General features: G+C 37.8%; 2 protein-coding genes across 5 annotated transcripts; one reads left to right on the top strand and one right to left on the bottom strand.

Moving 5' to 3' along the window:
• Window positions 1-22472: 22472 nt before the first annotated feature.
• Window positions 22473-36098, top strand: LOC104108248 (lon protease homolog 2, peroxisomal). 2 transcript variants are annotated; one of them, XM_009617242.4, is made up of 17 exons: window positions 22473-22757; window positions 23490-23584; window positions 24085-24193; window positions 24426-24595; window positions 24829-24920; window positions 25634-25813; window positions 25905-25988; window positions 26560-26687; window positions 28285-28486; window positions 28571-28777; window positions 29903-30033; window positions 30444-30657; window positions 31332-31634; window positions 32221-32415; window positions 33424-33669; window positions 35383-35484; window positions 35650-36098. In XM_009617242.4, the coding sequence occupies exons 1-17, from the start codon at window positions 22651-22653 to the stop codon at window positions 35731-35733; spliced, it is 2649 nt and encodes an 882-aa protein (XP_009615537.1). In that variant the 5' UTR covers window positions 22473-22650; the 3' UTR covers window positions 35734-36098. The 2 variants fall into 2 exon arrangements, with proteins under 2 accessions (XP_009615537.1, XP_009615530.1); XM_009617235.4 differs by having other exon boundaries at window positions 22474-22757; window positions 23490-23602.
• Window positions 36099-38528: 2430 nt separating this feature from the next.
• Window positions 38529-59859, bottom strand: LOC104108261 (uncharacterized). 3 transcript variants are annotated; one of them, XM_009617253.4, is made up of 23 exons: window positions 59546-59859; window positions 57641-58799; window positions 53860-53975; window positions 52756-52964; window positions 52424-52543; window positions 52076-52204; window positions 51856-51981; window positions 51459-51514; window positions 51265-51364; window positions 50042-50159; window positions 49671-49880; window positions 48146-48470; window positions 46236-46329; window positions 45402-45510; window positions 45007-45275; window positions 44772-44896; window positions 44276-44510; window positions 43554-43742; window positions 43177-43460; window positions 42473-42680; window positions 42159-42398; window positions 39364-39449; window positions 38529-39028 (listed from the first exon to the last, which is right to left on the bottom strand). In XM_009617253.4, the coding sequence occupies exons 2-23, from the start codon at window positions 58486-58488 to the stop codon at window positions 38869-38871; spliced, it is 4356 nt and encodes a 1451-aa protein (XP_009615548.1). In that variant the 5' UTR covers window positions 58489-58799; window positions 59546-59859; the 3' UTR covers window positions 38529-38868. The 3 variants fall into 3 exon arrangements, with proteins under 3 accessions (XP_009615548.1, XP_018630333.1, XP_009615555.1); XM_018774817.3 differs by lacking the exon at window positions 59546-59859 and adding an exon at window positions 59362-59475; XM_009617260.4 differs by lacking the exon at window positions 59546-59859 and adding an exon at window positions 59151-59295.
• Between the last annotated feature and the right edge of the window lie 12230 nt (window positions 59860-72089).

The following is a 72089-nucleotide window of genomic DNA, read 5'->3' as shown; positions in this document are numbered from 1 at the left end:
AGAAATTACCATAAATATATGGCGAAAAAATTTTAATTTTGAGAGAATTCTGTATGCCAATAAAATACGAGTTTTTAGACCTTTATAGGCGAACAACACACATGATTATTTTCCATCTAAAAGTTAATACCATTAGAATGATACTTTATTTTCTGAAATGCTAGAAAAAAGCTATTGGATCAGGTCCACCCGCAAAAGTTATTAATTAGTTCATCAGCCTGTCTTGCTCTTAAATTCTACTTATAACCTATAAGGACGCCAATATTGGTTGTTGGAAAATAAGGTAACGACGGCTAGAGTTAAGGGAGTTTATTCGCTTTGTGAGGATCCCGACGACCGTGACATAAGTCATGGTTGTTGCAAATATGCTTTCGCAAAAAAGAAATCCATAAATCTCCAAAATCAATATTTACGGTTAAATTTTCAAGAAATATAAAAAATCTTAAACAACTCGTGAAAATGAGGTACTTTTTAAAAGACAATTTTGCCTTTTTTTGAATTTGTTCTTTGAAAGTTTCTATGAAAAGTATGTTTCAACTTCCACGGATGCAGAAAACGGATATTATAAGCCGACATGACAATTACGAAGAAGACCTATATTGCACTTCACACTTGATTATTACTACTGATCTAGTGGATTGACTTTCGCCAAAAAGAACCAAAAAAATAACAATGGTTATGGACATTTGTAACATTGCATTATAAAATATCTTTCATCAATTCTATGAATTGTCACAACTGACGATGTTTATGGTGACATGCACCAGCACTAATACGTCATTGTTTTTCAAAGTATACCTAGTTCTCAAGTTGGAGCTCTATAGTATAGCTGTATGTTTGTATTGAAACTTTGAGGGTGGTTTGGTACGCCAATAAAAATTGTACATGAATTATAATGTAGGATTGTATTATTAGGATTAATAATCTTTAATGAGAAACATGATGTATAATTGTAAACATGTATATAATATATATTTAGTTTGAAACTAGGTAAATTTTGATAATATTTTAATTTCAATTTTAATCTTATTCTTTTTAAAGTCTTATTTAGTAATGATACAATTTATAAGAAAACAACATATATCAACTAAAGATTGATAAGAGTTAGACGGGTTGTGCTATGACCCATATTTTAGCTCATCTTGACCCAACCCACCTCAATCCAAGTAACTTTTGAGCGGGTCATTTGCCTCGTCAATTATTGACTCAACTTATTTTGATCCGTCCAAAATTGACCCAACTCGACCATTTAACACCCCTAAGCAAAACCATCAACACTCTATTGGACTCCCCGTAACAGTTAGGGTTTTTTTTTTTATTTTTAGCCCGTATCAGAAATTATTTATATTTGGTAGCAGAAAAAGTATATAAATTTTATATATATATTTTAGATTATTATTTTGAGAGCAACTATACAATATTATTTTTCGTAACGCGAGGGAATCTATTCTCTAAGTAAACATTTCTGTTTAACAAAACAAGTGACGTTTCAGAGGATGCAAAAGACGAAGATTATAAGTCGAAAAAACAATTACGAGGAAGACGACCTAGGCACTTCGTTCGTGATAACCATAGCATTGACTTTCACCAAACGGTCCAAAAACTGAAAATGGTTCTAGTAATTATGTCGTTGATTGAATTGTGGTACATGACGTCCAGTTTGTGACATCAGCATTAGTACGTCATTTTTTATACTTATTCCCAAGGTTGAAAAGAAAGTTTCCCAAATTGGAACTCTAGGTGCATGCTTTATTGAAACTTTTGGTTTAAATTCATATTTTCTCCATAATTGACCAAAGGTGACAAGGAATCGTATAATCCTCCTTAGCATTTTAACAACGGCAAAGGTCCACATATACCTATCTATTTTTGAAAATGATTTAATAATACCTCTTGTTATATTATTGGATTATTTTTATTCATGCAGTTATACTTTGGGTTCAAATATATAAATATCTCATAATTAATTAAAAAGATCCATTACTCATACCCGAAAAGTAATTTTTTATTATAAACACTGGAAAAAACTGAATTTTTTTTTACTAAAAACTGAAAAAAACTAAAATATTTTTTTTCTCAGTTTTTACAAAAAATCTGCTTTAAAAAAAACTGAAAAATATTTTCTAAAACAATGTTTTTGTAAAAACTAAAAACCAATTTTCTTAAACGATTAAAAATTGGAAAAAACTAAATTTTTTTAAACTAAAAACTGAAAAAAAAGAAAATATTTATTTTTTCAGTTTTTACAAAAGCATTGCTTTAGAAAATTGCTTTTCAGTTTTTTTTTTTTTTTTACAAAAAAACAATTGCTTTAGAAATTATTTTTCAGTTTTTTTTAAAGCAATATTTTTCTAAAAACTGGAAAAAAATATTTTAGATTTTTTCAGTTTTTAAAACATTCAGTTTTTTCCAGTTTTTATAAAAATATTGCTTTAGAAAATTACTTTTCAGTTTTTTTTTCAGTTTTTACAAAAAATTGTTTTAGAAAATATTTTTCAGTTTTTTTAAAGCATTTTTTTGTAAAAACTGGAAAAAAAATATTTTCGTTTTTTTTCAGTTTTTAGTAAAAAAAATTCAATTTTTTCCAGTTTTTATAAAAAAAAATGCTTTAGAAAATTGGTTTTCGGGTATGGGTAATGGGTCTTTTAAATTAATTAGGAGATATTTATAATTGGCCAATAGGATGATGACATGTGTCCCTCCGTTTAAATGAGGGGTATATTTGAACCCAAAGTATAACTGTAAGGGTATAGATAACCCAATAGTATAACGAGGGGTATTCCTAGACTATTTTCGAAAATACATGGGTATATTTGGCCCTTTGACATTTTAACAATCTTAGCTGATCAGTTTGAAGTGGGGCATGTTTGCCCAGTCTAGTGCTAGTTTTTTTCCTCCTTATGGTTTCTTGGAGCTATAAATATCTCACATTTTTGGTAAATAAAGTACTTTAATTTGACCCCCCCCCAAAAAAAAAAAAAAACTAACATGTCAGTAGAACATTAACTTGCGTTATTTTTACGTTAGATATTGAAAATTTAATCACCGAATGGAAATGAAATCTTAAAGCGAATGAAAATTGAAAATTGAAGCGGGGTTAATGCGAGGCCGGAGGTCTGGAGGCAGAGGCTAGAGTCTAAAGGTTTCAAATTGAGCAGGACCAAAACGGAATACTTGGAGTGTAAGTTCAGTGACGAGACTTATGAAGCGGACGTGGATGTAAAACTTGATACCCAAGTTATCCCGATGAGGGTAGTTTCAAGTATCTCGGGTCTATAATCCAAGGTAACGGGGAGATTGATGATGAGGTCTCCCACCGTATCGGTGCGGCGTGGATAAAATGGAGACTCGCATCCGGTATTTTATGTGATAAGAAGGTGCCACCAAGACTTAAGAGTAAGTTCTACAGAGTGGTGGTTAGACCTACTATGTTGTATGGGGTTGAGTGTTGGCCAGTCAATAACTCCCATGTTCAGAGGATGAAAGTAGCAGAAATGAGGATGTTGAGATGGATATGTGGGCATACCAGGAGAGATAAGATTAAGAACGAAGTTATTCGGGACAAAGTTAACTCCCATGTGCTTCACTCTTGACTTCATGAGTTAGTCCATCAAATGTAGGTTCCATATATGTGAATGTGACCTTTGCAAATATAGATTCCACATATGTATATATGACTCTCTTGCTTCCATTCCTAACTTCATGAGTTAGATTTGCAAATGTAGGTTCCATGTATGCAAATGTGACATTTGTGTATATAGATTCCACATATGCATCTATAGCTCTTTTGCTTCCACTCTTGACTTCATGGGTTAGACTTGCAAATGTAGGTTCCATGTATGCGAATGTGACCTTGCGTATATAGATTCCACATATGCAACTATTCTCCTTTTCATCTCTAATTATCTCTTTCCATAAGCCCATATGTATATTCTACACTTGCGAATATGAAGATGATGTGTGCAACTGAAGCTTTGCTTCATTCTCGTCTTTTAGCCTTTTTCCTTCTTTTTCATAATTTCTTCTTCCTACAAGATTTGCTAGAAAATATGCGAGGATAGGATATCATTATTCATATTTTATTTTTAAAACTTTTTTTTTACGTATGAAATTACATGAATAAATTATATCCATCGGAAGGACGAGATGCGGGAGTTGAGGCTGAGATGGTTTGAGCACGTGCAGAGGATCAGAGGAGTACAGATGCTCCTGTTAGGAGGTGTGAGAGGCTGGCCGTGGCGGGGCTGAGAAGGGGTAGAGGAAGGCCGAAAAAGTATTGGGGAGAGGAGATTAGGCAGGATATGACGCTACTTCAACTCACTAAGGACATGACCCAGGATAGAAGGGTGTAGAGGTCAAAGATTAGGGTAGTTGACTAGTAGATAGTCGAGAGTTCCCCGTTCTTTTTTAGTAGTATTAGTAGCTCCCTTGTTTTTTTCGTATTCTTTGACCCCTAATATTTGCTTATTGTTTCGTTCGCTCTGTTTATCGTATTTTCCAGTTTGATACTATTTGATGCTATTTTATCTTTTACATGTTGTTTCGTTGTTGTTGTTGTTAGTGTAGTTGTCTTTTTCTTCTTTTCCTTATCGTCCTTTGTACCCCTATTCTTTCTTTCTTCTTCTTTTTCGTCTTCTTCCTTTCTCTCTTTTCATTTTTTCTTGAGCCGAGTATCTATCGAAAACAGTCTCTCTACTTCGTCTGATAGGGGTAAGATTTGCGTACACACTACCCTCGCAGACTTCACTTGTAAATTTATACGGGGTATGTTGTTGTATTCAACAACGAAACCATTAACTGTATTAGTACTAGATGTAGTAAATCTTTTGGGGTAAGCTAAAAGTTTTCCTGGTCACTTTAATTGTTAATTATATATGACCCCTATACCATATATAGCGCTAGTCTAACATGCTTAGCAAATAAATTCTAATAAAATTGCCTTTCTCAATATTATAGGATTATAGCTAACGTGAATTTTTAGGTGTTACATAATTAGATTCCTTATTTGATTAGAAGCTTACAATGTCCATGAGAAATCACGTTTTAACGTCAGCAACTGCGTCAAAATATTACGTTTGCAATCGGAGAGTGGTTTAAATCTTATAAACGTGTTTGCCAACGAGTCCAATATACAAAAATGGGTAGATAGGAAAAATTGAGAACCAATTAGTTTTGTTAGGTTTACTTTCTAAATTTGAATACCATATGACAGTAGTAATATTTTTCAACGATCAAATGATTTGAAAGTGGAGATGTGACTTTCTTTAGCCGGCGTCTGGCCATACAAATTTGTTGCCTTTTTCCGATTTTTCTTTTTTTTAAACGTGATTGTCCATAAGAATTTGTAAGTTTTTGGCCACTTAAAAAATGAGTTTTTTAAAAATTAAAAAAGTAATTTTGACCACTTTTTTAAGTTTCTCAGAAAGAAATATTTTTTGCACTTACAAAACATAATTCTTTTCAAAATAAAATACATGTTGAAGCACAACTTCAGCTTTCAAATAAGATTTTTCAATTCAACTTCAAAAATTTGTTTCAAATTTTCTTTTTTGGGTATTTATGGCCAAACGCCTACTTAATTAACATATGCTTAAATCAGAGACGGATCTATCTTGTCGGATCGGAGTGACATACCACCCGCAAAAATTATTAATAAATATATTGATATCTGTGAAAAATGAGTTATATATATAAATTAAAGTGGCACCGGACTACACAAACGGCATGTGGGTGCCATGATTCATATTGCAGCAGCCTTTTTTTTCCCTTTTTTTTGTTTTAAATTCTTTTTCCTGCTTATTAACCCTAGATTTTGGGCCTTGGATCCTCATTTCTTCTTTCTTTTATTTTCCTCCTTTTCCCCCCCATATTTTTTCTTCCTGTTATTTGCTACTAAATCCCTCTATCTTCTTTCTATTTTTAAATTTCTTTATATTAGCCTTCATTTTGCTTCCTGCAGTTATATCTTTGTCATAAACAATTTCTTTCGATGCGTAATTTTAAAATTTTTAGTAATATATAGTTTCTCTTTTTCTTGTGATACAATATTAATTAATTTATATATTAAAATATAATTTGAATAGTATCATTTGTTGGCTTTTGAAAAAAGTGTCATGATTAATAGAGGTTTTAAGTTAATTCTCATAGATTGATAACTTTAAAATTTTGGCTTTGGAAATAATTGTCATATAAAGCAACAATTAAATTGAAAAAATTATCCCAAGAATAATGATCAATTAATCAAATCAAACAAAAATTATATAGTAATTAAGCTACTCTCTAAGAAAATTTTCTAATTGCACGTGTACTTTCATGATTTTTTTTTTGTACTTTTATCTAGAAATTAGTAAATCAAGCGTAAAAAAGTTGGACTAAAATCGAACTTATTTTGCCTTTTTTAAATAAAAGGCCTAACTGGATTAACCAAAAATTAACTATCATCAATTCTTCCTATTCAGTCTTTCTGGCTAGTGGTAGGTGTGTGTATATATATATATATATATATATATATATATATATATATATATATATATATATAGCACCCGCAATCTCCAAATTCTGGATTTGTCCCTTACTTAAATGCATATATATTTCGCAATTAGTTAGCATATACTTCAAAATATTGTAGTAACCTTGTAATGGCCACAATTTGTTTTTCACAATTTCTTTAGTTAGCATATACCGAACAGTCAAATGCCCAGTTTTTCTGTGCATGGAAATTTTTGTAATGAAACGCGCAAGATGTTGCGTTCAGTGTGTATTGACTTCATCCAGTTTTATTCCTTTATTTTAACGTGGAGCGTATTTATCCAAGCCAGCCCTATCCACTATGACACGTAGCACCACGTAAGTTGGGGCCCATTTTGGCTGCCGACTTTAAAATGTGGGACCACCTCGTCATATGTCGACAACGAAGTTGGTCCCTTACAACATTCGAGTAATACCTAATGTATAATTGAATCCAAAAGAGTTCACCATCCCCCGTTAAATGCTTATTTCCCCCATCTTATCCGGAGATCCAACGGCTCATAACTACTTTTGCACTCTATTGATCTATTCCCTTTCTCTTGGATCCCTTTTCTCACAATTTCTCGGATTTAATTTCTTTCCAAGGAAGTCTCGGAGCAATAGTTAAATTATTGTTGTATGATCTATAAGTCACATATTCGAGACGTAAAAACAATCAATAATATTTATGTTAGGGTAAGCTATTTATATCACATTCTTTGAGGGTATGATTCTTTTCATATTCTTGCGTGAATACAAAATACTTTGTGCGCTAGGTTACCCTGCTCACTTTTTCACAATTTATTTTTTATTGTCCGAATCAATAGAATTTAACTTTATATTGGTATACTTTAGCGAATTTTTATATTATTAATGTAATTTAATCAGTTGCAAAAGTTATTTTTCTACTTTTGCTACTGCTTCTACTTAACTGAAATTACATGTACTCTTTAAATTATGAAAAACCTTTTACACGATAATATATAAAAAATAAACTTATTTAATAAAAATACCGTATAGGTTTCAAATTCGAGGTTAATATTTAGTATGAAGCGTTTCTTAATAAGTCTTACGTAACGCATGCAAATTTAAATTAGTTGACTCAATTTATTTTTTAAATTACCGATGATTTAAAAAAGAAACAAGTCCATCAAAGTGTATACAGGTAAAATCGAGGCTAATAAGCACCCCGATTTCTCGGTGGGGCAAACGACGTAAGGACGTAACTACAAGGAATCAGAAACGAAGGCAAGAGCCTTTCGTATCAAGGCTCGAACAAAACATCTGTCCTCGGAGCCATCGAGACCACGCCCCCGGATCCAGTTCGAGTTCCAAGACCTCGGAAAGCATTACCAAACAACCGCGCACGATTAACAAAGGGCCGTGATATCCGTGCCCAACCGGATATTACGACGTGAATCTCGACCCATATCGACAACAGATCAGTGATTAACGAAAATGAAGATTTTTACCTTTCTTAGAATTGTACTTAGGATAAACTCCCATACTATATAAAGAGGAAGTTGATTATTCAATAGACACATTGTAACACACATATCAACACAATATACATTTGTTTTCTTTGCTCTTAAAAGTGTTTTAAAGTCCTTAATTTTGCTCATAGTTCATCATAAGTGTTTGGCTTCGAACCAAAGGCATGCTAATTGTTAGGCTCATAACCGAGCCCAGACTCGATACTACTACTAGTTTGTCCATTTATTCTATCTTTAATTTGTTCATCTAACGTTATTAATCACTTGTAATGAATTAGTCCACGTATTCTTAAAACTGCGTATAAATTCAATTGTTATTCATTTTTTAGGGACAGTTTGGCGCCCACCGTGGGGCTAAGGATAATAGTGGTAATTTGATACAAATTTTCATAACACACTCTATTTTACGCTTGTTCTTTGAGATTTTAATTTCATGTCAACCTAAAAATGACAAACTCTTAGTATGCCCACTTGAACATTGACGTTGAATCTAGCCATCACGGCGAAAACAACAATATGGTGGCACCAAGGTTTCGACAACAAAAATGGTTTCGACAAGCCACTCAGGGTCAGGGAGGCACCAAAGTTATCAGAATATAATTTCAATGTCGATGTTGTCAGCATCGTATCTGCCATCGGGCGCATCAAAAGATACCAAATGGCCTCGACCATTGTAGTCCGACCCTACCCAGAGTGACCCTAACTTAATGTGTAAGTATCATGGCCATAGAACAGAAGACCGGCGACAGTTAAGAGAAGAAATTGTCCGGTTATTCAATAACAGGCATCTCCGCGAATTTCTGAGTGATCGAGCCAAAAATCACTTCAGGAATAGGAACTCCAATAAATAGACTGAACAAAAGGAACCTCGCTACGTCATTAACATGATCATTGGTGGAGTCGACGTCCCCCAGGGACTAATACTAAAGCGCACTAAGGTGTCCTTCACAAGGGAAAAACCAACCCGATATTATATCCCGGAGGGAACCATTTTGTTCAACTATGAGGACGCCGAAGGCATCGTGCAACCGCATAATGATGCACTCGTAATATCTGTACTTATAAATAAATCTCGAGTTAAGCATGTGTTGATTGATCCAGGTAACTCAGCCAATATCATCAGATCGAGGGTCGTAGAGCAGTTTGGTCTACAAGACCAAATAGTGCCGACAATCCAGGTTTTAAACGGATTCAACATGGCATGTGAAACTACTAAATGGGAGATAACCCTACCGGTGAACACTGTCGGGACCATTCAGGAAACAAAATTCTATGTGATCGAAGAGGATATGAGATATAATGCTCTTTTGGGAAGACCATGGGTTCACAACATGAGAGCAGTACCCTCGACACTACACTAGGCACTGAAGTTCCCCACACCGGGAGGAATCAAGACGGTTTACGGAGAGCAGCCTGCCGCAAAAGAAATTTTTGCAGTCGATGAGGTGATCCTGATGTCCGCACTCTCGATATCAAGAACACGGAGCCGGTTAGGAAGGAAGAAACTAAATAGCAATCACTGATACCAGCCCCGGCCGAATCAGAGAAGCAAGGAGTAGGCGAGGATGATGATTACGGAGTCCCTAAGTCGTTCATCACCCCTGACGATTCCGATGCCACCAAATCAACGGTCGAGGAGTTGGAGCAAGTTATATTGATTGAACATTTGCCCGATCAGAAGGTATACCCGGGCGCGGGTTAACTTCCGAGCTCAAGAAAAAACTCATTAAATTCCTTATAGCTCACATATATTATTTTGCTTGGTCCCATCTTGATATGATAGGGATCCTGCCAGAAATAACCACTCATAAGCTGAGCTTGGATCCGAAGTTCCACCCAGTTAAACAGAAAAGGAGGCATCAATCCGAAGTCAAGCATGCATTCATCAAAGACGAGGTATCCAAACTCCTTAGAATAGGTTCTATTTGGAAAGTTAAGTACCCGAATTGGTTAGCTAATATAGTGGCAGTGCCTAAAAAGGGAAATAAATTAAGAATATGCATAGATTACAAAGGCTTGAACAAGGCGTGCCCTAAGGACTCTTTTTCTTTGCCTAACATCAATCGCATGATCGATGCGACGGCCGGTCATGAGATATTCAGCTTTCTCGACGCCTATTCCGGGTACAACCAAATCCAGATGGACCGAGTGATCAAGAAAAAACCTCATTTATCACTAAATTTGGAACCTATTATTATAACGTAAAGCCGTTCGGACTAAAGAACATTGGTGCCGCTTATCAATGCCTAATAAACCGGATGTTCGAAGAATAAATAGGAAAATCAATGGAATTTAAATTGACGACATGTTAGTTAAGCCCCTGCGAGCAGAGGACCATTTGAAATATTTGCAGGAAACCTTTGACATACTAAAGAGATACAATATGAAGCTGAACCTGGAAAAATACGCATTCGGGGTCACATCCGGAAAATTTCTTGGATTCATGGTGTCCAACTAAGGAATTGAGATCAATCTTGATAAAATCAAAGTTATAGAAGTCATCACCGTGGTGGACAGTGCCAAGGCCATTCAGAGGCTAACCGGGCGCATAGCCGCCCTTTGCCGGTTCATATCGAGGTCCTCAGATAAGAGCCATCGCTTCTTCTCATTATTCAAGAAGAAGAAGAATATTTCTTAGACCCCGAATGCCAACAAGTTTTTGAAAAACTCAAATAGTACCTTTCGAGTCCACCCTTGCTCCATACTCTGAAGGCGGATGAGCAGTTGTACCTTTACTTGGCGGTATCCGAGGTAGCGGTAAGTGGAGTCCTAGTCCGGGAAGAGAAAGGTACGTAATTTCCTATTTACCATGTTAGTAGAACTCTGGGCGAGGCCGAAACAAGGTATCCTCACCTGAAAAAATTGGCGCTCGCTTTGTTAAGCGCCTCCAGAAAGTTAAAGGCGCATTTTCAATGCCACCCCGTATATGTCGTAACTTCTTACCCACTAAGAAATATTATGCACAAACCCGAGCTCTCAGACCGGTTGGCCAAATGGATCATAGAAATTAGCAGGTACGATATTGAATATCGACCCCGAACCACCATCAAATCACAAATTCTGGCAGACTTCGTGGCCGAATTTATGCCAGCCTTAATACCCGAAGTCGAAAAGGAATTGTTGTTAACCTCGGGGACTTCCTCGGGAATCTGGACCCTCTTTACGGATGGTGTCTCGAATGCAAAGGGATCCGTACTCGGCATCTTGTTAAAGCCACATATGGGTAACGTAGTTAGGCAGTCTATTAGAACTGTGAAATTAATTAACAATGAGGCCGAGTATGAGGCCATGATTGCAGATCTCGAATTGGCTAAAAGCCTTGGGGCCGAGGTTGGTCGAAGCTAAGTACGATTCTCTCCTTATGGTAAATCATGTCAATGGGGACGTTCGAAGTAAAGTAGGAACGAATGCGAAGGTATTTAGACAAATTGCAGGTAACGCTGCATTAATTCAAGGAATGGACCCTACAACACATGCCCAGAGATCAAAATAGCGTGGCCGATGCTTTGTCTAACTTGGGGTCAGCGATGGATAACGATGAATTCAGCTCAGGAATCGTCGTACAACTCATGAAATCGGTAGTGGAAGAATGCCATGTCGAAATAAACTCAACAAGTTTAACTTGGGATTGGAGAAAAAAATATATCGACTATTTGAAGACTGGGAAGTTGCCCTCGAATCCTAAAGAATCAAGAGCTCTACGCACGAAGGCGTCTAGGTCCAGCCTGTCTTAAGGGACTCTATTTAGAAGAACATTCGATGGCCCGCTCGTCATATGCTTGTGGCCGGGAGATACCAAATATGTTTTGAGAGAAGTTCACGAAGGCACATGCGGAAACCATTCGGGGGCGGAATCTTTGGTTCGGAAGATAATCAGGGCCGGTTATTACTAGATCGACATTGAGAAAGATGCAAAGGACTTTGTACGAAGATGCAACGATTGTCAAAGACATGCACCGATGATCCATCAACCCGGAAAGCTACTCCATTCAGTCTTGTCCTATAATGACCCGACTGGTCGTTTTGAATATCATAACCTAATTTTTCCATTTACTGCTCAATTTATGCTTTACAAATATTTTATGACTTGTCGGGTTAGTTGGTTCAGGTCCTGAAGAAATTCGGAGTGAAATGAGACACTTAGTCTTATAATTAAAAAAATAAAAAATAAAATAAAATTTAAGTTAGAAAAATAGACCGGATATGGACTTATGTGTAAACGATATCGAATTTGAATTTTGATGATTCCAATAGCTCCGTATGATGATTTTGGACTTAGGAGTGTGTCCGAAAAATTATTTGGAGGTCCGTAGTGGAATTTGGCTTGAAATGCCGAAAGTTAAATTTTTGGGAAGTTTGACCGGGGGTGATTATTTGATATCGGGGTCGGAATCTGATTCTAAAAATTTGAATACCTCTGTTATGTCATTTATGACATGTGTGCAAAATTTGAGGTCAATCGGACGTGATTTGATAGGTTCCGGAGTCGTTTGTAGAAACTAAAAATTTCAAAGTTTATTAGGCTTGAATTGGGGTATAATTCATGGTTTTAGCATTGTTTGAGGTGATTTGAGAGTTCTACTAAGTTCGTATGATGTTTTAGGACTTGTAGGTATATTTGGTTGAGGTCCCGAAGGGCTCGGGTGAGTTTTGGATGGTTAACAGATCAAAAATTTGGACTTGAACACCTGTTGGAATTTTCTGATATCTGAATCTGTTTTCCTTCTACGCGATCGTGTGAATGCGACTGCGATTGTATAGGCTTAGTTGGTCAGTAAAGGTTTTGTGCTTCGCGATCGCGTAGGGATATCCGCGATCGCGTAAGGTTAATTGAGGGCTGCTGAGTTTTGTTCAACGCGATCACGTGAAGAGGGATGCAATCGCGTAGCTGTGGAAGTGTGTGACTCGCGAATGCGCGATGAGGGCTGCGTTCGCGTAGAGTAAGTTGAGCGGAAAATAGAAGTCACGCGTGTGTGCTTCGCGATCGCGTAGGTCTGTGATATTGTGCATCGCGATTGCGTGGGAAAGTCCGTGATCGCGTATGGTTAAACCTGGGCTGTGAAAAACTATTCTTCGCGATCGCGTGGGAATATTCGCGATCGCGTAGAGCAAATGTCTGGGCATAGAGTTTAAGTTCTGAAAATGGGACATTTTCCATTTTTGACGGATTGGAGCTCGGGAAGAGGCGATTTTTGAGAGATTTTCAGAGAAAACAACGGGGTAAGTGTTCTTAACTTAATATTGGTTAAATTACCCGAATCTATGGTTGTTTTTATCATTTAATAGGTGAATTAAGTTGGAAAATTATAAAAAACCCTTTTAGTTTATTTTGGAGATTGAGGGTCGAGTTGATGTCGGATTTGAGTAAAATTTATATGGTTGGACTCGTAGTTGAATGAGGTTCATATTTTGTAACTTTTGCTAGATTCCGAGACGTGGGCCCCACATGCGATTTTTGAGCTAAAATTCGGATTTTTATGAAAAATTAATATTTTTCTTATGGAATTAATTCCAATAAATTTTATTGACTGAATCGAATTATTTGTGGCTAGATTCGAGGCGTTTGGAGGCCAATTCACGTGGAAAATACATTTTAGAATAAAGAATTATACGGCTTGAGGTAAGTAACACTTGTAAACTTGGTTCTGAGGGTATGAATCCCCGAATTTGGTATGATATAAATTGTTTGGAGATGACATTCACGATAGGTGACGAGCATGTGGACGTGCACCATATAAATTGTGTCTTGAATAAATCATGTGCAGTTGTAAATATTAAAGAATCATGTTATTATCTGAACATGTTAGAGAAATTGAGTTGAGGCTTTTATTAAAGATCATGTGTAGGCTACGTGCCGATATTTTGGGACCCATAGGGTCGTATTGCTGTTGAATTAATTATTTCAAAAATATATATTTCACACTTAGTCATATTCGTCCATTGTGAGGATATTTATGGATCGGGGCTACCCGCCTACAGCAGGCCAGAATGGCTTTATACATTATTATTGTTCTAGATCGGGGCTGCCCGCCTGCAGCAGGCCTTATTGGCTTTACTATTTTATGGATCAGGGCTGCCCGTCTGCAGCAGACCTCATTGGCTTTATTATCGGGACTACCCGCCTGTAGTAGGCCATTTGGCTTTATATCACGCTTGGGCTGAAGGAACCCCTCTGAGAGTCTGCACACACCCCATTGAGCGCAGTTGATTTATAGCGCTTAGGCTGAAGGAGCCCTTCCGGAGTCTGTGCTCACCCCCAATGAGCATAGATGATGATATATATTCGGGCTGGACTTCCTAGGGCATGGACTTGCTTACTTACTGATTATATGTATATTCGGGATGGATTTTCCTAGGGCATGGACTTGCCTTACTTATTTGTATTGTAATGAATTTACCTAGACATGGGTCTTGTCCATGTCATTTATATTTGGGGGATAAATTACCCTAGGGCTGGATTGGCCTTATACGGTACTGAAGGACTGACTGTCAGTCTATGTGTATATATATACGGGTTGGAACACCCCTGGGCTGGATTGGCCATAAATAGTACCGAGTGACCGAATGATTTATGACCAGTATTACATGAGGTCTTTCTACTGAGATGTCATATTCCTCATATCATGCAGTATTGATCTATTTCACTTGTATTGAGTTTAACTGATGAACTTGAAAGCATGCCTATATTTCTGTACCATTATTTATACTGGACTGTACATGCAGAGCTCATCATTGCTTTCAACCCAGAGGTTAGTCTTGTTACTTATTGAGTTAATTGTACTCATACTACACTATGCACCTCGTGTGCAGATCCAGGTGCTTTCGAACACAGAGATTGTTAGATTTCAGAGTACTATTAGTTGGAGACTATCAAGGTAGCTGCTTGGCATCCGCTGACCTTGTCTCTCTTTCCTTAAGTTATTGTACTGTTCTATACTTTCAGACAATAGTTTTTATCAGTCAAACATTGTATTCATATTAGATGATCATGTACTCAGTGACACCGGGTTTTGGGAGTGCTATATTTGAAATTGTGAAATTTCTTCCGCTGAATTTAATTATTTTGTTTTCAAATTTAAAAGAAATGGTGGTTTATTGAGATTTTTGGCTTGTCTAGTATTGAGATAGGCGCCATCACCGTAACGGAGGGATCAACAGACAAGGATACGTCCTCGTCCCCTTCCAAAGGCCTAAGCTCGGTAGTCTTAGGCAAACATATAAAAAAAATAAGAAAGGTTAGTATGATGTGAGGTAAGGACACGATAATAGCTATTTGAAGGAGAACCTTACCATGAGAACGGGCCTCCCATCGGCCCTTCAAAAGCTTGCGCCATGAGTGCTCGAAGCATGACATCTGTTTGCAGATGCCTTAGATCCACTCCTTAAGCCGGGGGACTGCATTTGGAATCCGGGTAACAACTGTACGACCACAAACACGAATGATGAGAAAGAGAATGAGGAAAAATTGACATTTAAGGAAGGGCTGCACTTACGAGATGCATTCCACTTCTCGGGGAATGGCATAAACTCGGGAGGAATCAGATATTCGTACTTCACCCGAACGAAGCGCCCCTATCAGCTTCAGTCTCGATCTTCATCAATACTTGAGAAGGGGGCCTTGCTGGCCCGGCGAGTGAGCTTGATTAATCCCCCTCGGAAAATTCGGGGACTGTATAGACGGAGCATGTGATCGATGGTGAACCGACGAGACTCGGTGTTATTCATGAAGAAACGGAGGAGGATCACGATCCTCTATAGAGACATGTAGATTTACCCGAGGCACAACCCGTACCTCTTGTAAAAATCTAAAATAACCGAGCCCAGTGTGAAAGAGTAAGTGTAAATACTTAAATACCCCTCCACGTAGGTAGTAATAACATCCTCAGGCTCGGGGACTACTATGTCTTTGCATTCCCATTTACAGTCCTCTCGGGCTATGGGAATGATGTCTTCGATAATGGAGCATATATGCCTCGATGCTCCCTCATCCCAGTCCTGTTTGGATGAAGGATTCTCGACCTTGAAGTCGTCCGCAATTGAACAGCCCCCGGGAATAAACATTTTCAAGGGGGGCTCGGGAGCTGGTTCGGTGGCAGCCATTTTGGGAGCAGCCATCTCGAGAACAACTATTTCGGGAGCGACCGCCTCAGTACCGACGTCCGGTTGGGAAGATGAAGAGGCAGCCTGCTGAGGGACTGACTTGGAAGTTTTTGCCATTACTATCTGAGAAGGTTTGAAGATTTAAAGGAAAAGTTTAAAGGTTTGAAGGAACAAGTTTGAAGGCCGAAGAACAGAGTAAGAAGATTCGAAGAAAATATGGGTAAAAACCTAAGAACAACTATGAGGATTTAAAGATCAAAGATGAAGATACAAAGGTTTGAAGGAAGTTGGTGATAGCTAGAGAATTCGAAGGTAGAAGCTTGATTGGAAAGTGGAGAAAGAATAGGAGATAGAAGCTTTTATAGGGGAAGTAGGCGATGCTTCACATTCGGAGGCAACCAACCGATGATTGACACATGTCCGAAGTCAGAACGACGAAATTGATGAGACGTTTCGACTTCTTCGTCGTAACGCACGGAGGGAAGAACCAGAGAACATCTATCGTTTCGGCAAACCTACTCTCTAAGAAACGAGGGGACTATCTATATACGGGTAAAAACGAGGCTAATGAGCACCCCGATTTTCCGGTGGGGAAAACGAAGCAAGGACGTAACTACAAAGAATCAGAATCGAAGCCAGAAGCCTCTCGTATCAAGGCCCGAACAAAACACCTGCCCTCGGAGCCATCGAGATCACGCACCCCGGATCCTGTTCGAGTCCCAAGACCTCGGAAAGCATTACCAAACGACCGCATACGATTAACAAAGGGTCATGATATCCGTGCCCAACCGGATATCACGGCGTGAATCTCGGCCCGTATCGACAGCAGATCAGTGATTAGAAAAAAGGAAGAGTTTTACCTTTCTTAGAATTGTACTTAGGGTAAAACTCCCCTACTATATAAAGAAGAAGCTGATTATTCAATAGACACAATGCAACACATATATCAATGCAATATACATTTATTTTCTTTGCTCTTAAAAGTGTTTTAAAGTCCTTAATTTTGCTCATAGTTCATCATAAGTATTTGGCTCCGAACCAAAGGCAGACTAATTGTTGGGCTCATAACTGAGCCCCGACTTGATACTACTACTGGTTTGGCCATTTATTCTATATTTAATTTATTCATCTAACATTATTAATCACTTGTATTGAATTAATTCACATATCCTTAAAATCGCGTATAAATTCAATTGTTATCCTTTTTTTTTTAAGGGTAAACACAAAGTTTCAAACTAAACTCAGTATACTGTTCATGAAGATTTTTCGTGGATAAGAAATTTAAAATGTTAGTGCTCGGCTAGTTTCCTTATCCATTTACATTTAGTATACAGCTCCCTAAATGTTCTTTTTGTATAGTTCATCCTCATTTTATATTTCACTCTTCAAGAAGAATAACATTCGTTCTTAGTTTTTTGGAATTAATTTATCCTTGTCCAACAATTATTTTTATACATGTAAAGAGTTCAAATCTCTTAATAATTTGAAAGGGACAAACTTGAAATGTACATTACAAGTTACAACCTCATTGTTTTTGTTAAATTGCATGAAAAAAGTGAAACGTGGCAAAATCAAGGGCATATGGATTTCAGGTCATTTCTTCTTCGTGTAAATGGGGTGGAGGATGTGGGGTGGGGTGGGGTAGGGTGGGGTGGGGTGGGGAAGAATTCCCTACATATTTTGTGATCAAGTATTTTCCTTAAGATTTACAACAATCTTACGGATATTTCTTATACTGTTCTTATGGAGAATATCAAATCTAATAGTTTCGCTACCTGATACTCAAACTTGTAAACACGGAAGAAATACAAATAAACCAACTTTTCCAGTAATTTTGGAATTTTGAGAGTAATAGATGACAAACAAATGGATATTATTATTGGCGTCGTTGTTGCATTCATGGTTTCAAAAAACTTCTCTAGTGTACTCTAAATGCGGTAATCTCTTCCACTTGACATGTTTTTGTGGTACGTAATATTTAAGTATTACGTACGCATAATTGGACTATACCTCCTAAGTTTTTATTCTTTCCTGCTTATTATCAAGAATATAATTAATAGGCTCAAGATATGATACATATAATGTCCTCCAATTATGAAAGTGTTTATGATTGATATTGGAGTATTATGTGAAGTGAATAATTATGAGTTGTGAAAAGAGTATTTGATTAACCTGAAATTTTTGAAAGTGTGGGGCTTGAGTATCTTGCCCGAGTTATGTAGCCTGATCTAAAGAAGAGAAAAAGTGAAAAAAATATTTATTAAAATTATAATGTTGAAGCCTTACAAAATTGAGATTTTTTGCGGCGAAAATTCATATTAGAAGATATATATATATATATATATATATATATATATTGTGCTGCTGACTCAGAAAAAATATTTTGCTTGGGGTCTTTTGGTCGTTTGGATGAAAAAATCGTTGAATTATGACTTATTTCCTACTAATTTGAGATATTCCTATAGAAGTTAAAGTTGCTTCTATATTTTAAATTTTTTACTCTGGTATTATAATATGGAAGATACCAAAAGAAAAATAAAATTATTATATGTGTTGAAAGATGTTTCAAAAGGCACTTGAATGGAAGTCAAGTTTCATTTCATTTGAGATGATATTATGCCTTACTTGAGAAATACTATGAGTTAGTATTCTATATGTGAATTTTTCACTGTATTAGAAGAATACAATGATGATATCGAATCTTTGATTCGGATGAGAAAAAGCTCACTAGTGATTGTATGATCACCTTTGGTGGGGTATTATGGTATTGAAATTGCCTGGCAATGAGGTGGATTAAGCAACCTCTTGGTGAATATTCCACTAGGAATTAAGCCGACAATATTTGTGTCGATAAATTGTGATTGCCAAGGCGCAATAGCCATTGTAAGAAAATAAATCTTTCAATGGGAAGAGTAGACACATTCTCTTAAGATATAATGTGATAAAGAAATTACTTAGAAAGAAATTTTTATATATATTATGTGTAGTCAAAAGAGGATTTGACCGATCCTTTGACTTATAAGTGAAACATCGGGGGTTGAGATTTTTGCCAATTTGAGATGTATCAACAATGATGGTAACTCAACCTATGTGATTGGAGATCCCGTGAAGTAGGTTCATATGGGTAATAACAAGTCATTAGTTGATCAAATGTGCACTATTAAATTATGTCTCTTATAATGGTGTGTATGTATATAATGCAAGACTGCAAGAAAAGTGAGGCTGGGTTATTAAACTCTTAATTCAATAATCCATAGCCTTTTATAGGTGGTGTATTGCGCTGCAGAATACATTTGATGGATGGACCTATATGAGTGTGGAGTGGAGCCGCTCCTATGAAATTTGAAGCAAAATTTCTAGAGCGCTCATGAAAATCAGGCGCGTGTATGGCTTATTAGCGCAAAACCGCGATAACAGCAGAAATTGTGGAGGTGTAATATGATGAATAAGATCCCTAGCTTACAATAAGAATTTTTGGTTCATAGAAGTTATCAACTTCACTAATTATTCTGTAAGTTAAATCTTATTTTATCTATATCTGATTCATAGTCCATAAGAAACCATATGAAGTTCATTATACCCGAAACAGAGCAAATTATACTCTCTTTCTTTCATTGTTTACTATTTATTCTTATATCCCTTTTGAGATATGTGGGGGATTGTTAAAACATTAGCGATATCTCAAAAGATAATGTCCATCTTGGTTTGGAAAATCTTTTCTCTTTGAAGTATTATTTATATTTGCTTATTATTTAGTAAATTATTTTGTATTTAATAGAGTCAGACTAGCCGTTAGTAGCCGTTAACTAGTCATTAACTAGCCGTTGGAGCAATACCTATATAAACATGGTCTTTGGAGAATTAACGACACAATTTTCTGACACAACTTTCTGAATCTTCTTCTTCTTCCGCTATATGTTGGGTTTCTTTGTTGAATTTTCTACTAGTTTTGTTCCAAGTTTAATAGCCGGAAGAGCTTGTTGAATCCTGAGGGACACGCTTAATTTATTCTTTATTGTGTAAGCAAAATCTTTAAGGACAGTGTTCTTGATATACCTCAAGCTTTGATAAATCCTAATCTCCATAACCAATTTTTCCAACAATATACTCTTAATTTATGTTGATTCTTTTGACGGCTGTGCCTTATTTTCAACAAAATGGCTAATTAGTGAAAGTAGCTATGGAAACCGAAAAATAAAAAGCTAAAACATTTATCTTACCTTCTGGTTCACTTCGTAGTAAGCTAAGATACATAAATTTTATCACAATAAAATTTTGTTAAGTTTCCCTATAGTTTGAATGTAATACATAATGTTATAGGACAAGACATGAAAAAAGATTATCTTTCCTGCGATATGCATTATTTTTAATTATTCTAATGACATGAATATGTGTAAGGAAACATTATTAGTTAGAGTAGAAATTTGATTTACGTCCTGAAATAAAGGAGAATTTCATTTAGTGCTACTAATTAAATCACATGGAGGTCAAAGTAATTAGCTAGTCTTACTATGTACCAATACTATTCTAGATACCACCGAGAGATGTGATGAGATGATTGATCCTTCATCCTTGATTACAGATTCGGGTTTGAGCCCTGGGAATAAAGAATTTTTTTTTATAGAAAGAATTTTACCTCATTGTAAACTTGGCTGACGCAAAGAACAAGTCAGATTAATGAGTCTCGAGATAGTTAATATAAAGAACTATAGAAGTTATTATTCTAGATAATTGAGCTTCTTTAAAGTCTTAAAAGGGTTAAATTTGAGAGTGAGGAAGCTCTACATGATGAGGTGACTGAAAATTCTTTGAGTACTCCATTAGGCTAACGATTTTAATAATATTTCACTATTTGAGGATAATTCAATCATTTTTTGCTCTTAAATCTCTTATATCTATCATGGATTATTTATTGGAAATAAAACTTTATATCTATAATATATAAGATAAGTACTACTATAAGTTACGATAACTTTCCATGTATAATGACAAAAATAGCAAATTTATTTACTAAAAATTACTTAATTAACTTGTGAAATGCGAAAAGAATAATAACACAAGACCGAAAAGTGTACGAAAATTCAACCGTTATATACTATGCTTAATAAATTAGAATCCTGAGAAATAAAAGGACAATGATTTTTTATGAAAGTGTCATAACTCATAACGACTAACGTTCAACTATTACAATACTTATTATTTAAGAAAAGAACTTATCTCACGGCAAGCATAGATTTCATTTTATTTTTGGAAAAAGAGTACAACTCTACATGCATTAATCTTTTTACTTGGCAAAGTGCGTCAATTAGTCCTCAAGCAAACGTGCAAGTAGGACAAGTAGTGCTTGACTAGTTGACTTGTCTCACCCCTTAACAATTTGTAAAAAAAAAATAGAGTTAAGTTATATGAATCGTCATATATAAAATATAATTATACTATCAAAAATATATTATAATTAAGCCTTTATATGTAAAATTTGTAGTTTTGAAAATAAGATAAATTATGTTTTATACTAGGTAAAGGTGATCTGCGATAAATAAATTCCTTATGACAATGTATAAAATTAGCCAGAGAAATATAAATTATAAACTGGTAGTGTGAAACCTTTAATTTGTAATAATAGGTTAGTTATTTATTAAGATTACCAATTAATTCTTCTTAAAAATATTATATAAATTACCTTATAAGTAATTTAATTATATAAATTACACTATTAATAATGCATATAAGTTGAACACCTTGTAAAATTAAAATCTTATGTGGGATGCTATATTTTCAGGATTGGGATTCGTAAATATATTAATAGATTCTTGATCTATATCTTTCATTTTTGGATGTGTATTATGTCTATGTAAGCGGGACCTCTCATGTTGATGAGCACATTTAATACGCAAGTGCTTAAGTTGATAATCATTGCTATTTTTTTTAATTTATCTTAGTAGCTTATTACCTACTCAAAAATATTTTTCCAAATAATTTTCACTTTAGGAATTCAAGTAAATTTATTAATTGTTTCAAACTATCTCCTGTAATATTAAAGAAATAATAGTGCTTTTTAATATTGTTCAATTTTTAAAAATATTTAATATGGGTAACTTATTAAACTATATATTATATTTACTATTTTTCTTAATGAGCGTGAGCTAAAGTGACACTTACAACCATTTCAAGATAAAGAGTAGTTTCATTGCAATTAAAAAAAAAACTTACCAAGATAACTTTCCAATTAAGTTTCTTTTTTTATTCTCACGAATCATGATTAGTTGTGACTAACAAGATCCAATTAAAATAAAATAATCCAATAAAAAACAACGCAATGAATCATGAGGAGCGAGAAAAGGGAAAAAATAAAAACGAAAAGGACAACAAATAAAAAAGAAAGAAAAATATGGAAATCGCCGTCGCCGTTTTATAAAATTGTTTCAGACCTCTCCTTCCTTTTTCTTCTTCTTATTATTCATTCTCCTGTAAATTTGCGTCCCTATATAAACTAGCAATTTCTCAAGCAATATAATCAAAAGAAGAATAAAAAAGCTGAGGTTTTGAAACTATGGGGGAATCGGTAGAACTTCCGAGTCGTTTAGCGATTCTTCCATTCAGGAACAAAGTGTTGTTGCCTGGTGCGATTATTCGAATTCGTTGCACTTCTCCTAGCAGGTAAATTTCTAGAGAAATTTATTTATTTTACTGTGGTAGTTTACAGTTATTCTGATATATATTGTTTTTTAATTATCTGAGCATGTATTTAGCTGGAATGATTTGTTTGAGTGTACTAGAGATACGAAAGGTAGTTACTTTTTTGTGAATTGGCGCGAGGATTAACAGGTTTCGTTGACTTTGCTATGTAGTTGACCTTTTTGAAGTAGTAGAATTTGAGGATTGTTGCTTTTATAGGTTTGATTTGTTGTGTTTTGCTGTATTTTATTTTTTATTTTTTATTTTTGATTCCTTTCAAGTGGTTAACTTCAGCAGATAGGATGGCTCGAATTGATTGACTGAAGAATTACAGTTCTCAGCTACTCTGTGACACAATTTCCTTTTTAGTGCGTCCCAAAAAGAATGATATCTTTCTATTTTTGGAAACCATTTAACTTTGAACATCTCATGTTTATCCTTAAGGGAGTCTGTGGCTTATTTTAGAAACTCCATGCCCAGTCTAACATCACTATATAAATTGGGACGGAGGGAGTATTACATTTGGAAAGATTACTGGCCAAATTTTACTTAATTGTTTGGATGTGATGCATGATAACCACTTGGCTAGTTTAGTATGATTTTAAGCTGATATTGCGCAGCACATTGTGTAAATGATTGTGGCGAAGAGAAAAGATCAAAGTATAGGGAGTAATGTTTCTATTTTTCTTAATTATAAATATGTGTGTGTTGCAGTGTAAAATTGGTGGAGCAGGAGTTATGGCAGAGGGAAGAGAAGGGACTGATTGGAATATTACCAGTTAGAGATTCAGCTGAGACTGCCACTTCGGGTACTGCAACATCTTCAGGTGATCTTGTTTATTCTGAATGTTATTGTCTATGTCCCAAATTAGGAAGAAAAAGAAAGGAAGAATATAGCCTCATGCTCTAAGAATTCTTATAACGAGACATATATTTGACGTAATTGTCAAATGTATTTCTTGACTACTTATGCTTAGCAAATTCAGCCTTAGAGTTTACTCTTTTGCTTATTTTTGTTGATCTAGCTCGAGAGTCAAATTGAGCTAGTTGTACATGGTTGAATAAAAAAATTTCCTTTCGACCAAAATTTTTTTTGTTAATTTGTTAAAAATGGCGAAGAGGGAAAATAAGGTGTATCGGGAATGCGCAAGTGAATTAAAGTAGTAATTTTGAGGTGGAAACATTGGTTTTGTATCGAAGTGGGTCAAGCAAATTAGGATGGAGTAGAAAGGGCAGTCGTATGAGTAAATTGGATGGAAAGAATAATATAGTTATTCCCTGTTGAATTTTCTTGTTGCAATTACTGCAGGTGGGGGTGTAGAATCAGCTGAACGAGGCTTGAAAAATCAGGCTGGTATATCAGATACTCACAAGCATGATTCAAAAAATCAACAGGAAGTTATTCACTGGCATAATAGGTACACACATCATGATGCATTCCTTTGTTGTTGCATTGGCATAGATGCCCTGGCCTGTTGTGTGCCATTTGATGTAAATTTGGTGATATAACGTTTAGCAGCGCGGGTATTGGCTATTATGTTTTGATGAATAGTTCACTCAGTTATGTCACCAATTAGTACATTCACTATCAGTTCTTTTTTACATGTTTATCAAGGCATTTGTGAAGTTTAACATTTTGTCTCAACTCAGGGGAGTTGCAGCCCGAGCTTTACATCTCTCAAGAGGAGTTGAGAAACCAAGTGGCAGAGTTACATACATAGTTGTACTAGAGGGCTTATGCAGATTCAATGTGCAGGAGCTTAGTACCAGAGGAACATATTATACAGCACGGATCACTTCTCTTGATATGTCCAAGGCTGGTAAGAGTTCTGTTATTCTCCTTTAGATGACTGGACATATGTAGGATCTGGATAGGTAAAATATAGGCCTTTTCCTTTAATATTTACCCCCGTGTCTGAGGGGAGAGGGGAGGGGGTGGGTTGTGGATACCAAGAGACAAGGGGTGGAGGTTGGTGCTTAATGTTGAAAATAATAACATACGAGGACCTTGTCAAGACTTCTGAATTGCTAGCATTTTTATTGTCTTGATCAGAGATGGAGTTAATTGAGCAAGACCAAGAATTCATAGCATTGTCCCGTCAGTTTAAAGCCACTGCGATGGAGCTTATTTCCATTCTTGAGCAGGTGAAATTTGAGGCTTAACTTTTCTTTACGATGACTTCTCTGCTCTGCTGAATTTCCTTGTAGCACAATTACCTCTTTGTAATAGCAAAAAAGTCTTTAATAATATCCCAGCGGTTACGGCTGGGAAATGATTTTTCTTTTGGGTGGATTAGAAGATGTGTAATTCTGCTTTTGTTACGTGTAACAGGGGATAGAGCCTGCATCAAATGTTTCTTCCCCTGATTTTGTTCTTTTTCCCCAACCCTGATAATAGACATATTAGCAAAGCTGGATTAACTCTAGAAAACTCACTGCATCCCGAGAAACAAGATGATTTGTTGCAAGGACGTTGTACATACTTCAAATGAAGAAGAAATATGTATTATTAGCTGTGTGGCATGTGAAAACTATTACTGTTTGTTATTATAAGCTAGAAATTACTTCTTTCCCGTGAAAGGTTTATGCGCGATGGATGATTCTCTACACCTAAAATGTGAATGAAGTCTTCTTGATCTCAGTAAATTTTGAAGAATACATATTACCACAATTTTCAAGGGTGTTCTCTCTATCTTTTAGATGGCTGATGCATCTACTAATAGCATGAAAAATATTTGAATGAGTTCTATTGACATGTAAGGAAAGTGCAACCAGTTTTTACGTCTAAGTTGAAAAGTAGGGTAGCTGATGATCCATCTAATCTTAGTAATTATGTTTGCCTGATCTTTCTTCAACAGAAACAGAAGACTGGTGGAAGAACAAAGGTTCTTCTGGAGACAGTTCCTGTCCATAAATTGGCTGATATTTTTGTAGCTAGTTTTGAAATTAGCTTTGAGGAGCAGTTATCCATGCTGGATTCCGTTGATGTTAAAGTAAGGCTTTCAAAAGCTAGCGAGCTAGTTGATAGGCATTTACAGGTACCTACTTGTTGGCTGGGCATTTGTGTTTGATGGTGTTGCTTTTGATTTCAAGCACTTGAGTCATCTTATCTACCATTTGCTTGTCCAGTCAATTCGGGTGGCAGAAAAGATTACCCAAAAGGTTGAGGGGCAGTTATCAAAGTCTCAGAAAGAGTTTCTGTTGCGACAGCAGGTTTGTTTATCTGTGTCTTTTGATATTTTCTTTGATATTTTGAGAGTTGACTATGAGCTTTTCCACATTTTGCTATATGATAAGGGACACTGTCGGATAAGTGGGAGTGTTTGCTGTCGACACCTTCTTAATCTTTGTCAACGCCAGAGGACTTTAGCATTGGGTTTTGGGGCTGGTTGGAAGTCTATTATTGTGTTACTTTCCTAAAACTTTAATGTAAGGATAAGAAGAATGCCTTCCAAAACCTAAGGGCTGTATGTTTAATCCATGCTTGTTCCCTTTTGCGCTGCCACTGCACCGGAATTTCTTACGAAATTTACGTGCGCTAGTGTGCTTGCTGACACACTATTACATTAGGTCTTAGTATGCTTATTATTTTTGTCGTCCTTTCTTCTCTATCGCTTGTCATATTGGCTCAAAGATTGGTTCATCTTCCTCAATACATTGAGGTCTGTACGATCGAAGTATTTCTCCTAACCCTTTGAGGACAGGATTAGATCGTTCTTATGGAAACTGATCTCCTTTTGTTACTTATGTTGCTTCTATTTTGTAATTCTTATTCATCTTACAGATGAAGGCCATAAAGGAGGAACTTGGTGACAATGATGATGAAGAAGATGATTTGGTTGCCTTGGAAAGGAAGATGCAAGGAGCAGGAATGCCTGCAAGTATCTGGAAACATGCTGTGAGGGAACTAAGGTACAATATTTGAAACTCAGAATGCCTTTCATGAGATTTACACATGTGGGGACTATCCTCATTGCTTTGTCAAAATAAGGAAAAAGGAGAGTGAATAAAATAGCAAAGGAAACGGAGGAAAAGGAGAGAGGAGAGAAAGAAAATGAAAGGGAAAGAGGAAAGAGGAAGGAGGAAGGAGGAAGGAGGAGAAGAAGTAAGAAGATAAAGAAGGGCAGGTCCTCACCTACATGTAAGAATGGATTTGCGGAGGAAATCCGTGTACTATGGATTAACTGGGAGGAGGATGCTCCTATCTTCTTGTGATAAAACCCTCATTTCCCCCTATATGTGGCGATCATCATTTTTGTCCAGCAAAAGTGGCTTTTTCCATTAAGGGAGTTTTGGTAAGAACATATTTATGTGGGGAATCACTTGCTAATTATTCACCGGAGAGAATGAATTTTGTGATGTTTTTTTTTTCCGGGTGGAAGGGGAACCTTGGCGTAACTGGTAAAAGTTGCCTCCATGTGACCCCTTGTCACATATTCGAGCCGTGGAAACAACCTCTTGCCAAAACGTAGGGTAAAGCTGTGTACGATAGACCCTTGTGGTCCAGCCCTTCCGGGAACCCCGCGCATAGCGGGAGCTTTGTACACCGAGCTGCCCTTATGTTTTTTTTTTTGGTGATGCCTTCCGCAGTTATTAGATTGTTGACTCAGATTCCGTGAAGTCTTTTTTTACCATCTTTGAAATAGAAGATTGCTCACCGCTCATGGGCCTAGGTTTAATTGACCAAAGTATGTTAAATATTTGTGTTTCCTATTGGTATCTCTCTTTTATCTCCTGAGATACAACAACAACAACCTAGTATAATCCCACATGTGGGGTTTGGGCAGGGTAGTGTGTATGCAGACCTTACCTAGAGAGTCTATTTCCGAAAGACGCTCGGCACAAGAAGATGAAAAAGAGGCAATGGAACAGTAACAACAACATACGTCTGGAAGACAGTGCCAGCAACCTAAGAATCAGAAAAATAAATGGAAAAGGCAGTATCGATAATCAGAACAATGGAAAGGTACTAGGCAATCGGAGCAGAAAACAGAAAGCAGTATCTCCTGAGATGCTGTCATTAATGTGTCTGTTTTGTAAAACCCGCGCTACACTTGAACTCTGATCAAAGTAACTCATCTGATAATGATCCTAGTCATGGCTGATAGAGTCAGTGATATACTCTGACAAATGGCCAACTCACTGATGATAGACAGAAGTGTTTACTTCATGAAGAAAGGATGTTTGCGGTTGGCTCCACTTCAATGTATGCTTCATTGGGACTAATTTATGTTGTACTGGAGGTTATACTTCACTATTTTTTCCTCTATCAAGACATTTTTGTTGCTGTCTATAGCTAGCACTACCGTCTTGGCACAAGTTAGGTGTTGCTTAATTTGTTTTTCTTTTCTCAATTAACTTGTTTTGTTAACTGCTTGATCTTTTAGAATTGGTTTGTGCTTAGTTATAATTAACCCGGTGTAGCAGATCATGTTGAGTGCTTGGGTTCTTGGTGGAGTGGTCCATTTAATTTCTACTCTTTAATTTTTACTCATAATTCTTATAACAGGAGACTGAAAAAAATGCAGCCTCAGCAACCTGGATATAATAGCTCCCGTGTCTATCTGGAGCTACTTGCTGATCTTCCATGGGAGAAGGCCAGTCAAGAACTTGAATTGGACTTAAAAGCTGCAAAGGAGCGTCTTGATGCTGACCATTATGGTTTATTGAAGGTCAAGCAACGGATAATCGAATATCTAGCTGTTCGGAAGGTTGGGCTCTTTTCTGGTCTTTTCTTCATGTTAAAATCTGCCTGACTATTAAAATAATCTGATGCAATTTAACATTAAATGCAGCTCAAACCAGATGCGAGAGGTCCAGTGTTATGCTTTGTTGGCCCACCAGGTGTTGGGAAGACATCTTTGGCTTCATCTATTGCTTCTGCTTTAGGCCGAAAGTTTATACGCATCTCCCTTGGTGGTGTCAAGGATGAGGCCGATATCAGAGGGCATAGGAGAACATATATTGGAAGCATGCCGGGGCGTCTAATTGATGGGTTAAAGGTGCAAACATAACCTCCTGCGAGTTTTGATGATCTATTTATGTCATTTCATCTTGTATCTACTGCTTGCAAGATCCTGAATACGGTTTGAACTAAACAACAGTTTTAGGAATAAGCCTTGTTACATGGACACAATGGGTGTATCGTGTGGATCTAGAAGGATTCTTCATACGGATAGGATAAAATTTGAATACACACACGCACAGAAACACATATAGTTAATTGTAAAGTAATTGAATTGAAACTTTAGTAAATAGATTTTGCAAGTACCTGATATTATATTTAATTAAGTTGTCTTACAGAATAGCATTTATAAAAGAAGAGTTGTCTTATAGAATAGTAGAAGTTTCTAACACAGTCATGTGTGTATAAACACATATATCGAAGCCCAAACTCTAAACAATCTATGCTTCTTGGCCATAGTTGTAGTCTATGCACCCTTAGTGAATTGAACAACTAGCGCGTATTCCACAATGGTACCAAATTGTGTCTGATAGATACGGGTCCCGCAGGGTTTTGTTGAAGGATCTGTCTAGCATAGGAAATAAATGATGTCTTTTGCGTTTGACCTTCTTCTGTTACAGTTGGGCCTAGTTGCCTAGACTTAAATCCTATTGTATGCTCCTGCTTAGTTGTCAAGGAATTGCCTGTTCCATCTATAGCTGGAGTTGTGTTAATTATAGTGTATATGGAACAGTGTGTATAATTAGCGAACCCTGACAAGCTTATGCTTTGGTTCTGACGATCCGGACTTTCATGTTAACTTTTGGCCCCTGAATACTGAAGCCGCTTCTCTTGACTACTGCATTCGTACCAATCCCCTGTATTCTGTCCGGCACCTTCTCTGTTCTTTACTAACAAGATAACAAAGTAACTAGCTTCTTGCTCTTTGGTTCTTTACTGAGATTTTGAATGCAGCGAGAATATAATGTACTTTAGAAATCAAAACCATGGATGTTTACATCGTTTAGCTGAAAAAATGTTTCGTGTTAAAGCTACATCTCTACTGTACACTAATTTGGTATAAGAGATACATTGTCTTTCTACTCTTAAAACACGAGAGCTGAAGGATATATAGTTACTGGCTTCTCTTTGTTGAAGAGTAATTTGAGGTTTTAACTTTCAGAGAGTAGGTGTTCGCAATCCAGTTATGCTGCTGGATGAGATTGACAAGACTGGGTCTGATGTGAGGGGAGATCCTGCTTCCGCACTACTGGAGGTTCTTGATCCTGAACAGAATAAAACATTCAATGATCAGTATCCTTTTCATATTTGTTATTGTGTTTTCTTTTTTATTTATTTGGATCCAAATGGTTGTGGCTATGATAAATTTGTATTTTCACTTCTCTTCTCTTTCAAGCATCTTTTAAATTTTTTCTAAGTTGTGCATTTTCCAGTAAGTATCATGGTTAGGATTAAGTTGGTTCTTGGAATCCTCTTTTGCCTGTTAATTAGCAACCACAGATATCGATGCCTAATCTTTCCTGGTTATCATTGCGTATCTTCTTTCATATTTGATAAGTTTCATATGAAGCTACTTACTGGCATTCTCACCAACTGCTGAAAAGACTGTTGTATAGGTCTTGGCTAATCGATTCATTACTTTAATAATATCACAAACTTGGGATTACATGTGTGTTTGAAGTGATTCCTTAATTCAAATTTAGCTATTTGAATGTTCCGTTCGACCTATCAAAGGTTATTTTTGTGGCAACCGCAAACAGGGCGCAGCCAATTCCTGCCCCACTCTTGGATAGAATGGAAGTCATCGAGTTGCCTGGATATACACCAGAAGAAAAGCTTAAGATAGCAATTAGGCATTTAATTCCTCGAGTTCTTGATCAGCATGGTCTAAGTTCTGACTTCCTTCAAATACCTGAGGTATTGAAATTGTGAGAAACATTGTCGTAGCATGCTTTGTGTTTCTTTAAATGAATCTAATGATTGCATACTGGTTTCAACTAGCGTGGAGTTGATAGTAAATATTTGTAAAAGAAATGTCTGCATATGATATCTTAGATGGTCTTGTTTAATAAAAAACAGTTATTTACATCATTGTTAGATCATATTTAGGTCATATTTTTTTTGTTAAGTCTATATCCAAACAAAATGCTAATATATTGACTATTACAAAGATTATGACATGGGTGGCTTTAAGGATCTTTTTCTGTGGTTATATTTTTCATTTCTCAATGTTCAATGCATTTACATCTTTTTAGCAATGATTGTCTTCCACGAAGGTTTACAAAATTTAAACTCTTCACAGGATGTCAGCCATGTGGTAATGTGTATATGGAAAACTATACTATAACAGAATGCGGTGAAATGATTGCCATTCCTGTGATCTTTGTTCTTTTTGGTGTGTTTAGGTAATCGAGGGCTTTCCTTGTCTGTCTTTTATACCCTCAGCCACGTACTCATTATCTTGAGAGATTTTTCTTTCTTTTCTATCTTTTTTGGAGGGATGTGGGGTTCAACACACATATTCTGCATAACCTCTTTCTTGTAAACCTGACAACTTACATGATTTTTGTATTGGTTTATGGTTATGCTAGGCTATGGTGAAACTTGTAATCCAAAGGTACACAAGGGAAGCAGGTGTACGTAATCTAGAAAGGAATTTAGCTGCCTTAGCACGTGCAGCGGCTGTAAAAGTTGCTGAACAAGAACATGTATTGCCCTTCGCCAAAGATGTGCAACGCCTTTCTTCACCACTGTTGGATGGCAAACTTGCTGAGAGCGCTGAGGTTGAAATGGAAGTTATCCCTATGGGTGTCAATAATCATGACATTTCCAATGCGTTTAGTGTTGCCTCACCTATGGTAGTTGATGAACCTATGCTGGAAAAAGTGCTTGGTGTAAGTATTCTTTTCAGTCCCTCTTAATTATTTGAATGTAATGATATCTGCAGTATCTGTTAAGTCCAACATTGGCAGAGGAAATGGTCTGTTGTCTTTTTATATGGTCTTGGACAATCCTCACATCATAAACTAGCGTTTGGTATCGAGTTAGTCCCCGAGGTCCATCTTCTTATCATGGAATCACAGCCGGACCTATCCCTATCCCTATCTGTGGTTTCACCAATGTTGGGCCCCAATTTTATAACGTCCATGCTCTAGGTTTCCAGTCTTGGGCATGTGCAGGGGTGTAAGTCTCCCACATTCGTAGAGGAAATGATTTGTTGTCTCATTGTATGGTTTTGGACAATCCTCAAGCTTCACGTCATAAGCTATCTTTTGTGATTGAGTTAGGCCCAAGGTCCATTTCCTGAACAGTATTTATAAAGCAGTTTTGCGATTAAGTGCTGCTTGATATACTTGGACAGACGTTACCTCTAGTGTGGCCCATCATGACCTTAAATGTTTCTCCATTACTTCATACCTAATTGACACCAGAAATTATGTCTTTGGATATACGAGATTAACGTAGTGATTTTTGGTGCAGCCACCTAGGTATGATGACAGAGAAACAGCAGAACGAGTTGCCAATCCTGGTGTATCTGTTGGCCTGGTGTGGACACAATTTGGTGGAGAGGTTCAATTTGTTGAGGCCACAGCAATGGTGGGAAAAGGTGATCTTCATCTCACTGGCCAACTTGGGGATGTTATCAAAGAATCTGCTCAGATTGCATTGACATGGGTAATTTTCTCTCCCACTCTTTGTTTTGTTGAGGAAACTAAATAATACAAGTATCTTGGTGTTGTGCATCCTTTTCATGATTACCTTTGAGAATAAAATGATTATAATGTCTTTGTCCATGTTATATGATCTTACTGAACTTCATTGCACAAGTAGAAACTTCGTTAAAGAACTTTCTCCAGAACATAATGGAGGACTCTAGTTCTTTACTTGAGTGAAACAGACTGATAGTGTTATTCAAATATTGTGAAGAAGGAAAAATTATCTCAAATTGGTTCATTCTCCAAAAAGTTTATATCTTGAATTGACAACATAATAAATTTGCTTGTTTTGGTTTTTTTCTCTCCCCAGACTCCACTTGTGGGATTACACTGGGTATGTTGTTGTAGTTTTTCTCTCCTTTTTCTCTTTGAAGAGATGTATATCACTTTTCTTGGATATTCTTTTCTAGCATTGAAAAATAGGAATCTTGCTACCAAACTTATATATATTCTTTGTTTCCATTATCTGGAAGAAATTCTTGCTTCCAAGAAACATAGTTTTACCATCAATAACATTTTTGGTTAACTTTACATGTTCTATGCCTGCAAAGCTAACAAGAAAAATGTTTAACCACATCTATTATTGCACTGATGTTTACGCTTGATTTTTTACCATGGTGTGGAGTCAAACTTGGATGATGAAATCAGAATTAAGGTTCTTGTCTTTGCTGCATGAAAAAATGGAAATAGGTGATGGGGAGAGGGGGTTCATGCTGCATTTGCACACACTTGGACCTGTAGAATATGTTAAATCCCACCTGATGCCCAAAGTTTTTGATCCATCTTTTTTAGGTTTGTGTTACAAGGGCAACTTTCTGGTATGTGTTAGACGGGTTTAGCTATCAAAGAGTGTATTCCTTATGACGTTACAGTTTATTGAATCGATTGACAACTTGATCGTTGTAGTCTTATAGATCTAAGCATTTCTTACTCCCTTGTTGAATGAATCTTCTGTTTATATTTATAGGTACGTGCAAGAGCCACGGAACTGAAATTAGCTATTTCTGAAGAAACAAATCTTCTAGAGGGCCGGGATATTCACATTCATTTTCCCGCTGGAGCTGTACCTAAGGACGGACCCTCAGCTGGTGTAACCCTGGTTACATCACTAGTTTCATTGTTCAGTAAAAGAAGAGTAAGAGCAGACACAGCAATGACCGGAGAGATGACTCTCAGGGGTATGGTCTTGCCTGTTGGTGGCGTCAAGGATAAGGTATGCCAACACCTTTCCACAATATTTTTCCACCCAAACTCCAAATATAAATGGATGTGTCTCATCAGTGATTTTGTTCCACCACAATCACCGTTTTTTGGTGCTCTTGGAGTTAGATATCTTTTGACTGTGATCTGAGAGCACCCACATGTCTGCGGCAGACCTAACTGCTACTAGTTAAAGGAAAAAAGTTGAAAATTACACAACGTGATGAATTCATTGAAGCAAGCATTAAAATATGGAAAGATATTGAGAAAGAGGCGCCAGTAGTCTTCTTTGTGATTCCATAGAGGCGTGAAGCAACTGATAACCTAGATAGAGAGTTCAATATATGGAAAATACTGGTGCTACATCATACCTACTTTTTGATAAGGTAAATAATTTTATAAATTTTGGGGAAGTTCCTGTATACAAGCCGTATACCAATAAATAGGGTATCTGCATCTAAATATGATTCCCTACGAAAGTACCCTATCATCTATACAAATAGGAATCTAATGGTACACCAAAAAGAAATCAAACACGAGGGTATATTGTAGCTCATTATATGAGGAGGCTCAGTTAAGCAGGATGTTAGGAACTGTTCTATGAAAAACTATAGCAAAACCTTACTGTTATTTAGGTTTCTTCTCTTACACCCTGTTCCTAAATAATATGTTCGATATCACCATTATGTATTACTCACCTATGTCCCTTTTTATATGAGTTAATGGGAGATAGTGTAAGATGTTATTTGATTTCTATATTATTTATTAAAACATGACTTTTGTAATAATGGTGATATTAAATGTTAAAACAGTTACCCGGAAGGTAGTTTGATAAAGAAACCACCACATCTAAGTTTTAATTTGTGTGGGATAATGTCAAACATGTTTTGACGTTGCATAACAGAAAGAAGTGGCATATGAGTTTGGCCAGAATAGTGCTTTCTTGGAGGGGCTGGGCTTGGGGAGGGTTGAGTTTGGAGAACAATGGGCAGTGAAAAACAGTCGTTCCCTTTGCTGGTTATTATGATTGTGTCCCCCTCACCGTTGCTGGGTCATCTGGGATCCTGGTAATTATGGCTGAAACAGTTTGGCGGCATATCAGTACAGCAGAATATCAGAGCGGAGAATATAAGCCGCTGTTTTGTCTGTCTGTAGCACAAATTAACAAACCATTCAGATTAACCAATGTCATCACTGTTACTGGATATTAAGTGAAGAATTCTATTCCCTCCTTGTAGCATCATTGAGTCGGAGTAATACATGTGGAAATTGCTCTTGGGATGTGGCTTCAGGCTTATGTGTGATCTTACTGCGCCTTCTCTAACTTTGCTGATTTCAAAGAGGCAACCTCATTAGTTAACTTTGTCAGTACAATGTTTCCTCAAAAGATAAAAGTAAACCGTTTTGTGCATCTTATATGGGATCACTTTGTCTTATCTAAGCCATGGCAGCATGTCTGTATTTGTCGTCTCCTTGCTGTTTGCCCTACAAATCTACCTTAATAATTAAAATAAAATTCCAAAAAGAACAGAAGGAATGAAATAGGAATATCCACCTTGGCACTTGCTGTAGAATATATGGGATAGTTGCTACTTGCTAGTGACTATTGGCATATGATTAATTTTCTAGTTTCATGCACTTCTGTACTAAGGTGTAATTCAGTACTCAATATTTAGATTATGAGAGGTCTTATTTTGACTAGTGTCATTCGCAATGAACTCTGCAGGTTTTGGCTGCCCATAGGTATGGAATTAAAAGAGTGATACTGCCAGAAAGAAACTTGAAGGATTTGGTTGAAATCCCAGCAACTGTGCTTTCAAGTCTTGAGGTAATTTGTTTGCGATAAGTACATCATCTTCTCAAAGACAAATGCCATACTTCGTTAATTTTCTCTCAGATAGCATGTTTTAGCAACAGTACATATCATTATAGGGTCATGATACGATAAATAGAGTGTTTGTGTGTGTGTTTAATTAATCTTTTTGCTTAACAGATAATACTTGCTAAACGAATGGAAGATGTACTGGACCAAGCGTTTGAAGGTGGTTGCCCATGGAGACAGCACTCGAAATTATGATACTTAACAGACTTCCTTTAGCTAACAGTAAGAAACTCTGCCAACAAACAGTTGGGGCATGTAGATCAGAGGCCAGAGCTCATGCCTAAAAGGAAATGTCAACACGATTAACACATGACAGATATCCAATAACATACATAACAGAAATCTCCGAAAATATTTACCGTGTATTATTCTTCGCTCTTATTCAGCTCTCTATTTATAAGTGATTATTCTTTTGAATATTTGTCACAATTCACGCTCTGTATTAAGTTTTTATTTGATTCAGCAAGGTCAGACTCTTTGCTGCTTGCTTTTCCAAGCATTCATATGTAATTTGCGATTTACTTTTATAGTTTGTAAATGTTAGAAAAAACTTCAAACCACTATTTGGTTTTGCTTCCTCTTTTTCTTTCCCTTGTTTTGCAAGAGTAGAATTTTACGATGAGCGATTGTGGGAGGGAACATGGATGCTATTAAAATGGAAGGTAGGATTAAGGCAGTTAAAATCCAGGAGCTTAAGTCAGTAGGTATATGGTATTAAAATGGAAGGTGGGATTAAGGCAGTTAAAATGGTAGTCTATCGGCTAGAACCAAGCTTCAACTGCGACAATTCGTTTTTCTTGTACCTGAGATCCAAGTCTCTTCATTTCTACAATCTCCTCTATCCACATGACTTTTCCAAGTAAGCTCTATATCGAAAGGGTTCATCAGTCACCTCGATTCATGTATTCAGATTGGAGTATAACATATAGTAATTAAGATGAACTTGGTACTTTGGAGATCTGGAAGTTTCCACTTCCAAATTGTTGATGATTTGCCTTGAGAAAAAGAGTGTTCTTAATTAATGTGTATCAATGTCGGTGCAAGAACTAGAAATTATTAAAAATAATACTAGAATATTATATTCTAGATTTGAACCTGTGAATCCTCCCTGCCTTTTAAAGGCAAGGGCAAGATCTGTGTACACTTTCAGACTCATTTGTGGAAATACGCTCGTTATGTTTTCTGCCTGAATAACTAATTTTGTGTCATAAAGCCACAAAAAAAGGAAAAAAAGGGACAAAGAACAAAAAAGCCTTTGCCTCTGAAATATCACTATCAGAGCCAGGTTTCGATCCTGGGACCTGTGGGTTATGGGCCCACCACGCTTCCGCTGCGCCACTCTGATTTTGTTGTTAGTCAACTGCTACGAACATAATTTAAATGACTGAATAGTTTTTGAGACTGACCTAACTAGGCTGTTCAAACTCCAAAGAGAACTCCTCTAGCTTAAAAAATAAATGGACGTTCCTTTATTTTGACACGGTTTTGTGTTTAATTTAGATTTACCGATACTGTTTGACGATTTAGTGTCTTAAAAATAAATAATGAATGGACCTATTATTTTTGTGAAAATTGTTTTCTCTTTGCACTTTTCATATTGCTCCTATTTAATCATTTTTATTGTAAAAATTGCACGGGGCTCCTTATTTGCTCGCCCCCATTTAACCTATACCCATATTTTTAAAATTATTTAATCTATACCCTAATTTTAACAACTTCAGACGCCTCCTCTTCTTCCCCCTGACCTATGCGCTCCTCTTCTTGTCTATCAAAATAACTTTTCAACCACTACTTTAATATATTCACTAATAAAATGTGAAGCCAAATTAACAACTTAACCTGCATTTGATCAAATACTGTTATAAAATAACAAAACATAGTATTATTATTGTTCTCTATTTGAATTCAGAAACCCTGTCAACAGAAGGTAAAACGTGGGCTTCTGCAAATTTTACAATCCTTTGTTTTGCAAACTCGAGATACAAATCCAAATGCATCGAGAGCGCAACAGATATTCTAAGTTCATCTTGTTATGTGTTTATCTCATACTGAATATACAGAAGTTCCAAATCTAGTATAAAGAACATGAAGAATTCCCCATGAGGTAAAGCTCGATGTGATGCCAAACCAGCTCTTAGTTACACTGAAAAGTTAATTTGTCCTGAAGTTTGCACTACAAATTGAAGAACTTCAGACTAATTTGTCTGAAGTTTGCACTATGAAGTGAGGGGAAACTGAAGTTTGCCCTTGCACTATGAACTGAAGTTCCTGAAGCTTGCACTACAAATTGAAGAACTTCAGAAGTTTGTACTATGAAGTGAGGGGAAACTGAAATTTTCCCTTGCACTATGAACTGAAGTTCTTGAAGCTTGCACTACAAATTGAAGAACTTCAGACTAATTTGTCTGAAGTTTGCACTATGAAGTGAGGGGAAGCTGAAGTTTTCCTTTACACTATGAACTGAAGTTTGTGTGATTGCCTTTGCAAGTCAGGCCAAACTTCAGGCAAAAATATATGAAGTTTTGCTTTGATAAGGCTACACTTCAGGCAAAAAATTCTGAAGTTCAAATTTCAGACATAAAATTTTGCTACTTCAGGTCCGTATGCCTGAAGTTACCCGAAAAGTGAGTACGCTTGCAATTTTTTTTGCAAAGCAAGTATAGGTTAAAATGTGACCCAAAAACTGAGTATAGATGCAAATGCCCCAATTGAATTACTGAGCTATGCAAAATGGCCATTATCCTGTTCTATCCACATACGATATCAAACAAGAAAATTAAGAAACAACGGTAAGTCAGTGCGTTCAATCTAATCTCACCAAATCTAAAATATGGTAATGCCTTGTAAGAAATATTTTCACTGTCAATGTACTGTGTACATAACTTAAATCTTATCCAAATAAAAGGAATCAGCACCCCCACCCCAAACTCCCCCCAAAAGGAGATATTTTAGAGATCTTTTATCAGATTTGCACCATTTTACAAGCAGAATTAAGGAGAACAAAATTGCATTGCGCTTCACTATTTTTAGGAGTAACATTAAGTTAAACAAAGAAATACTTGCTCCTAATCCATCTGTGCTATCTCAAAATTATCTGTAAATCACCTATACATTCTCCTCTACAAGGAGAAAAAACTCAATGAAAAAATCCACTTTCTAAATCTATCATCTTTGCTCTCTTCAAACACTAATTACATCAAAGAACACTGCACATGTATACCAATGCTTTTGTACTGATTTGGACATATATACAGGTCAAAATTCCAAGAAGTGCTATGCCAAAAATTTGCACAATTTCTCCATCCTATCCAAAGTAATATATTCTTCATGTCAAGAAGCAGCTTCATAGGCCCAAAATGTATCAGGATCCGGACTGAAGAGAGAAAAATCTTGAACTTCTAAATTTGCTATATGCCAATCAACAAATCGAGCTTGAACCGACTTAAATAGCAGCAGGATCGTAGGAAAAAGCCACCATTTGTCATCTTCCCTGACAATACAAAACGCTCAAACTTGTTAATACATTTGCTAACTAGTTTTAGAATGACGTTGTAGTTGATAAATATAGCTGAAAATGGTCTGTAAGTGAATATATTGATTTCAGCAGTGTTTTTCTGCCACTATTCCACCTCAGACACTGATGTTTAGCCATGTTATATGAAACAACTGCAGTTTCATTCTTATAAGCTCTCACTGGTTCTCGTTTGGGAACTACGATACAAATATCCCTCGCTTTAGATTCAACTTTTTTTTATCTCCCACGCATTGACTGGATGAGGTGAGGAGTGAGACAAGCGCTGGATATAGTAATATCAAAATTCTCACCTTTTCATACCCCACATGCTTGCCTCATCAGGGGGCTTCAATGCAGAAATTCCATAGTGGATGAAACCACATATAAAAGCAACAGCCTGCAGTAAGTCAAAAGAGATTCTGTCAAACAAGTAAAATAAGTTCCAGATCTAATCACCGGGACTCCTGTGCGTCAGCATCTACAATCAGCCTATCATTTTGGTCTAAATCACGTGTACTCATCCTCAAAGTTCGAAATTACTTCATTCTTGATTCAACTACTTTTCTCATTCTAGAATTGGACACCTTCATAAAGTTTCAACGAGAAGAAAAAAAATTGTTTTTTTACCCCTCTTACATGGAAACAGAAAACCATTGTTCTTTCACTTCATTTTTACATGTGCCTTCACAAGCCTTTTCAGTTCCTAGCTTATAATTTCCGGGGGGGAGAATAAGGATGAAAAGCATGAAAAGCAGATATTGACTTCCGAAAGACATCTTGTTTGGCGCTCTTAACCTCTCTAAACTTTAAACTAGAATTCAAGGTCACCTTTTTCTAGCGGCGTATGCAGCATTTTGGATAACCAGTGTCGAAGTTTTAAAAACTGAACTAATGAAAATTTACTATAATAAGATCATCTTAATAAAACACATCAACTACATTAATGTAATTGGTTTCGAAGATACAAGAGAATCACAAGAAAAAAAATATAGCGAACAATTTTTCATATTATTATTATTAACTTTTTCTAAAATGCTCTTTACTAAGCCACATTTGTATGGTTTTATTTAATACATATTTTTCTGAATTCTGAATTTCGCTGAATAAACTTTGCTGAATAGTTGGGGCTTTGCTTAGTGTCAGTTTGAGGTTATAAAAGAAAAGATGGTGCATCTGTTAAGAATTGAACTTGGAACCATTAAGAGGGCAAGGATATCATGTGACCACTGGCTGTTTGGTCAGCAGCGTCACGCTAATATAGTTTTATCCTTGTCTCTTTTTAATCATTAATTACATATAATTTAGTGGAAATTTCAAGCAACACGGTGTCGGATTACACACTTGCATGAATGTAAGTCCGCCCCTGCCTTTTTCTTGACGCTTAATGGAGGCAACTCCAGTGAATGTATCAAAATTAAGCTCTTCAGTCTATTTAAACGAGGAAATGCTATATATAGATAATTAACTCACATAACTATGAAGTTCCGATCTTGGTAATCCAAGAAACCATTTGAGTAGCAAATGACAGGAAAATTGACCATTCTTTTTCAGTCAATCATTCAATAAACAACATCTCAAACACAAACTAGTTGGAATCAGCTATGTGAATTCTATCCATTCCACTCTATTCTGGTCTATTTTAACCAACAACAACAACAACAACCCAGTGAAATCCCACAAGTAGGGTCTGGGGAGGGTAGTGTGTACGCAGACCTTACGCCAAGACGCCAAGGGGAGCCTTGGCGTAACTGGTAAAGTTACTGCCATGTGACCAGGAGGTCACGGGTTCGAGCCGTGGAAACAACTTCTTGCAGAAATGCAGGGTAAGACTGCGTACAATAGACCCTTGTAGTCTGGCCCTTCCCCGGACCCCGTACATAGCGGGAGCTTAGTGCACCAGGCTGCCCTATTCTAGTCTATTTTAACCAATACTAAATAAGTCGTCTTCTAAGAAAAATAAGGTGTTAATTAAAACAAGAGGTTCTTAAATTACACTTAACCATAAACAGACATATAAGTCTATAAAAAAACTAAAAACACTCGTAATAAATACCGGACCTAGTGTACATGTAACGCACTGATCCTTAAAGCTAAGCTAGAGGCTTTTCGCAACAGCTCTCTTCGTGTGAGTTTACCTCATTTCGTTAGCACTTTCAGTTGTCGTAGTATTGCACCTAAGGACTAGTTTCCATTGGAGGCTACGAATAACATGATCAACTTATGTTTTTTTGTTAAGGGACACAATCGACTTATCTTTTTCGATAAGGGACATGATCAACTTATCTCAAGTAACCTTATTTAGTTTTATCCTCTATGGGTGCTATTTGTACCCTCTTTTGGATTTGATTTTTTGGGGTTATTGTGTACAAGAAGCCCAATAGTGACACTTTGCTCCCTTACTAACTCGAACCTCCAACCACTAGGTAAAAAACCAAGCTAGTTCTTTGTCGCCCTTATATTGTCTTTGTGTTCATAATATAGTCAGTTTTCCCATTTAAATGTACTCACATATGACTGACAAAGTTTAATACCATGACAATTAGAATATCTATTCTTACATATCATAACCAAGGCACTCTCTCTCCACTTGTTCAGCATCTTCCGTCTCCTTGATATAAATAACATAGAAAGTTACTTGGTCAGCCATCTATTCTGACCTATCCGAAGTACGTACTTCTAAAACTTGACAACAAGATTTTCCAACACATACATTTCATGACATCCGTAACTTAAAAAGGTCTAATCTACAAGTATAGTTGAGGTTTCTCTTTGTCAGGATGTAAGAGGATTTGTAGATTTTTCTCTGTGACTGATGAACAATCAATAAAAATAGCATCTACATCTCTTTTTTGATCTCACTATGTGTTGTCAAAACTTAATGGGACTCATCTTTAATAAGTTTAACTTAGTTCAAGTCTAGGTCCAGAAGTTTTTGCCCACCCAAAGTTGATTGTCGCCAGAAGTTCTAGAACAGTTCTATTGTAGAATGACATCATCATGTCACCAGATAGTATCATTATATGACATCTCAGTTAAATTACAGATGATCCATGCAAAATTTGATAATGAAGCATGCAAAGTGTAATGCATCCGTAGAGAAACTTACAACATTAGACAATGAGGTAGCATTCCATAGTGCGTATACTCGAGCAAGACTAGCTCTCTTTGGACCTTTGCTGAACAAGGCATTCAAACCGGCTGGAAAAGGCGAAAGCAAAGATAGAGGAAGGACAAGCAGTACAGCTAGAAAAGTCCCAAGAGATACCCAGTAGAATAAAACTAAAGTAAGAAGGGTAACAAATAGATCTGCCAATAGTAAGATAGTGATCAGCAGCTGTACAGTGTCCTGAAACACGTAATAAGATGCAAGGTTAGATTAATGATTAAATCAAATTCTCAAATTTTATAACTTCACAGTACCTGACGACCAACTGGGCGGGTATTGTGCAATAGCAAAGAAAATGGGAAGAGATAATCCCTTCTAACATCCAGGGATTTCACAGTAGTATCATTAATGAGACCACCATTCATTCCACCAGTAATCTTTTTGCGGGATAATGCATGACTTGCACATTGCTGGCTTTCTAGAGGTTGCCTAAGACTCCTCCTTACTATTGTTGCAACGTTCCTGTAAGACATACAATCAAGGATATTATAACAGAAGTCAGTCTTTCATTTCAATGCTTTTGAAATTTGTTAGTATGATAGCGGAAGAAGCCTAGCATCTCTAACCAGAAATTCCTTGCCAAATGCACAATGCATAAATCAGAGCGTACACACAGAAGCATCTTTTTTATAAAATAAAACAAATTATAGACAAGCTCGGCGCTTTACTACTCAGATCCATCTCCTTTCAAGAGTCAGCTATCCAAATTCTTTCAGCATCATCTAATTCATCTTTCACACCCAAGAACAAAGTTTGCAAGGCTTTCCAAGTGGTAGCATATGGTCTAAGTTAAGACAGCACTTACATGAAACTTCAAGGTGGGAACATATAAATCCAAAAGATTTAGAACAATTTAGGAAGTTTCAGAAAGAGCGTTGCAAAGATTTAAGTAGAGAGGAAGCTTCTACAGTAATCAACAGGAAAAAAAGAGCAATATTCAGGGTCTCATCAAGACTACCTAGAGAAGTCATCACAGCTTTCTGAGACTTCAGATTGTGGGAGATCATAGAGAGAATGATCACCAGCCAGCACCAAAATACCCAATTGGTAGTACCCGCTAGCGGTTGCTTGGTACCACCCAAGCTCGATCTTAACACCATGAAACTCAAGCTGGGGGTTTCCATGACTTCTAACCCAATTCAAGACAGGTAGGAGCGCAGAGCGGATTGACCCATGCCTCACAGTTCTCAGCTGGGCATTCAAACCAGCTACCAGCCGATTCCAAACAGTTGAAGGTACATGCTGGAAACAAATAAGATCTTTTGTCTTAACAATCAAGAAACCAGATTGTGGCAACTGCTAATACAAAATCAACGCACAAGAATGTCAACAGACCTGAGCAAGGAGATTTGTCAATAACGTGTCGCTGTGAAGATTATATGGTGACATGTAACTTCCATCACCACCGAAGATAATGCACATGGGAAATCTCTTCTGTATACTTGCTACTATGTCTAAACGTTTCTCATCACCACCGAGGAAGAAATCAATATAAGCAACCATCAAGTCAGGTGTTGCTCCAACCTGTAACACACTCATTAAATCATGCAACATAATTTGCAGCTAAAATGCAAATCCTGTCCACCAAATTGGGAGGACTGAGGTTTCCATGACATAGCACATCTACAAGTATTATATCAACAGATCTTAATTTCATGCTAAGTTCTTTGAAAAATTAAAACTTGATTATCTGAATTAGATGCTCCAAGAAGTCCTACAACCTACTTCCTGTAAAGTATTAACATGATGGAGGTTTAAAGCCACAAACAAATGGATGCTTCAAATCTACCATATCCATTATGCTCTCCCCACCCCGTCCCGTTCCTTATCTTTTTTAAAAAAAATTTAGAGGGCTTGGGGGACTTAACCTCTAACTAAGAAAAGTTCGCATTTTGTCCAAAGCACAAGATGCAATAAGAATCTGACACTTCGCACAGAGACATGAGAAGCACGAGAAAACATTCTTAAAGAGAATGCAAAGAAAACCAAAATCCACCACATCAAACTTGAGATAATCACAATAAAGGCTACTACAGAAATAGAGTTAATAGACAAACCTTCATTCCTTTGTATAAAGCACGTGAACGGCAGGACCGTAAACAAGAATGATCATATTCTGACTTAACATACTCCTGAAGGCGATGAATTTTGCTTCTCCTCCGCCATTGTTTCCAAGACCATGCGCAAGGATATGCAAGGACAGAAAGTATGCTATGCACTGAACCCTCCCACCAATCATATGCAGCAACTGAATTGATCTCATCTATGAATCTGTTAAAAGCATCTTCATACCTGCAATTTCATGTCAATAAAGAAATGCTGAAGTTAGTGACGGGGAGCTATTGAGTATTCCCTAACTGATATGGCTCGCTAATAAGTCAAACACTCTCAGAACTTCATAATAAAGTTCATCTTACGAGAGAGATATGTATCTGTTCAAGTGATATACCAAGTATGTTGAGTGATCATTGATTGATACCTATAATGGGAATATGGCCTAATACGAGTTTCAAATTTAGTATTATTCAGAATCAAGTAGATATTACTTCTTACACAATCTCAATAATGGCATCAGGGGGTGAGTAAGGAAGATGCCAGGGTCCACGGAAGGTATTGGGGCCCATAAAATACATCCTGTGGACATGACTCTGAGTTTCGTCTGTTCTAGCACCTCGGACCTTGAAATTAAAAAAAAATTTAGAAGATGAAGAACATTACCAAGCGAACATACAGCTTTTGAGATTTTGACAAAAGATAAAAGAACATACAAATGCTCCGAGTTTTGTACCTCGGACAAGGATAGGAGATGAGGGAAATGGTGATGACTGTGATGGTCCATTGAATTTGAAGTGTTATAAGAACTCCCTGATCCTACTAGTTTGATTCGCAAAGTACTTAATAAAAGAGCCAGCAGCACAACGATGCACGACAGCAACAGTGAAAAAGGCCATGGGCCTCCAAATGTGTATATGAGCTCCTCCAAAGGTGTATAGCAGTTTGGCATCCTATACTTATCAGTGATACATTTATAGGGGCAAGGTGATTCAGTTACTCCTCCTGCAGCAGCAGTTGAGCCCGTTAATTGACTTCAATACAGCATACTCTCAAAAGATTTGAGAAAGCAAGCAACATCACATAGAGTAATCATTCAAAAAAAGAAACTGAAGAAGACAGCACCATTACCTCGCCTATGAATGAAATAAGCACGTCTAGGAAGGAGCTCCATGGAACAGGGAATACACAGGGAAGGGTCCGATCCTTCAGCATTTTTGTATGTTCCAGTAGGGCATTCCTGATTAAATTTAATGGGGATGATAGATATAATCACAATTGACCAGATGGAAAATATCTAATTTTCATAGGGGATACTAATGGAATAATAGCAACAATATTATGACAACAGATTGCTACTGAGAACTGTAAGATAAAGCTGAATAATTTTGATAACACTTCACAGTTGCACTTGGTCCAATCTACACTTTACGAGCTGCAGGATTCCAACTTCTTTAAGGCACTAACATGTCCAGAGAGAACCATTTTGTAGATTAGGGGCCTTCATCAACTGAACTTAAGAGAGAAGATCGACGAAGGCTTTGGATTTTAAAGGAAAGGTCGAAAAGGACTATAAGCCAAGTCATAAATTCACGGTCAATCGCTTCAAAATCATGAGTAATGCCAAAACATTCTTCACTGGCCAAACAAGATCTATATCCTAAGGAGAAATATAATAGGGTAAGGCACAATTCTTGGCGGGAATTTCGCCCGCATCCGATCGCCAATTCTTGTTCACCCCGGATGATCGTGTTGGGTGAATTGTAACCGTATGATCGTGTCGGGTGAGCAACAGCCGCTTCCTCACAGTATTTACTTATGGGCTAACAGGTTACACTTGGTTCATCTACCGATCAATTAATTTCTTAAGAGTAAAACTTGTAAGTAAGCAACAGATAGGGTAAAAGGTAGTGATTAAAAAATATAGGGTAAAGCAATAACAAAACAGTGTAGTATGAAAATTACCGTACAGAATGTACCGTACAAGCCCTTAGGACACTTCCTTCCAGTTACTGTGCCTTTCTCTCCACGAAGACCACCACCATCACCGGTACCTCCACTGTAATAAATTGAGAAATACACCAGTTTAATGCCAAAAGACTATTTACTGAAGCAAAATCTGCAAACTTATCATACGCAACTTTTCAAATCATAACATCACTTTTCTTTTGATCGGTTGATCATAACATTATATAAAAACCAGTTAAAATTGGAGGACGCTGTAGCAGGAAAGAGCATTTGGCTGATCAGGACAGCCAGAAAAACCTATCACCAGGTACTATCAACTTCTTCCACCTTTAGAAAAATGAGTAGTCAGGTATACTGTAAAAAGGAGTTGCATTACTCCCTCTGTCCCACTTTATGTGGCACAGTTAATATTTGGAGAATCGAAGGAATTTTCTTTGACCGCAATTTTTTCATTTACCTTTTGAATGATTTGGATTATTAATTATTGTGACTCATAGTACTTTTACGTAGTTTCTAAATATATAAATTTTACTTCAAAAACTTGAAGATTCTATGTCCAACTTCACACCGAAAACTAGATAGTTTGATCCTCGTACTCTGAATCGTGTCACATAAAGTGGGAGAGGGAGCAATATTCAAGACACATCTCTTTTCTTGGCCGGTTTAAGACTCACGTCTCTTATATTCATTAAGATAGCTTTTTTGACAAAATCATGCTACTTATTGAAGAACATTACAATTTTTATAGGTTAAAAATTTATATTTTTAATACTGCACCAAGATGATTCCACAAAATTACAAGTCAAGAAACCAAGCACGTTATATTTCTGAAGTACAACCTTGCAAAGAGATCAACTTATCGACAAACTCATGAATATTGACAATGCATGTCAAATGCATTTATCTTAATGACAATATTTGGATGGCTACATTTTAATCCAACTAAGGGGAGGGGAAGGCTGAATTAAGAGAGTACATATCTGGTCTAATTCTGTAAAATATGATAAAACGATTTACGTTTTAATTCTCAATGTGAAGTACTGATGATATACTACCTGTAAGTAAATTGATATTTCCTCATTCCAATTATTTTATTTTATTTTGAAAGGATTGAAAAGGATGACTTGGAGGGGTACACCAACCCCTCAAATTTTACTTTGCTCCTCTTTTGCAGTTTTATGACTTACCAATAAAGGGAATAACACATAATCCTCCACATTTAATCCCACCCCTCTGACACTCCTCTTTTCACCCTACCAAACATAGAGCTCTACCAACTATCAGGCAAATGTGTATGAGCAGAAACTTGGCCAATAAATAGGAAACTCTTGGTTGGATGTTAAAGCAATTTACTTGACGGTGGGACTATTGCAAGCGACATCTGCTGATTTTCATTTTTACAGATGGTTCAGGCAGCTTTAATAGAGGCCTCGGGAAAATATGAGCATCTCACATTTGTCATTTGAAAGTATTCGAAGATGGGAACTAAATAAGGATGAAGCCTGTGAAAAGGATCTACGGAAATTATTGGTTGCAGGGCGAGAATCTTAATGAAATTTATGAAACTCAGTTCCTGCAAGAGGAAGACTAGTAAAAGTTGCAAGATCAAAGAATAGTTGTTCTATAGGATATGAAAGGATATGTCAGTTCCTTTTCTTCACGTACCTCTGATGGGACAAGGAACCAGGAATATTTAACAAAAGCACAACTAAAACGAAGTGTCTCAAGGAGAAAAAGGAAATTTTTTTAAAATGAATTTCTAATCAAACCTCTAGATACTGCATGCATACTCAAAAGAAAAAGGAAAAGCTAAGGAAAGGGAACATCCGGCAAATAATTCACGTGAAGACTAAAGAACTTAAGAAATACGAACTGTAAATTGCACAAGTACCACGAACACAACCTACCTATGGTCAATGGTTCCATTTACAGTTGCAAGAGGGACATACTCCTCACCCATGTTTATCTTAGACCAATGAAAATGAACTCTGCCACCACCACCACCACCTCCACCCAGTGGGCCACCACAGCCTCCAACAACTGATAAAGCTGAGTTGTCCATAAGGGCAAGAGCTTGAAGAAAAAGTAGAATTGTTCCTCCAGAACCACCACCAACTCCACCAGCAAGTGTACCATTACTGTTTCTGCTTGGGGTACAACAACTTTGACCATCAGCCTTCATAGTTCCGTAAACATCAAGTCTGAAAAGAGGCCACTGGCTGGATCCCAACACTGGCAAAGACGAAAATAATACTCAAAAAATAAGCTTGTGAATAACAGACCATACACATCTCAGTCATTTCTGAGAACTTTATACACATTTGTGCATTATTACTTTTTTATTAGTCTCCATTAACAAACTATTAAAAAAGAAAACATACACTAGGCAACATTATATAAGTGAGTTGCAGGGATTACTAGAGAAAATGGTGCTAAACCCTGTGATTCCCCCTAGTATCAACCAGCCTAGGCAAGAACTTGATTAGGTAGTAACCTGAACTGCTAATTACTCTTAGAATGGAGGATTAACCGTCCATTCTTACCCTTTCTTTTCTATCTAATCTATTGTTGGGACAATAAGTCTACATGCTTTTTTTATGCAACTAAAACAGATAGAGAGGAGATGTGAGAGTCTGCAGACAACAAATCGAGCAAATGTTTGTTGTATTTGAACTTGAAATACAAAATTAGAAAGCAATTAGAAGTTGAAATGCATTATTGGGAACCCATTCTTCGAAAACAGTCCAAGAAGGATTCATGCTGGAATCTGACTACATTGTCTCACTGTTAAGAGCCCCAAATTCAGAGTATGACACTGGGATGACTTCTATAGAATCACCATCTTAGACATCGCATAATCAGCCAAGGCAGACACCAACCACACCACATAACGAGTATGGAAACCCATATACATTAAAAAAGAACTTGAAAGTCCCATAACACTAGTATGCGAAGAACTTACTTTCTTGATTGAACATAGAAAAGACAAGTGGAGGAGTACTTAATACTCATTAATCTGCAAAGGATAATGTGGGATTTGCGGAGTAAAACTATTTTTTAACTATACATTAATTTCTCATTGCATTCTATTTTAGTCGTCAATCTCACCCAGATATTTGACGCATTCCACCACATTGGGTTCTTCAAATAGATTACTGATAAGTGACAACTAATTACTAACCTACTCTCCACCCGCACCACTTATAACCCAAAAACAATTAAGCAGGAATTCTGGAGTCCACTATCTAAGCATCACAATTCAATTTCGCTGCACATGACCTAGCAGATAAACAGTAAACTAGTGGTTCAGAAACCAAGATGTGAACAAAAAAGGAATTTGTTAATTTGATGAAAATAAATATAGAAGAATGTGCTGATATACCAGCGTCCATAAAACATAAGATAAGCTTAGTAATAAGTAAAATATGTTACCAATTATCCCCCCTCCAATAACAGGTCCATAGGACTGGCCTGGACCTTCACTCCCACTGCCCAACTCGCAGGGAAGATCAGCACTGCCGTATCTTTGACCACCTTCACTCAGCCTCCCATTGAAAAATCCCGAACCACCTCTTCCTCCATGTCCAGCACCACCACCTGCTCCATTTGAGTAGTTTCCCATGCCAACACCTTTACTGCAACCTGAAAGTGAACCATAAGATGAGACATTTTAGAATCCTCTATCCTGCTCTCGAGGGCTCAGCACAGGAGCAGAGTCAAAATAATCAGAAGCGCCCAAGAAAAAAGAAAGCCGAAAAATGAAAAATCACTGGCAAATGCCAATAATGCTTGAACGTCATGACCTAATTCAGAGGCAGTTATGGCACCATCATTGTCCACAATGACAGTTCTGGCTCTGTGAACATGAATAATGCTACCCCTGATGATGCCTGTGACAAGAATGTCCTCCACTCGACAAATCTGCCATTAGCAGACAAGGAAATGAAAAATTAGCCCCAAGCAAGACAAGGAAATGACTAATATTCATTTCCTAGGGACAGGAAAAAATCAAGGAGTGTGAAAGCATCACTGATATTCATTTAACCCATTTTCTATAATCCTAAATATTAATATATTAAGACAAGGAAATGAACAATCAATCTCAAGAAATGTGCATCTTTTTTAGGGGCCTAAGAAATCGAAGAGGGCAAAAGCATAACAGAATTCAGCTGGCTATTTCTATGAGCCTAAACAGGGCATCTATCCCAATTGACCATTGTTAGCTTTATCAAGCAGAGTAACAGATGAAAACTGTGTGATATACCAGAACGACAAAAATATTAAATATATATGTGTGTAACCGGTAAAGTTGCTGCCATGTGACCAAGAGGTCACGGGTTCGAGCCGCGGAAACAGCCTCTTGCAGAAATGCAGGGTAAGGCTGCGTAAGATAGACCCTTGTGGTCCGGCCCTTCCCCGGACCCCGCGCATAGCGGGAGCTTAGTGCACCGGGTGCCCTTTTTTTTTGTGTATATGAGTTGAGTTAAATGAAGGGAAAGAGAATTCATATGGCCGACCCCAACTTGTACGGGACTGAGTTGGTGTTGTTGTATATGTGTGTATGTGTCTCTCTCTGTGTGTGTGTGTATATATAGTGCTGTCCAGCTTGTGCACACCTCGGTAGTACTAAATAACTCTAACCACCAAAGCTTAAGCAGATGGAAAGAAATTACCTAGCTATTTTTTGTCTCTTCTGGAATTTGAAGGTCCCCGAGGTTATTACCCACTTCATTGCCACACCCTTGGGTGGGAAAAAAATATGAAATATTGACATAATCCAAAAAGAAATATATTTTAAAGAAGTAAAGGAAGTGTGAATCCTCTCGATAATTTTGTTTCGTTTCATAGCTCTACCTTGAATCCTCTCGATAATTTTGTTCCGTTTCATAGCTCAATCATGCAAGAAAAGGGGGAATCTCGAATTAATAAAAAGATGCATTTTTAGATACATTTTTAATGTATAATCATACATCTAAGCCACACGCATTATTGGCAGTAGACAAAGTACAAGATAAGTTTCTCTTACTTGTAGCGAAAAGGATAGCGTGTAATTGACATGACAATCATCAGGTGGAGTAATCAAATCCATTGGACAGTTCGTGCTGTCGCACAGAGATTCAGTCACCCTATTTGGAGTCAAGGAGGTTAAAATGCCATAAATGAAACAACAAAAATAAATTGCACACAAAACAATACAGCAGAGCAAGTAAGACATCATACTTGCTTCTACTTCTGTTGTCATCCAAGGGGGCTTGAAGTAGAGATCCTGGGCCAACCTAACAGTTACATGATAATAAAAGAATTACCCAGAAGTATAACAATCAAAATTAAAATAAAAATAGAAAGCCTTCAGAGCTTGAGGGGAAACAACAGTACTGAGAAGGCAATTAAATCCAAGGAAAATGTTGGAGAAAACAAGCACTTGCTCTCTCATACTAAAGTCCAATTGGAACAAGAAATTGCAAAAATTCCACCACGATGGTATGTTTTGTCAAGCTCCAAGTCTTAAAAAAATGCCGTTTTACCCATGTTATTTATGTTTTATGAAGATTCTCCTTTCTCATCTTTTACTCCCTCTTGATTTTGGCACAAGATGTTTCAAATATCAACATCTTACCGTAATATTATAGAATAGTGACAAGGAAAGCCTCTGGCCTATGATTGCATCACCATCACCAGTCAACCTTAGTAGTCCCTGACCATATAAAGCCAAATTTGCATTTGAACTGATAACAGACTTTCCCTGCAAAAGAGGTATGTACGGAAGCGTTTATGTTAATTTACCAGGAATCTAACTATGTCAGTATCAATGTATCAGGTAGACTTCTAATGATTACCTTCAGAACAACAAGATTCCTGACTTCAAGGACAGACGTAGTAACAACTGTGCTTCCTCCACCATCTACTTGGATTTCAGATTGCAACATGAGTAACATCTTCACAGATACTCTAAGTGCACCATAAACCTTCAATACAGTTTTGTTGGATTTGAAGCAGGGAGAGGAGGACAGTTAATACAGCTTGTGTATCTCAATAAGATTTATTTAGAAAAGAAATAGAATATTATCAATTAAATAGGAGGGGTCACAAAACTCGTCCAACAACTTGCTAGCCAGTGACTACCGAGAGAAAAGGGAAACTAAGAAATTTTAGAGAGCATATAAGATCCTCTCATGAAGCTTTACCTTTATTATTGAATCACTCATTAGAAGTTCCTCTGCTACAAGCTCAAACTCAGAGACTGGATAATTAGACAACCCAAAGATGATGCTGCTTCCATAAAGTAGACTAATTTGGCCCCTCACCTTTTTAAAGAAATTATGAACAGAATTAACACTTTGTTCACCAAAAGAAAAACAATCATTTGCTTGAAAATTAGAATACTTGTAACTAGTGATATAACAAGAATGATGTGACTCTGGGAAGTCATCGGATATGAAGAATCATGAAAATCCGAGTCCACTTTTCACCATCACACACAAATAATAGATAATCTTGGGAAGAACAAGATACAGACCTGAACTCGTGACCAAAGTAGAGGGACTAAAACTTTAGCATTGTTCTCGACGTAAACATTTGTCCAGAGAGGGGAAGTAGAAAAATCCAGCAGAGGAGTTTCTGTTTCTGTTGTTATATTGTCATTGTCCACCCGTAAACTCAGTACGTATGCGTCATAGAAAGTACCTGCGGCCCCGGCATTCTGAGGACAACCAACACTCCAGCCACCTGCCAAACGACCAAATATAGATTATTTAGCTTAAAGAGACATCACAAAAGTGGACAAGAGGCATTAAACACTAGGACAAGGGTAACTTTACTGTCAGTGGGAATAATATCCATTTTTCTCCATTAAACTTAAAAATTCCCTCACACCCACTCAACAGGTTCAAGATCATATTAACATAGGGGGTGAGAGATTTCGTCCATTCAGCATTGCCAATGTAGGTTGTGGACTGAGACTCGTATAAAAGTATGGCGGGAACTGCAATGGACCTTTGAAATATGGAAAAACAGTTTTTTTATTTCTCACTTCCATTGGGCGTCGCAGCAGGACCCATGCTATTTTTCTGAACAGTTTAGGTACTTCTGGAATTCCCACAGTTCTTCTCAAGCTACCCACAAATTAATAGGTCAGAGGGTCTATAGGTTGTCAAGGTATTCCGCCGAACTTAAGTTCCATTAAGTTCAACAACAACACAGTATAATCCCACTAGTGGGGTCTGGGGAGGGTAGTGTGTACGCAGACCTTACCCCTACCCTGGGGTAGAGAGGCTGTTTCCAATAGACCCTCGGCTGTAACCCTCCAAGAACTCCCCACCTTGCTCTTGGGGTGACTCGAACTCACAACCTCTTGGTTGGAAGTGGAGGGTGCTCACCACTAGAGCAACCCTCTCTTGGTTAGAAGACACTGAACCCTAATTTATAAACCTTTTCCCTTTCTTGACCCACTTTTTGTTTGGAAAGCCTGAATCCTATTCTTGTGAGTAGGAGAAAGCAACATAAGATTGCAAAGCGTGCATCAGATAGAGAACCCATTTATCCACAAAAGATTGAAAAGCTTAGCAGTTAAAATATTGCAGATTAGTAGAATGTGCCAAAAACAAGTATGATCAACACAAACCATGCACGGTAACTTTTACATCTTCTTGTCTGCTGTAACAGTTCAATGAGATTCTTCCACCCCCGCCTCCACCCCATCCGCTCCCACCAGCTGCGCTTATTTCTCCAAATCCTTTCCTGTCCAGGTATCCAGTATTGAAGTTAGATACAGGGCAAGTACCGTTACTAGCTATTCAAATTGTACAATAGAATGAAAACAAGCAGCACTTTAAGACTGAAATCAAGCCAAGTTTACAGCTATATAGGTCAATATTTAGGTTCTTACAGACTCCAATTAAAAAACAAACAAAGTGACAATTGGGAACAACTAATCATAGTCTAAGCAAGAAAAACAGGGGGAAAACGACAGATGCTAAAGTAACAAACTAACAATGCCGAAAATTGAGTACACACGAATCTCTGATGCAATTATTAGCTATCAGTACTTTATGCATCATAAGGAGAAGATATGAAATAAATGAAAAGGCTGAATGGGAGATGAGAAAGGTTATGCGATGATTAAAATAACTTGCAAATTGACTGTGCAAAATCAGATGTAAGATGGGGTTAACTAGAAAAGTTTTACTAGATACCATCATCTTGGTGAAAAGAGAAAAGAGAAGTACCCTTTTAATATGACAGTGAATCTGTGAAAGAACATTGTTACATACGTCTATCTAAGTTAGTTACATACCTAATTAAATTAAATAATGCGTCTATCTAACAGCTTAGACTTTTACGTCCCCAAATTTCCACATTTTAATATGACAGTAGAGCAAGCACAATTCTTGTTTTCAAGCCTCACTTCCACTGCACATCAAGATATTCTCATGTACACGAGAGGGAGAATGTTGATGTCTCAATTTGGTAAATAAATGTGGCCAATATAAAATAAATTAAGGGGTCGTTTGGTTCAGTTATGAGATATCCCATGGGATTACCCATCCCAACTCATGTATGGGATAGCTAATACCACCACCACCACCACGGAGGAGGAGGAGAAGGAGTATCACCAAACAGATAACCAATACCACCATTTTGGTATAAAATTTATACCAGTATTAGCTAATACCCACAACCAAACATGTGATAACTATAAACCCAAATTTTATACCAGGATTAATATTCTTATCCCGGTAACCAACGACCCCTAAGATTCTTAATTTCTTGATGAGGGGATTCAGAGATTCAATACTTTAACCAGCAGACAACCTTAATGAACAGCTGATCACTGTAACCAGATAAAAAATTCAAGAAAGAACAAACATCCCAGAACATAAGTAAGGAAACTTGCAATATGAATACAATATTATGAGGAGTTCAGGGGGTTCTAATACTGGCTGTGCATTTGCATGAAAATTGCTTTGGAATGAAGAGAAATTCACAGAGATTTCTGTTTTGGATGGAATAGCACTGCATGGATCCTGCCTTACACAGGATAGTTTGAGGAAAAACAGATTCAGTAAAGGTGATACATGAGCGAAAAGGATATGGAAGACACCAATAATTTTGATCTTACATTGTGCAACAGCTAAGGAAGTGTAGGACTTTTGTTCCTGAATTTATTTAGATGAAGTGCCAATGTCAAAGAGACTCAGGCCTGATTTTATAAGTTGGCATGGAAGGAAGACAATAAGTCCATTAAGAAGACATAATAACCATTTATGGCTTTATCTTGTGGACTTGTTGACGAAGAGGAACCAAAGATGGTTTCAAGGAGTTCTTATTCCTGCCCGAAACTTAAAGTGTTTTAAAGTCATTTAGAGTATTTAGTTTTTGCTAGTTCCCTTCATTTATACCAAAGGGATGTCAGTATGCCGCCTAATTTAGTAATGGGATATACACACTGATTGTCGTACCCATAAGCATCTATGCGGTGCCATATTTAATAAAATTGCTTACCTTATCATAGTTTATGCTATAAAGCATTTGCACCAACTCATGTATCCTCCATTTTCTAAAAGTCATATTGTTCATATTACTTCAAACAATTAAGGAGAACACTGTGTTGGAAACTGAAATAGCTTTTTCTCGGCCCTGCAAAGCAAGACTAGCTGTAAGTCTGACCGTTTCCAACGACAGAATTAATAGACACTACAGAAATTGCTAAGCCTGGGAGAGAAAATATTCAGACTGATGCTTCAGCTTCCAATGTTACTCCGAAACTACATACTGCTTCACGTAGCTTGGGCACCCAATGACAAAGTGAATACATGATTGACCTCCAGCAACAGAAGGTTTTTTTCCTGATTCTCACGTCTTACAATCTAAGTCCTGATAGATGACTTCATCCTCATGTTCTGCAGAAGAAGAATTTTGGTCTTTAAGGAAGGAGAATTTGCCAACACGCACTCGATTTCAGTTTTGGGAAGTGGTTTCATTAAAACCTGCATCTGAATCTTTTTCTTGCTAAGATGAGCTCAAGCTTCAAAATTGACTTTTTTATCATAGCACACTCTGATTGTGGCGCCGAATAGAAGCACATTCAATGGACCAAAGACGAGGTACCCTTCAACTTTTTAGACCAACAGCTATTGCACCTTTAACACAACCAATTTTCTTTTTTTGAATAATACTCTTAACTAACTTTAATGTCTTGACCAACCCTATCACTCAACCATTTATCTTCCTATCTTCAGGGAATAGGTGAGATACTTCAGCCACAACCCTGAACCAGATACTAACTTCTTATGGACTCGAACAGATTCTGTTATTTTTTGTTTGAAGCAGCTATACTAACTACCAAAACCTCAAGGAATTATTCACAACTGAAAGTTGTTTACTGCCCAATAGATGCTTTTATTATTTTTCCTCATCAATCATTATATACTCAAGCATACATTGGAAGGTTAAGTACATTTTTTCTTTATAACATGATTTCATTTTTCAAGCGATAGGGTTCAAGTATGTCCGAAGAATCTTCCACTTTCTGTGCACAAGGAGAGTGATCACCACTGGATTCTGAGTCAATAGAGTTGTCAATCTATGTTGCTCAGATCCTTCAAAAATGTCTCCCCACCCCCGGGGGGAGGAGAGGGGTCTCGGATCCTCCTAATGTTATTCATTTTTGGAGGATCAGCCACGGGTGCGGCAGCATTCTTGGAGGATCTGAGCCACATAGTTGCGAATGGAGCCACTCGATTTGATATGTTGTATTAAAGAACCGGTTATAACTTATAATTAGCTTGTTTTAGTCGTACTCATTGTAGATTATGATCCTTCATTGGAGGGACTTTAAGTTCAAGAGAACTTATTACATGGTACCATAGCAAGGTTCATGTTCCAACTGTCCAGCCCTAGGCATACGGAGTGTGTTAAAGTGTTCTAAGTTGGTTGAACGAATATGCGACAACTGATATGGACTTGCACCATCATCACCTCATTAGCTAGTTTTTTCGGTTGTGTTAGGTCCAAGGTGTATTTTCGTAACAGCACCTAGGCTACGGTATAGAGCATAGTAGAGCAGATCCAGTAGAAAGATGAGAAGCTTAATGCACAAGCATTTAATGTCTGCAAAAATTGTGAGTTAGCAGACATACAATGCACAAGCAGCTAAAAACAATAACCTTAAGAACAAATATATTGCCATCACATTTTAAAAATTAAGAAGAGAGATGGTAACTATTAATGCATACTTTTCTGTAATTTGCAGCCTCAAATTCAATATCCAGACTATATGGTTATGCATAGGCTTTGAATGTTCGAATGCTTGAGAAAAGTTATAGAAGTAAGTTTTAGACGCAGTACTAAGGAAACAAACAAGTGCCGATTTATACTGCAAGTCCAAGCAGAAAGTTACTCACAGCTTTTGAGCATGAATAGAAATGCTTCCACCGGAACCCCCACCACCATTTGATCCTCCATCTCCCCCGTCTGCGTGTATGGATCCATTTATATAAAGGAGATCTTTCATATCAAGATAAACACGTCCTCCCCCACTTCCTCCAAACTTGTGTTCACGAGAGGTGCCACCACCCTTGCTTCCATAAGACCATGGCTTTGACAGAGAAGACCAAGCGTAAACGTCACCACCCCAATTATTTGTCTTGTTAGTTTTAAGGCAGGATGCACCTCGTCCACCATGCCCTCCACCAGCGCCATCATACCCAACTGGCGTCCCACTAGTCTGAGAAGGTGGTGCTCCTCCCAATGAAGTAGTATTTATAGAAGAATTGTGTCCCAACGTCAGACTAAGAGCAGAAAAAATAACAGAACCAGCTACCACAGTTGCATCTTGCCCAACTTTAACATTGCCAGACAAATTGAAACTTATAATGCAGCCTTCTATCGGACAGTAAATAGAAACCTGAGGAAGTATCTCCAAGTTCCCAGTACCTAACACATACAAGTCAGAATTTATGTACAGGTTTGAATTCAGCAAGCAAGTGGTATCAAATGATCCAACTCCTTCAAGGTCCTCACAAGAGACTGAATTGTTAGTCAAAACTTGAGTTCTTGATTCTTGATAACAGGAGGTGATATTGATTTCGGACAAATGAATCAGAGGTGATCCAGAATAATGATCTATTCGCTTCTCACGTGCAACAGGCTCACCTCTATACTCCCCTAAACCAACGGAAAGCACAATTATGAAGAGCTGACAAGATAAAATGCACCAGTTGAGAAAGCATTTCTTTAGCATTGGACGCATCACCGCCCAAGGCAAAATAGACTTATAATCTCAAAGCATGAGATTGGACTCAGAACAGTTGTGTTGGTAAAGCGAGAAATGCAGACAATACACAAGCTCACTCGTCTCTATCAGTTTTTATCTCATCCAATTTGCTTCCTTTCAGCACAAAAGAGAGTTTCAGCTCACGAGCACAGTAAAGTCAATGCCAACAATGTAAATACACTATCTCCACAAATGCTGTTTATCTGTTCAATTCTCTCTTTTGGCCCAAAACAGGAGTAATCTTTAGTACCTCCGCCCTGAGAAAAAGTACAGAAGCCCCTGATGTCCTGCATTTCCAAATCACAACGTGTTGCAATTACTCTTGACCAAAGGGAGAATAATCAGAAAGTCTACAATTACAAACTGAAAGTAACTAAACTAACTGACATTTCATACTTCGAGGGTAAACCAAATTGCACAATAATTATCGTGTACTCTGCTTTAAAGACTACCATTTGTATTGTGAAGTCGTGGTAATAATGATATTTGTTTCTAACATCAACATTTATCAATGATACTTGTTTCTCCTCAACCAGGAAAAAACTACTCAAACAATCAGCAGCAAAAAAGACGATAATTGACTATGCATCTTAGAACGCCAACAGCTAAACATCAATCCAAAACAAATTGAAAAGCACCTCTTGAAGATTCAGTCGGAAATCAACAGTAAAGCTGCTGCCTCTATATCTTATATATGCAAGATTCAATAAATAGTGCTGACGATCAAAGTGAAAATTCAATTCTTTCTGCAATGTACACACAGAATCCTCACACACTACACTACATAGTCCCACATCTACTGACAACATTCATACAATCATTTTCAATACAGAATCAAAGAAAACCCACCTGCAGATCACTATTTAAATACTATAAACCCAATTTAAACCCTCAATTCACTAAGATACACTCAAAAAACAAATTGATCACAAAAAAAAAGGAGGTGAAACATCAACTGTATACAACACATTTATATATACTAATGACTAAACAAGTTCAAAAAGGATTAAGAAAAAGGAAGGTTAAGACTAACCAAAGAAGGGAAAATTCAGGAGAAATTTCCACAATTGAAATGATGCAACTATTTTTGGACAATCTGTGAATGAAAAAAATATCAGTAAAGTAAAGCAAAAGTAGTGTATAAGTAGCTTTCACTGGCGTTTTTCAATTCCAATTATTTTTTGGTTTGAAAGTTTAGCTTTTAGCTGTGAAGGTGGTAATGGTGGATGATGGTGGAGTTGATGTTGATGGCTGCTTGTTTTGTTTGTTTGGGAGCAGTGAAAGTGAAGTGAAGTGTCCCAAAGAGAGAGAAAGAGAGTCACTGTGTGTGTATGTGTGAGAGAGAGAGAGTGAGTTTTGAGTGTGAGCTGGACTCCCGTTGAGATCCACTCTCACCGTTACGAATTTCACCTTTCCTTTTGCCTTAAACTCCGGAAATGCCATTTCTTTGCTACCTTAACAGCTAAGCACTAGCCCCAGTTTACCATTTTCACTCTACAGTTTCTTTTTTATAAAAATTACATAGCGGATTGAAAGAAAAAAAAAATGAGGGTAGTGAAAATCAAACTAACACTTATTATAATTAAATCTCGACTTATAGTTTGTTTTTTTGAGTTAAAAGTGCTTTTTTAAAGGTTAAGAAAAAATATAATTTTTGAGAAGCAGAAAAAAATAATTTCTTTCCAAAAATATATTTTTTTAAAAGCATGATCAAACATTAATTACTGTTCAAAAGTATTTTTTAAATTAATTAGTCAAACAAAAAACTTTTATCACCAAGAGTATTTGTCTAAAAAGCACTTTTTAAAATAAGCATTTTAGAAATTTGGCCAAACAAGCTATTTAACTAATTAATTTATTAGGTTTGTGTTAAAAAAATACATCATTTAATCCATAAAACTAAAATTTAAATATAATCGTTTATAGTAACTGATGAAGATTCGTAGCCTAAATAAAAAGTAAGAAATATATATATATATAATTCTATTAGCGGTTTGCGGAAAAATCCTTATAAAGAGATATTCCTGCATTTGAGAGATTCTATTTAGCTATTTTTGCTTTTTAGGTTATTGGGTATCTATGAAATTAGTGTTGCAAAGATTTTTAATGGTACTAGCGCGCTTCGCGCGTGTACCCTATATCATAAGTATACAATTTTAAAACAATTAGGTAACTATATTAAATAATTTATTTGAGTTATTGAAAAAAATTAGCAAAAAAGGATCTAAGGTCCTAAAAAATATAAATATTGATCCAATTTAGCTAGTTCAATAAATAAAGAAATTCTTTCTCACATATACATTATTGTTATTATTAAGACATATGCGGATACCTTATGAAAATTATTGTTATTTTTATTACCTAATATAGAAAACAAATATTAACAAGTTAAAACTCTAACATAATGAATCTTGCTCTATGTTTTTATTTTTTTCACCGTCAATGTTTTTATGTAGAAATAAATTTATGTACCTTAAAAGTTTTATCAATTTAAAAAATAATTTTACTTATATGATATGTTGAAAAAGAATTAAATTGAATTATTTTGCTAATTATTTCTGTCTTTCTAGTTTATGTGAATCTTTTCGCTTTTCAAGAGTTAATTTGACTAATCTTTGAAGTTAAATTAGATTATATTAAATGGATATTTTAAAGTTAAATTTATATATTCAAAAATTATATGAGAAATACTATAAGTTGTAATTCTTCTTGTGTCAATATGATAAAAAATATTTTAAATTTTGGTCAGTGTTTATATAGTTTAAATCTCGAAAAATTAAAAGGTTTATATAAATTGAATTGAGGGAGTAATTAATTCAAAGACTTAATTATTTGTTCTTAATATTTAAAAAATAATAATTTTATATTCTCCGCATTGGAAATTTGTACTTTTATAATTATATAAAAAATATGGATAATTTTTTAACTCCTTCCTACTCGGATAATATTTTTCTCTTTTATTTTGTTGTATAATATTTGAAATCTACATTCACTAATTTAAAAAATACTTAATTAAGTATAAACCTCTCATTTTTAATAGACTTATACAGAAGCTTTCCCTTAGAATTTTAAGTACCCTGTAAGAAGAATAAACATTAAAAATTTCATTGAAGCTATCGCAAGCAAATGTAATGGAAAAGAAAGTATTGTATATGGTCGAAATAGATTTCGGTATTCATACGTTCGATCGAGTTCGAGTGTTAAAAAGTCGGAGTAAAATTTTGGGAGTGAGCTCAGAAGTCAGTACTAACGAGTCTCGAGTTCGAAGGTCGCTCGAGGAGTAGGCTCGATAACCTTATCGAGCTCGTGACCGAATCGATCCACAAGGCACTGCTTCGAGGTCGGAAATGCGCGATGCCCATCCCGAAGGTCGAACTCGAGCCTAGAACGGAGGGCCCGACCCAGTATCGAGCTCACAGAGAAGAGCTGTTGCAGCCGCACCAAGAGAGAGAATCTTGGCGGGAATCGAGGAAGAGACAAATCATCATGCATCTTCCACTATATGCTTTATTTTATTATTTTTTGTAATGACCCTCTACTATAAAAGGGGAATCCTTGTAAGCTATGAAAGGAAGAAAAAAAAATACGGGATAGATTGGAACGAAAAGATCTTTTCTCCTATACAAAGATATCTCCTTGTGCTCATTTTACTGGATCTTATTCATTCTTTCTGTTCATCATTGTCATTCTCATAATCAACATACTCGTGTCGTTATCTTCATATCAAAAGGTATTACGTATCTTTAAAATCATATATAAATTTAACATTATTCGATTTTTCGGCTAAACAGTTTGGCGCCCCCCATGAGGCTAAGGATAACAGTGATCGTTTGATATAAATCTATAGTACATGCCAGCTTACAACTTCAAATTAGCAATGGCTTTACCTATCAACCACGAAACCGGCCTTCAAGATGAAACCAACAACTTGGCACCCGGGGCCGGAAGGCCACTTAACGATGGCACTGAGGCTCGAATCGAAGTACCCGAAATTCAAGCCGAAGTACCATTGGATGTCAATTCACAAATAGCTTTGGAGGCGAATCAGCGTTCCGAACCGGAAAGAAGCATTTAGGGCGGTACTCGATCCGTAGCCCGAGATACCCATAACGCGGGGGAAATCGGGGTCAGCTTACGTATGATCTTCGAGATGCTACAAGCCCAACAAGTAGCGATAGCTCAGTTACAGAGCCAAACTCGCGTACAAAGCAGGCCGGATTCCAATCCACTTCGAGAAATCACCCCCGGAACGGAGCCCGCCATAGTGAAATCAAACGAGCAAGAATCGTGGACCACTCCCGGAATTACTAAATTGCTTGAGGACTCACAAAACGAGCCGAATCCAACGACAAGAGAGTGAAAACATACAATGCCAGGGTCGATCAAATCCCGAGGGCTCCACCAATGATAAAAGGGCTTGATTCGAAAAAATTCATACAAAAGCCTTTTCCCTCGAGTGCGACACCAAAACCAATCCCCAAAACATTCCGTATGCCCGAAATTCCAAAATATAACGGTACGACCGATCCTAACGAACATGTCACCTCTTACACATGTGCCATCAAAGGTAACGATTTGGAGGACGATGAGATCGAATCCGTGTTGTTGAAAAAGTTCGGGGAGACCTTCTCGAAGGGAGCGATGATCTGGTATCACAATTTACCACCAAATTCCATCGATTCTTTTGCCATGTTAGCAGATTCGTTCGCAAAAGGCACATGGGTGCCATAAAGGTTGCAACAAGAAAATCAGACCTCTTCAAAGTAAAGCAAAGGGGTAATGAAATGCTGAGGGAATTCGTATCCCGATTTCAAATGGAACACATAGAATTACCACCGGTCACAGACGATTGGGCCGTACAAGCTTTCACCCAATGGTTGAACGAGCTAAGTTCGACAGTATCACATCGGCTGAAACAAAATTTGATCGAGTATCCAATAATAACTTGGGCAGATGTACACAACCGATACCAATCGAAAATCAGGGTCGAAGATGATCAGTTGTGAGCTCCGTATGGACCCGTGTATCAGAACAGGACAGCTACTAAAAACCAAAAGGAGATTGACATAGAACAAAGGTCGAACATAGACCGATATCAACCGTACGTCACAGATCGGGTGAACAACAGTTTAGCATGCAATACAGTTCGGAATAATCGAAGGATTGATCGAGGGCAAAATTATTGGGGACTTATGAGCAAGAGCGGCTTTGATAAATATGCTGATCCTATAGAAGCACCTCGATTATCAGAATATAACTTCAGCGTTGGTGCATCCGCTATCGTGTCGGCTATCGGACGTATCAAAGACACTAATGTCCTCGACCCATGTAGACCAATCCTGCCCAAAGGAATCCCAACCAAATGTGCGAATATCATGGCACTCATGGCCATAGAACGGAAGATTGCAGGCAACTAAGAGAGGAAATAGCCCGCTTATTTAACAAAGGGCACATTCGAGAATTTCTGAGTGATAAGGCGAAGAACCATTTTAAAAACAGGGATTTCGGCAAGCAAAACGAGCAAGAAGAACCGCAGCACGTCATTCACATGATCATCGGCGTCGTCGATACCCCTCAGGGACCAGTGCTTAAACGCACTAAAACATCGATTGTGAGGGAAAAACGATCTCGGACTCAAGATTACGCACCCATGGGGACTTTGTCCTTCAATGATGAAGATGCAAAAGGGGTCATTCAACCTCATAACGATGCACTGGTAATATCCGTACTCATGAATAAAACTAAAATTAAGCGTGTGTTAATCGATCCAGGTAGCTCGGCCAACATCATCAGATTAAAGGTCGTAGAACAGCTCGGCCTGCAGGACCAGATTCGTACCCGCAACTCTGGTTCTAAACGGGTTCAATATGGCATGTGAAACCACCAAAGGCGAGATAATCCTACCAATAAACGTGGCCGAAACCATCCAGGAAATAAAGTTTCGAAGGCGATATGAGGTACAACGCCCTTTTCGGAAGGCCATGGATCCACAACATGAGAGCTATACCTTCGACCCTACACCAGGCCCTCAAATTCCCGACATCGAGAGGTGTCAAAACGGTGTACGGAGAACAACCAGCCGTAAAGGAAATGTTCGTCGTCGAGGAAGCAAAATAAATATCCTCACCTTCGCCGATAAAGGGATCGGGCTCAGAAGGAGAACGGGACACCAAGTAGCAATCACAGACATCGGCTTCGACCCAGCTAGATAACCAGAAGATCGAAGAAGATGATGATCAAAGGGTCCCTCGATCTTTCATGATTCCCGATGACTCCGGCGCCACTAAATCAACAATCGAGGAACTAGAGAAAGTCACACTAATCGAGCACTGGCCCGAGCAAAAGGTATACTTGGGAACGGGGTTGAGCCCCAAACTCAGGAAGAAACTTGTTCAATTTCTTATCGATAACATCGATTGTTTTGCCTTGTCCCATTTAGATATAACAGGGATCCCACCGGACATAACGACGCATCAGCTAAGCTTGGACCCTAGGTTCAGACCGGTGAAGAAAAAAAAAAGACCCTAGTCCAAGGGAAAGCACGTATTCATAAAGGACGAGGTAACCAAGCTTCTCAAAATAGGGTCCATTCGGGAGGTGAAATATCTCGAATGGTTAACCAACGTAGTTGTAGTACCTAAAAAAGGGAACAAACTTAGAATGTGTGTGGATTATAAGGATTTGAACAAAGCATGCCCCAAAGATTCCTTTCCGCTGCCCAACATGGATCGCATGATCGATGCTACGGCCGGCCACGAGATCCTCACTTTTCTCGATGCCTATTCCGGGTATAATCAAATCCAGATGAACTCGGAGGACCAGGAAAAGACTTCATTTGTCACCAAATATGGAACGTATTGTTATAATGTGATGCCCTTCGGGCTAAAAAACGCAGGGGCTACTTACCAACGCCTAGTAAATAAAATGTTCGAAGAACAAATAGGAAAATCAATGAAAGTTTATATTGATGACATGCTAGTTAAATCCCTACGCGCAGAGGACCATTTGACCCATTTGTAGGAAACGTTCGAAATTTTAAGAAAATACAACATGAAGCTCATCCCCGAAAAATGTGCTTTCAGGGTCGGTTCGGGCAAGTTCCTCGGCTTCATGGTGTCAAATCGGGGAATCGAGATTAACCCCGATAAAATCAAGGCCATCGAAGACATCGTCGTTGTGGACAGCGTGAAAGCCGTACAAAGGCTAACGGGTCGGATTGCAGCCTTAAGCCGGTTCATTTTCGAGATCATCTGATCGAAGTCACAAATTTTTCTCTTTACTCAAAAAGAAGAACAATTTTGCTTGGACCCCGGAGTGCCAACAAGCATTAGAGGAACTAAAACGATATCTATCAAGCCCACCACTACTTCACACTCCAAAAACAGACGAAAAATTTTGCTTGTACTTGGCAGTATCGAAAATTGCCGTAAGCGGTGTCCTAGTTCGAGAAGAGCAAGGTAAGTAATTCCCCATTTATTATATGAGTCGAACCTTAGGAGAAGCGGAAACTAGATATTCGCTCCTAGAAAGATTGGCACTTGCACTGATAAGCGCCTCTAGAAAGTTAAGACCGTACTTTCAATGTCATCCCCATATGCGTATTAACCACCTACCCGCTTCGTAATATTTTGCACAAACCCGAGCTATCAGGCCGACTGGCCAAATGGGCCGTCGAACTCAGTGAGTACGATATCGAATATCAACCCCGTACGGCCATCAAGTCTCAAATTTTAGTAGACTTCGTGGCCGATTTCACGCAACCCTCGTACCCGAAGTCGAAAAAGAACTCCTGTTGAAACCAGGTACATCATCGGGTGTATGGATCCTTTCTACGGACGGGGCTTCGAACGTGAAAGGGTCCGGGCTAGGCATAGTTTTGAAACCACCCACGGGTAACACTATTAGGCAATCTATTAAAACTATCAGGTTGACTAACAACGAGGCCGAGTATGAAGCCATGATTGCAGGTCTCGAGCTAGCTAGAAACTTGGGAGTAGAAGTCATTGAAGCCAATTGTGAATCTTTGATGGGGGTGAGTCAAGTAAACAAAACCTTCGAATTTCGAGAAGGTAGAATGCAAAAGTATTTAGACAAACTGCTTGTCACTTTGCACCATTTCAAACAATGGACTTTACGGCATGTTCCACAAGAACAGAATAATGAGGCCGATGCGCTTGCGAATTTGGGATCGTCGGTCGAGGTAGATAACTTGGGCTCAGGGAATGTTGTTCAACTTTCGAGATCAGTAATCGAAGAAGGTCAAACCAAGATATATTCTATAAGCTTAACCTGGGATTGGAGAAATAAGTATATTGAATACTTAAAGAGCGGAAAGATCCCATCGGACCCTAAAGATTCTAGCACCCTACGGACTAAAGCTGCTCGATTCACGTTGGCTTCGGACGGAACTCTGTACCGAAGGACATTTGATGGACCGTTGACAGTATGCTTGGGTCCGGGAGATACCGATTACATCCTACGGGAAGTGCACGAGGGCACTTGTGGGAATCACTCTGGTGCCGATACATTAGTTTGAAAAATAATCAGAGAAGGGTATTATTGGATCGATATGGGCAAAGATGCGAAGGAATTTGTTCGTAAATATGACAAATATTAAAGGTTTGCGCCAATGATCCATCAATCCAGAGAGCAACTTCACTCAGTCATATCCCCATGGTCGTTCATGAAATGGGGAATGGATATCGTCGGCCCTCTGCCATCGACCCCAGGTAAAGTCAAATTCATTTTATTTATGACTGACTATTTTTATAAATGGATTGAAGCGCAGGCGTTCGAGAAAATAAGAGAGAAAGAAGTTATAGACTTTATTTGGGATCATATCATATGCCGATTCGGGATACCCGCCGAAATAGTATGTGACAATGGAAAATAATTCGTTGGCAGCAAAGTAACAAGATTCCTCGAAGATCACAAAATAAGAAGGATACTATCAATGCCATACCACCCCAGTGGGAATGGACAGGCCGAATCAACGAACAAAACTGTCATTCAAAACTCAAAGAAGAGGTTGAACGAAGCTAAAGGAAAATGGAGAGAAATCTTGCCCGAAGTCCTTTGGGCATATCGGCCGACGTCAAAATCTAGTACGGGGGCGACCCCATTCTCCTTAGTATATGGGTTTGAAGCATTGATACCAGTCAAAGTTGGTGAACCCAGTACCAGATTTCGATTCGCGATGGAAGAATCAAATAACGAGGCTATGAATACCAACCTCAAATTATCGGACGAAAGACAAGAAGCTGCTCTCGTCTAATTGGCCGCCCAAAAGCAGCGAATCGAAAGATATTATAATCGAAGAACCAAGCTCCGCCATTTCAAGCTCGGGCCTTAGTGTTAAGAAAAGTCACCATCAATACCCGAAATCCGAACGAAGGAAAACTAGGACCGAATTAGGAAGGACCATATCAGGTGCTCGAGAACATCGGAAAGTGATCGTACAGGCTCGACATTATAAACGGCAAACAGCTATCAAGCAGCTGGAATGTATCACATCTGAAACGGTACTACTGCTAAGGTACGACCTTTCCATATTCGTTTACATTCCAAAATTGACCCCTGCAGAAGTCCGAACAAGGGCTAAGATGGATCTTTCGCTTGAAAGCACGCATTGCACTCTTTTTCCCTTAGACCGGTTTTATCCCAAATGGGTTTTTCGGCAAGGTTTTTAATGAGGCAACCATTGATCGTGCTGCACTTACAACAATATCCAAGGCCTCTTTACAATCGACCTCGAATACTGAGGGGGCATTAGGTCCTCAAATACATCGAGTTTAGATGCAAGAGAGTTATTTCACAACAAGAGGGTTCCAATAGGAAAAATTATAAGAGCCAAATGGTCGAAACGAACCATGCTCATGTAGATTGGCTCGAACCCAGGCGCGAAACATGAACACATATGTAATGACGTGCGAAGAAAGTTCTCTTCTTTATCGACATCTTATATCCAAGGAAAATTCCTCTATTTGGAGATTTATTATGCAAACAGAATCAAGTTAAATTCGACCAATTAAGCCTACGGGCTACATTGCATTGAGTTCGAATCATTCACTCGACTGCTAAGCCTACGGGCTACTTCGACAATTATGCATACGGGCTACATTGTATCGAGTTCTAATCATTCATTCACTCGACTGCTAAGCCTACGGGATACTTCGACCATTACGCCTACGGGCTACATTGCATCGAGTTCGAATCATTCATTCACTTGACTGCTAAGCCTACGGGCTACTTCGACCATTACGCCTACGGGCTATATTGCATCGAGTTCGAATCATTCATTCACTCGACTGCTAAGCCTACAGGCTACTTCGACCATTATGCCTACGGGCTACATTGCATCGAGTTCGAATCATTCACTCGACTATTAAGCCTACGGGCTACTTCGACCATTACGCCTATGGGCTACATTGTATCGAGTTCGAATCATTTACTCGACTGCTAAGCCTACGGGCTACTTCGACCATTACGCCTATGAGCTACATTGCATCGAGTTCGAATCATTCACTCGACTACTAATCCTACGGGCTACTTCAACCATTATGCCTACGGGCTACATTGCATCGAGTTCGAATCATTCACTCGACTGCTAAGCCTACGGGCTACTTCGACTATTACGCCTACTGGCTACATTGTATCGAGTTCGAATCATTCACTCGACTGATAAGCCTATGGGCTACCTTTTATTTCGAGTTTGAGCAAGCACTCACTCGACCATCACACCCACGGGCTACATTACTTCGAGTTCGAATCATTCACTCGACGATTAAAGCCTACGGGCTACTTCTATTTCGAGTTCAAGCAAAGCACTCACTCGACTATTACGCTTATGGATTATATTTCTTCAAGTTCGAATCATTAACTCAACTAGTAAGCCCAAAGGCTACGTCACTTCGAACAATCAATCATAGAGACTATGAAGTCCAAATTTGATTGAATTGTTAAGATCCTTGTGAAAACATTTGTAAGGCACATATAAAGTCTTCACAAATCGGCCAAAGTTGTCTATATACAAAAATTTCTACATGATCGATTACAAACATAAAAAATTATGAACTAAGCTTCCTGATCATCCTCAGGGGCGTTTGCTTCTCTGTCAGGCTCTCCCCCATCCTCGGATCCGCTCTTGCTACCGTCATCATCATTATCATCATCGCCATCAGAAGCCAAGGCTTCAGCTTCGAGCTCTTTAGACTTTTTTATTTCTTCAGTAAGGTCGAAACCTCGAGCATGTATATCCTCGAGGGTCTCCCTCCGAGACCTACATTTATCAAGTTCGGCAATCCAATGTGCTCAAGTGTCGGCAGTGTCCGCCGCCTCTCGTGCCTCCATCTGAGTAGCCTCGGCATCAGCCCGATACACGGCAATGGACTTATCCGCCAAGATTTTCGACGACTCAACCTCCGCCTTGGCTTCAGCAAGCTGGGCTTCAAGCTCCTCGATTCTCTTAGCTTGAGCCGAACCCTTTTGCTTAATGTTTCAAAGCTGAACATCGGCCAATAATAAGTTTGTCAAAATGATCTCTTTTTCCGCAGCCAGGCGATCGATAGTCTCCTTCCATCGATTACATTCAGCTTTGATTTGATCGACTTCTTCCCGAAGTGACCCGATCTTTTCAACCTTTTGCTGCAGCTGAGACAACGAAGGGTTAACTTCTACAGTCGAGTCAAACCCATACTTTAACAGAACGAGGCTCACCTGCTTATCAAGTTCGGCCTCTTCTTCACGAGCCTTAGCCAAATCCGCTTGGAGGTCCTTTATAGCCTCGTCCTTTTGGCTGCAAAGAAGCCGCAGGGCGTCTCTCTCCCCCGAGACCTTCTGAAGCTCGACCTCACACTGGCTAAGGTCGACTTGAAACCTACTACTGGCCTGCACATTAGGGAAAGAACACAAGTCAAATTCGAAAAATAACAAAGAAACCAAGTATAGTAAAATCATTACCCGAGTAATGAAATGTTGGGCCTCTTCTAGTAGAAGAGAAGCGTCCCCAATATCGGAAGCATCATCGACTCCAGTAAAGCAATCCCAAAAGGGATCCCCTGTACTAGAGCCTCCGCCCATATCGGAGGTCTTCAATTCTCGAGCTTCCTTTAACACCTCCTCAGAAAAGGTAGGAAGAGAAGGCGAATAACCTACTGTCATAGTCCTAAGCGAATCACTCGGGGCATTCCGATCAAGACTCGGGATCCCGGGGTCAACCCCGACCGGTACATCCGCCATCGGCTCAGGAGCTTCGGTGACCTCGATAGCTCTCGCAGATCCGGTCACCAAAGCCGAGGCACCTTCTTCTTCCTCGTCTTATTCTTCTTCGTCTTTTTCTTCTTCTCTCAGTCGTTGGACCGAGTCAATCGAAAGGACAATTGCCTTACTCCTCACCCTTTGAGTTTTGGGCTTGGGGCCCTCTGACCGAGAGGCATCTTTTAGCTTCTTATCTTTCCCCGATTTCGGGACCGGGGACTTGGTTCCTTTTTCACCGCTCGAAGGCCTCAAAGTGGCGTCCTTAGTTACACCTGCGTGAAAGGAAATCGGTAACGAATGGAGCACAAAGAAAATTTCGAAGAAAACGAGAAGTAAAACCTTACCATGGTTGTTGGCTTCCCATCTGCCTTTTGGCAAATCACGCCAAGCGCGTTCGGCATAAGAGAAAGTCGAGACTAACTTCTGAACCCAATCCTCGAGGTCGGGCACCGCTTGTGGCATCCAAGGGGCAGCTGTATATCGAGAAGAGACATCAGAAAAAATCGGGAAAGGATACAAAAAGCAACGTCTTATGAGAACCACTTACGGTCGAAATTTCATTCCTCGAGGAACGACATCTTCTCTTCCGGAATAAGGTCACAGGTCCTCACCCTAATATAACGCCCCATCCAATCCCGATCCTTGTCTTCGTCGATAATCTACATCAAAGCCTTCGATGCCCGACGATGAAGTCTGATTAATACTCAAAAGATTAGATGCCGATACAACCGTATGAGGTGATTCAGGGAAAAATCCAGCCCCCCGGCTTTGATGGAGAAGAAGCGAAGTAAGATTACTATACGCCATAGAGGGTAACCTGATATCTCTTGCAAAAATCAATGATCACCGGGTCGACCGGACCCAATGTGAAGGGATAAATGTAAACACTTAAAAACCCCTCCACATGGGTGATGGCGCTCTCTTCGGGGGATAGAATTTGCAACACGACATCGGAACCCCAGTTGCAGTCTTTTCTAACGGCCTCGAGATGACCCTCCGTTATAGAGCACATATACATCGACACGTGCTCGCATCGACCCGGGACGGATGAAGGATTCTCAACCTTAAAATCGATCTTCAGAGTACACGGGCCGGGGACGTAGTCATAGGTGGACAGCTCCACCGGCGCCTTGTCGCCGGATGGCCGTGAAAAAGAAGCCTTCTCCTTTTGAGGTACAGTTTTCGAAGTCTTGGCCATTGATATGAGAAGAATAAAGACAAAGGAAAGTGAAAAATTGACGACACCAAAACTCTGGCAGTGACAAGATAGGAAGAAAAAGATGAGAAAATTTGGGGGAGAGAATGCGTAAAAGTGGTAAATG

This window comes from Nicotiana tomentosiformis, chromosome 8 (assembly GCF_000390325.3).
Source record: "Nicotiana tomentosiformis chromosome 8, ASM39032v3, whole genome shotgun sequence".
Lineage (NCBI taxonomy): Eukaryota > Viridiplantae > Streptophyta > Magnoliopsida > Solanales > Solanaceae > Nicotiana > Nicotiana tomentosiformis.
Note: the sequence above shows the minus strand (reverse complement) of the source record. Positions and strands in the feature narration are given on the sequence as shown.

Bases quoted from the DNA above. Each gene is read 5' to 3' on its own strand.
- LOC104108248 (XM_009617235.4), top strand. From the start codon at position 22,651: ATGGGGGAATCGGTAGAACTTCCGAGTCGTTTAGCGATTCTTCCATTC. The intron at 25,989-26,559 runs GTTTGTTTATCT...TTCATCTTACAG, and splicing joins AGTTTCTGTTGCGACAGCAG to ATGAAGGCCATAAAGGAGGA. The intron at 26,688-28,284 runs GTACAATATTTG...TTCTTATAACAG, and splicing joins CATGCTGTGAGGGAACTAAG to GAGACTGAAAAAAATGCAGC.
- LOC104108261 (XM_009617253.4), bottom strand. From the start codon at position 58,488: ATGCGTCCAATGCTAAAGAAATGCTTTCTCAACTGGTGCATTTTATCT. The intron at 45,511-46,235 runs GTAATTTTCATA...AAATTTAATCAG, and splicing joins TGTACGGTACATTCTGTACG to GAATGCCCTACTGGAACATA. The intron at 43,461-43,553 runs GTCTGTTGACAT...ATTTGTTTCCAG, and splicing joins TGACAAATCTCCTTGCTCAG to CATGTACCTTCAACTGTTTG.